A 72,089-nucleotide genomic window follows, 5' to 3' on the forward strand; every position below is an offset into this window, starting at 1 on the left:
TAGGATCTTGCACGTGGCTAGCAAGTGAGCAGATAGAGACAAGATGGGTGCAGAGTCATTCAGCATCTTGACCGGGTTATGCTACTACTGTTACGTGGCACTGGAGGATTCTGGATAGGAAACATAATACCCAAGTCATGATCCGTTACATATTTTATAGATATAAGTTATCCCCTATAACCAGTCAGATAACCATACCGTGTGGGTATGGGGTACCCATAATCTCCACAGTAGCCCCTGAGACCTTCACAGTCGAAAAGATAATCTTCTCTCGAACCAGATTACTCCAAAGCCGTGTGCTTCAATCATCTTTGCCATGGTCTCCCGAGTACTTTTACCAAATCAGAAGACTATGGAGGGCTAAAAAATAATTAAATGTAAACTTAGAGGTACATCGACTAGATGAACCTAATAGGTGTAGCCCCCGACTATGTGGCTAGTTGAACAAAGCAAGCATATAGTCAAGGAATAAATAATCCAACCAACTGAGTGGTTTTCGATAATTATAGTGAACCAAGTGACTTGATATTAATATATAGCATATGCGGTGTGAATCCCCAAATAACATGATCCGAGTGATATACCAACTGCTTTGTAAAATATGATGCGAGCAACCTAAAGTTGTCTACATCTTTGAAAATCTACATAGCAAAAAACAACTATAAAAAAGCATGTATGCTGTGAATAAACAAAATTCCAAAGTATTGGGTACACACCATGCACACACTGCTTTAACAAATGTGCTTAAGTCCCTAAAAGACACATGGTTTCACCACACTTAGAAATATATGGCATATGTGGTGTAAAATCCGAGTAAATAAACTCATAAAGGATTTACCAACCGCCTGGAAAACGACCAAAATATATAATCAGCCTAAGCCATAATATTGGTCAATAAGAATGCATACTTACGTGGCAAAAAGCAACGATATTGTATCCAATCAATTGCTTTATAAACCCAAACAGCGTCCTGACTTATAAAAAAGTCAGCAAGGCAGCTATATAAAGCTTTACTATTTGGCACCTTTTAAAATACATTGTACCAACTCCTAAAAAGTTGAGTAACAGCGGTATAAAAGGATTTTAAGGTATTGGGCACTTGATCACACGCACTTTTGCCTATGCAAAAACTGCCTAAGTCCCTAAAAGAATGTGACAGGCCACACTTGAAAATATGGGCCGTAGACATATTAGGCCTAGGCCTAAAATATGTCAACCGATACCCTGAAAATATGACGTGTATAGCACGCCTATGAATATGCTCCCGAGTGACAAATATCCTGGGTGATGTAGATCAAGTGTAGCTCATATGAGTGGCTTCTGATCAGAGTAATTATCCCTCGCTGGCACAAATACTCAGCTGATGGTCCTCGTGGGAAATAATGAATAGTCTAGTCGTTGAGCATAGGAAATAAGGTCATGGCCATAAATTTCTCTTATGCATATCTGTTTGGTATTTTCCATGTTATGAATAGGATTGCCATCATGATTATCAGACCCAAGTAGGCGATTGTCAATAGAACCACAGCATTAGTACTTGACTTGTTTGATTGTCCTTCCCAACTTGATTTACTCATGCTGGTCCATCTAGTCTGCTTATGTAATCCAAGCACTGACACGTGTCAGCTATAATGCATGCCAACATGCAAGAGCGATGCTAGGACTTGATCAACTTGTTTTTAATTGGTTGCATAAAACCTCATATGCTTGTAGGCGGATGGCTCCTTTTGATTGGTCGGCCGGGTTGTCATTGCATGCAGAAACTGCTTGACTATCCTGATGCCAAGGCAACACATTACGTGCGATGTGAGTAAATTGAGACAGATGATGTGCAGATGACAGCATGGGTGCCAAGTGAACACTCAGCCGGGCCAGTCGTAATCGCACTCCTTGTCTGAGGTCGGTCGTGTTTTCAACCATATAAAGGACACTCTGAGATTGACCCACAACAGCTCGTAGTTGATGAAATATAAGCAGCATTCATGGTGGTGTAGGCGTGTAAATCCTCATGTATGCCAATGTCGAAGATTAATGCTAAAGGTGATGCAGTCGGCGTAGACGCGAAGCCGATGAGGCATGGCAGGATGTTGATCATGATGATATCGTTGATCCAGTCAATGATAGCGATGAGGTCTCCCATTAGTAGTTGCGTAGTAGGCCAACCGTGAAGTCGAAAGAACAAGTCGGCAATGAAAGTCGGTGATGGCATAAGCAACCGAAGGCGAAGACGTAGTCACCCCTTAGCAACGACGGAGATGTCAGGGCTGATGAAGTAGAGGTGCTAGTGATGATGTCAGTGACAATAATCCTTCAAATTGTTGAGAAGATGTCGAAGCTCGAATAGTTTTCTGGACGAAAGCGTGTGCATAACTGAGATTAATGCAACGCCTCTTGATTTATGACAATAGCAGTAGAACTTGTTATAGCTGTTGCAGATGCTCTACTTGGAGGAAAGTAGATGCTGTTGTCCAACTCGTCGAAACTGAGCTGATTGGTTGATAACTTTGAACTACCGGAAATGTAAATTAAATTTCAAACTTGATACTTGAGAAATTTGAAGTAGATCGTGGCAACGACGGAGAAGCGAAAATTGCCGGTGAAATAATTGGAGTTGATGAAGTAGAAAGCTTGCTCGGAAGCGAAGACGAAGATAATGACTCATTGGCTGGTTAATTGATTGCTTCATGTTGACATAATATCTGTCGAATTTTGAGTCTTGTATTTGTGTAGCCCCCAACTCTTTGGTTAGTTGGGAAACAACTGAACATAGAGTCGAGAACTGTAGCTTGTCGTCTAGTAGCCATTGCTTGAGTGAAGATACGTGTTGAAGATATCCGAGTAGAATTCTTGAAAATTGCAGAACCACTTGTTGTAGTAGAATAGCACGGTGTCGAATCTGGTGGTGCATGCCGAGATGTCGAGGCTATTGGAGATGTCGTGGTTGGTGAAATAGCTTGCGAAGTAGAGGCAATAGAATTTGCCGGTGCCGTAGATAATGAAGATGAAGTCACCCCATAATGGTGATAAAGTTGCACAACCGTGATGACGTGAAGATGAGTCAGCAGCAACAGAAGCAAACCGGTAGCGAAGACGCGTAGTTGTGAAGATAAAAACACCAGTCAGTGATGGAAGAAGTAGGATGATGACGAAAACGAAGACGTCCTGGATCGGCGGCAAAATAGGCCAGACGTGAAAGTGAAGACACCATGAGCGGCGGCGAAGGTAAACCGACGATGATGATGACGCGTAGCCGTGGAGGTGAACAAGCCAGTCGGGGTCAGACAAGGCGGCCAGCAATGAAGACGATGACATCCATCAGTAGTGGCAGTTGCATAAACCAGCCGTAGAGGTGAGGGGTCGGGGACGGACGAGGCGGCCGGTCGGTGAAGACGTAGATGCCTAATAACGGTGGTGTGACCAACCAACCGTGTAAGCGGAAACACCAGTCAGCGGCGACGAGGCTGCCGGTCGGTGAAGAAGTAGACACCCAATAACAGTGGGGTGACCATCCAACCGTGTAGGCGGAAACACCAGTCGGCGGTGACGAGGTGGCCGGTGATGAAGACGTAGACGCCTAACAACGGTGGTGTGACCAACCAACCGTATAGGCGAAAACACCAATCGGTGGCAGACAAGGCGTCCGGTCGGTGGAAGCGTAGACGCCCAACAACGGCAGCATAATAGGTCAGCCGTGCAGGCGGAGACACCAGTCGGTGGAAGCGAGTGCAAGCCGGCAGTGAAGACATAGACACCCAACAACGACGGCATAATAGGCCAGCCGTGTAGGCGGAGACACCAGTCGGCGGCAACGAATGCAAGCCGGCGATGAAGACGTAGACGCCCAACAACAGCGGCATAATAGGCAGCCGTGCAGGCAGAGACACCAGTCGGCGGCGGCGATGGCAAGCCGGTGGTGAAGACGTAGATGCCTAACAACGGCGGTATAATAGGCTAGCCGTGCAGGCGGAGACACCAGTCGGCGGGGGCGAAGGCAAGCTGGCGGTGAAGACGTAGACGCCTAACAATGGTGGTGTGACCAACCAACCGTATAGGCGAAGACAACAGTCGGCGGCGATGACGGCAAGCCGGTGGTGATGTTCTGACTTATCCATTCCTGGAGCATAGGAGATAAGCATAAAGCCATGAATTCCTTTTATGCATATCTGGATCTGGATCCTGCAGAACAAAACATATAGGATGAGTAGTATCTGATGTAAATACAGTACTTGAGAAAAATTCAAGTATTTCAAAATATTTATAAATATGTATTTCTGCTTTTGTCAATTTTATTTCCCAGAGCGGATGACTCCTTACATTTAAACACTCTGCCCGACTAGTCATAGTCCCCGCGCACCGGGAGTCGGCCTAGGCACTTCCCAAACATGCATCCGAGTGACATGAGTTCGTCATTAATGGAACAAAGTTTCACGGATCAGAGTATACTACTCGAGTACTTTTGCAATTGTTAAGAGCAGAAAATAAATTATCTTATCTCTATGCTTTTGATTTCTTCCGAGTAATACTTAGCACCTTGCGTTACTCGGTCCATCCAACGAGCCCCCGGGTGGTAGGAATCGGCCCAAAGGCAACTATCCATCGACAAACCAAACGGAAAGCATAGGAAGATAGAACTCCATAACTTGATAGGCACTTTTGTATTCAGATTATATCACAAGCAATCAAGATAAATATTATGAAAATTGTTGAAAAAAATATGATATAACATCTGTAGCCCTCGACTCACTAGTCAACGGCGAACCAGTTGATGTAGTGAGGCAGAGTAAAAGGAAAATATCATATAAAGAATAAAATAAATGATGACTTAGCTTTTAGTATTCCCGTTGGTGACAGCAGAGGTAGCCGATGTAGGAACAAAGTCGTCCATCAATGGCAATAAAAGCACCAACCGTGCAAGCAGCTGAGGCGACCGGCGGTGTAGGTAAATAAATGCCCATCAATGGTGGTGTGACCAACCAACCGTGTAAGCGAAGACACCAATCGGCGGTGACGGAGGCAGGTCAGTGGTGAAGTCGTAGAAGCCCCACAACGGCGGCATAATAGGCCAACTATGGAGGCGGAGACACCAGTCGGCGGCGGCAAAGGCAAGCCGGTCGTTGAAGTCGTAGACGCGCAACAACAGCGGCATAATAGGCCTGCCGTGGTGGCAGAAGCACCAGTCGGCGGCGGCGAAGGCAAGCCGGTCGGTGAAGTCATAGACGTCCTACAACGGCGGCATAATAGGCCAGCCATTTAGGTGGAGACACCAGTCAGTGGCGATGGAGGCAGGCTAGCGGTGAAGACGTAGACGCCCAACAACGGCGGCGTAATAGGCCAGCCGTGCAGGTGGAAACACCAGTTGGTGGCGAACGAGGCGGCCGGTCGGTGAAGACGTTATCGCCACCATTAACGGCGGCGGCGCACACCAACCGTGGAGGCGAGGACACCAGTCGGCGGCGGCGAAGGCAAGCAAGTCGGTGAAGACGTGGACGCCCATGAACGGTGGTGTGACCAATCAACGGTATAGGCGAGGACACCAATCGGCGGCGACGAAGGCAGGCCGGCGATGAAGTCGTAGACGCCCAACAACGGCGGCATAATAGGCCAGCCGTGTAGGCGGAGACACTAGTCGGCGGCAGCTAAGGCATGCCGGCAGTGAAGACGTGGACGCCCATGAACGGTGGTGTGACCAACCAACCGTATAGGCGAGGACACCAGTCAGCGGTGACGGAGGCAGGCCGGTGGTGAAGTCGTAGACACCCAACAACGGCGGCATAATAGGCTGGCCTTGTAGGCAGAGACACCAATCGGCGGCGGTGAAGGCAAGCCTGTCGGTGAAGACGTGGACGCCCATGAACGGTGGTGTGACCAACCAACCGTATAGGTGAGGACACCAGTCGGTGGCGACGGAGGCAGGCCGGCGGTGAAGTCGTAGACGCCCAATAACGGCGGCACAATAGGCCAACCGTGAAGGTGGAGACACCAGTCGGCGGCGGCGAAGGCATGCCGATTGGTGAAGATGATGTCGCCATCAGTAACGGCGGCGCAGGCCAACCATGAGGAAGGGACCAGTCGGCACCGCAGCATTACATGTAAATAGCAAAAAGTACCAAGAGATTAATCTGATATTTAGAGATCAATCCAATAAAGTACAATAAGTTACTAATGGCAAAGTCGGCGAAGTCGGAAATTCAATTGTTGAGCTCGCCGAGATTGATCTCCTCATCTAGACTGACTCAGAGACGGAGAAAATTGGCAATTGGTTTTGTACTGTGCACACATAATCGAGCAATCTGCAACTCGGCATGCATACAGGACAACACAACAAACCAATTTGGTTAGTGATAACAAGTATGTGGAAAGAAGTGTGCATATTTTCATATAAACGTGACTATCTCTGAACTGGTTGGTCAGATGAGCTCTCAAAGAGACGTGGTGGCGATAGGGAAAAACATGCTGACACCCGTACATGCAACCAAAAAATCAGAAAAGGTAAATATATGTTAGGGAATAATCTAAACACAAACAAAAATTGCGAGGAAGCTAGGAACGGCAGCACAGCCAAATCCCATCGCCCAGCAGCGAACATTGATCTCGATTGCCATCTTGTGCATGCGAACTACCAACGCTCCAGCATGCATAAAAGACAAACAGCAAAGTTTGATCAATCTGTTAGTAGGAAAAAAAATAAATGTTCCATATATGGATCAATGATGCACAGCAGGTCGATCGGATCAACACGTCGCATGGTTCCTGACGTGGGTGCGGCCAGCCCATGACCCGGTCTCTAAGCAGGACTTGGATCGTGAATGATTCAGAAACTTAGCCACCTCCGTCCAGGAGTACATGCAAACAACCAGCAAAATCATTAGTAAATCAAATGATTAGTTCCGATCCATGCATACATATATACTAGATATTGGTCTCTCTGTTGCATGATGCATGCGTGTGCATGTCCCTGGATGGCCCTCCTGATGCCGTCATTGGAAGTAGCCGGCAAAGCTCATCAAACACCAGTTCATGCATGCAAACAAAAATTGAACAACAGATCAATCTAGATTAGAAATCCATCTAATAATACTGTATTGAAACGGCAAACCGGTCTATGTCAAAGATTGAAGTCTTCGAACTTGGTGGGGTTGATCTAGGTTGATTCCATCGCACTTTTTGATGGGTAATTCGACGCACCTCTACCTGGCGCGCCAACTGTCGAAACATGAATTCGGCAATAATAAAAGGGGGTAGCGCATGAGATCTAAAAGTGGATGGATGCAGAGACAAGGATTTAGACAGGTTCAGGCCATCTCAATGAGAGGTACTGCCCTACTCCTGTTTGGGGATTTGAATCCGCCGGGTGTAGTATTGATTTGACGACTAGGTGTGTTCATGCCCCCTATAGGGCTTCCTGCCCACCTTATATAGGATGGGGGTAGGATTACCAGATAGAAACATTAACCAATATAGTATCGGTTTCCAAAATCTACTTTACAATATTACCAAACCAGGAGTTTAGGCCGTTCCATAATATACAAGGAAACGTAATACCCAAGTCATGATCCGTTACACATTTCATAGATATAAGTTATCCCCTATAACCAGTCAGATAACCATGCCGTGTGGGTATGGGGGTACCCATAATCTCCACACATCAGCAGCTAGCAAACCATCGGCTACCTCCACGTAGATCGAATCTGGGGTCGTCATCACCGGCTCTACCTCCATGCCGCATGCCGCCACGACCACCTCCGTTCGCCCGGTCAGCCCTGTCCTTCCTGGCCTGCTAAGCATCGGCGTCCTCGGCGGTGGAGCATGGGGACTGCTGCACAAGCCTCCGCGTCAGCCGCCGTCGGCCCTGGACGCGCTGCCCCCTGCGAGCCTGTGACTCCTGAGGACGCCGCCACTCATCGGTCTCTAGCTTCTGCCCTCTCTGTGCTCGTACATGGCCCTCATCGTCGGAACTTCCGACTACCCGGCCTCTATGCGTGGAGCACTTGCGCGTGATTGCCGTGATCTGTCATCAAGCTGCCCGCTCTAATCTGTTTGTCTCCCTCTGTTATGATCTTGCACGTGGCTAGCAAGTGAGCAGATAGAGAAAAGATGGGTGCAGAGTCATTCAACATATTGACCGGGTCATGCTACTACTGTTATGTGGCACTGAAGGATTCTGGATTGCTGCTGCTGCTGCTGCATGTATCTGTTTTTTTTTTCTGATCAGAGATCGGTTTGCGTCGCCCACTGCCTCATCGACATCTACGCGTCTCTGACATCGGTATTGACTCTGCTTCGACTTCATCGTTCAGCCCCGTGCATCTTCGGCTTGATCACCCGTTCAGGTGCCCGGCTACGATGACTTCTGCAACCGATCGTCATCGAGCACGCGTCGCCCCCTTGGGCTGCAGTGCTGCCACCCGTGGTCCACATACACTGGTTGTTGGAAAGCTAAGAGGCGCCCTCCTCAGCATGGCCTCACTACCGGTGGAGTTCTCGCCACTGCATCGACATTGAGCCGCACCATGTGTCGACCCTCTTGTTGTCTTCCTTGCCGTTCGCACATCGACAACCTCGTCGTCTGCACTGGTCATCTTCAGCCGTCGGGTTCTTCTGCATCTACTTCGAGCATTGCCGCCACGATTCCAAGCTGCCATTGTCGCCGCTCTAGACTATTGTCCAGCTACCTCTACATGGCTACCGATATCGCTGTCCAAGCCATTGGTCCCGCTACTCCGCCTTCTTCTTCGTCCAGCACGTCTCATCGCGAGCGTCGCTGTATCTTCCTCGACTACACTTCGCTCTTCTCTGGCAACTACGTGCTGCTCCGGCAATTCTCGTCTACGCCGTTCTCGCGCTGTGACCGTCCCGGAGGCCTTCTTTGCTAGTCTCTTCTGACATTGGTGTATGATTCATGGTGGACCCCTGCCTCGCCCGCGCGGTATTGGCAACACCAGCGCGCGCGTTCATCCCGAGTTGTCCCGGGGTCTGGCAAACCCTGTGTCACGTCTCGTCCTTCACGGTTCGACTACATTGGCTCTTCGGCGTCATCTACCTCAACGACTGTCGGGATCGCGTCACTGTCATCGTCTCCAGCGCGTCCTCGCTTACCTTGGTCCACGACACCCTTCCGGGCGTCCACCACCACTCTACGGCGCCCCATGCGCGCCCTACGGCTCGGCTACCTCAACATCAGCTTCCCGACTTCGGCTATATCGACCACGGCTACTGTACGCACGGCTTCATCGACCACGGCTCCCTCGCACCCTTTGCTTTGGCTACATCGACTACGACACAGAGGGCTATCATCGTGTTGAGTACTCTTGCCGGTTTTTTCTCCAGTCCAAGTGTCCACGCTGCTCACGCTTGGACAGTGGGAGGATGTTAGAGTATATGGTAGTTAGAGTCATATTATGGTAGGATTGATTTGCGTGGATTCCTTCCATATCTGTAATCCTTCCTTATCTCCTCCCCATGTACTCTTATATATATCGGCTCCCTGAGGTTCAATACAATTGGTCCAGTTACACAGTATTCCTCTACCTATACTATCCAACAGATAAGTTAGCAAAAAAAGCCAAATCTCACATAATGCCTAAATCCAATTTACAATTGTCAAAATATATCCCATATTGCCTGTCCCAACAGGAGATGTTATGCTAATCATGCAACTTTGCAATCCAGTATGTACTATGCTTTTGAGTTGAGTAAAGAGTTTATGATTTTTTTAAAAAAACTCCTCTGCCACCTTTATCACCACAGCCACTGGTGAGCACTACAGTTTCCTTGTCACCATCCTTCGCCGGCACAAAAAGCAATTGACGATGACTTCTGTCGCCACGGGAAGCTCCAGCAAAAGTGCTACTATCATCGACGCGAGCACGAGCTGCCAATCTGTGAGATCAAGCCGGCTTCATCATCGTTTCGTTTCTAGCATCACCAACATCGTTGGAGCTCCAGTCGATGCCATTTTCCTCCTGCTCGTCGACAAAATCTTGTGGCAGCCTCTTTCACTGCTGATAAGCCCCGTCGCTGTGGGTAAGCACCTGCATTGACTCCCTGTGCTTGGTCATTTTTTTCTAGTGCCACCTTTTTTTTCGCCCTTGACCGTGAGCACGACTGTTTGAATAGTTCAGTTAAACCTCTGTTAGACTATACGCTTTTCCCACAAGACACCAATACTGCCCAGTACGGAAGCCTTTCCCTAGCCAATCCATAAATATCCCATCTCCCACAGTTGGGTGGAATCTCTCCACCAAGCATCATGCCAGGCACAGGTCCTCATCTACCCGGGCCCCACTGTATGGACTCCAACACATTCCCACTGCAGGTGATTGCCATATACTCCACCATACATTTGGACACCTACGTTTTAGCTAGTTACTCATCCAGGGGATTCCCACTACGTCTGTGTGGTCGTATTGTGATGAGGGATGTAGGTCCTGATCTTCCGATAGGTATTGATAAACAATCGATTTGGGCGGAGTCGCGACACAACTCGATACGGCTTCTGAACGAACACGCTACTGAGCCCCGCAATCGCAGCACCACGTCTCCTCTAGTTATCAATTGTGCCAAAACCCGGTTGACCTCGCCGAGAAGGCTAATCCCTGCATGCAAATCGAAGAACACATGCAAGAACAAGATAGATTGCAACCAAATTGTATTTGGATGATTAAGCACTCAAATTTGGGGTTCCACAAACCGATCTAGCGGCGAAACTGTTCTTGATAGAATAATCTAAGCAAAACCGAACTCTAAACAATGACGGCTACTGAATTAATATGATTAGGGACGTCCTAGGGTTGCCCTAGGGCGCACACCCCCTTGGGCTAAGCCCACGACACAATTACAAGGCCCAAAACCCGAGTAAAATTCGGACTGGATGAGATACATGGCTTGTTTTGCAGATTCCCGGCAGCTCGATAGGAATTTTGACGTGGGACCAAAACCATCGACTCCATAAGCTTTCCAACAAGTACTCATGGGCCCCGAAATTCTTTCTAGATCAGCGGCTAGGTCCGTTTGAAGTTGATGCTGTCAGGAGGCCCGAATCCGAATCCAAAACGTGTAGAACTTTATCTCTTGTCTTCTATGGACCAAAAGTGACGTGATGAGATGGAAGTGGACTTGGAGAATGTAACATCCTGAAAATTCCTGACATTAAAAATCACTAAAATTTCGAACTTTTTAAAACTTTTTGCATCATGTTGGTTGATTGCTATTGCTTGCCAAACCGTAAATGATCACAAAGAAAGTAAAGAAAAGATCTAAAATTTAAGCAATAGATATAATTTACGAGAATATGTCATTTGTTACTATCCCTGCAAATATTAGTGCACAAGAAAGCAAGCCAAATCAAGCATAAGTCAAATATTAATTTCTATTATAAATCACAGATCAAATATTAAATATTCGAACCATGCTGATGGCTTGATGCCATGATTAGCTAAAAGAAATAGTAAAATCAAATCTAATTCATTTGAATCCAATCTCACATGAAATATAAGAACACATGAAATGATGATCACCACTATAATGATCGTGTCTATAAATAAGTAATTCCCCAGGATATATAGATTGATACTTAGAACATTTCGCCGAGTTCCTCATGACATGAAAATCACTCATATAAAATAATGGTCATATAAATAAATTAAGCTTTATAAGAATATGTGAGTGTTTAATTAAACAATTAGATTAGTATTGTGCCGAGTCTCAATTTACTATTTATAGAATAAATAGATTAAACCCCTCCATACAAAATAAATTAACATCTAAATAAATAAGTTGAGCTAATGTGCTACTATGTTAATGATGGTCTCATTAGGAAATTATAGAATCTTTAATAAGTCGTAAATTTTGGACAAATTCACACTTGGAGACATAATAGGAGCACTCAAATGCACTAGTGAAAATACAAATTTAATTTGCAACTTTTCTCAATTTATAAATCAATCAAAGCCCTAAACGTAGGAAACTAGGAAAAATTAGAAAAAAATATATAATATAAATAAAATATGAGTAATATTAATCTAGGGTGAATTCATTAGTGGAGATAACACAAATATTGAGTAAAATGCATATATGCAAAAATTAGGAATTGTGGAATCAAATTTATATGGGAAATACACTAAAATCGGGATAAATAGGAAAAGTCACTGTTCATTGCCTCCTAAGTGTTCGATCACGTCCCCTAGCCCTAGACGCCCATCTGTCGCGTCGCCGCTGTCGCGCCGTCGCCGTCGGCCGTCCCGTCGCCGCTCGCCTGTCGCCATCGCCCCGCTCTGCCGCTGCCGCCGCGCGCCGTCGCGCCGCCTCGCGCCCCACGCCCGCGTGCGCCGCTCGCCCGTCCCCTCGCCGAGCCGCGCCGAGCCCCTGCCGCGCCGCTCGCCGTCCCATTGCCCCTGCCGCGCCGCGCGCCGTCCCGTCGCCTCGCGCCGCGTGCCCGCCGCCTCACGCCCCGCGCCGCTGCCACGCCGCGTCGCCGTCGCGTCACCCGTCGCCCCGCGTCGCGCCCCGTGCCGCGCCGCCTCACGCCGCCACGCCGCCGACGCTCCACCCTTTTCCCCCCTCCTTCTCTCCCTTTTCCCCCTCTCTCCCCTATAAAAACCCCGGCCCCTTCCCCCTCCTCCACCCCACATCACTCCTCCATTCCCCTCCCTCTCCACCGCGCCGCCGTCGTCGTGCCGCCGCGCCGCCGCCTTCGGAGCCGCCGCGCCGCCGCCGCAAAGCCGCCGCGCCGCCGCGCCGTGCCGCGACTGACGCCGCCGCTGGTGAGCCGTCTTCCCCCCCCCCCCTCCACCTCGCGCCCACCGCCGTCACCGCCCGAGGGAGAGGCCGAGGGAGAGAAAGAAGAAGGAAGGAGGAGAGAAACCGGAAGGGAGAAAGAGAGAGAGAGAAAAAAAGGGAAGAAAAGAGAGAGAGAAAGAAAAAGAAAAGAAAAAGAAAGGAAGGAAAAAAGAAGAAGAGAGGGAGAAAAAGAAAAGGGAAATAAATAGGAAATTAGAGGCAGATTAGGGGACTTTAGAAAATTTAAAATAATTAGAATTTAGTTATAGATCAATTATAGTCGTAGAATTGCGAAATTTAATATAAATTATGGATTATTCTTGATAATTTCTACAAGAAACCAATCCGCGGTAGTAATTTAGATGTAATTAACAACTAAACAATTAGATGAATTTTTATAGACTATTATAGATTATTTTTGGGTAATCTCTAAAAGTAATCGATTCACGGTAGAAATTCGGATTTAATCACTAGGAATTTTAGACGTATATTATATTTAATCGTTTATTCATAGACTAAACTAAATCGTATAACATTATAAGATAATTTTTAGATTCCGTCCGATATTTAGTTCGCGATAGAAATTTCTAACCTATTATATGGATATAATGCTCGGGTAGATTAAATTAAAAACTTATGATAATAAAATATATTTATAAATATTAAATAATTAATATCAAGATGATGCATAATAGTTAACTTAAAAATGTGCCAATAAATAAAAATGGATAATGTACAGTAGAATAATTACCTTTAATATGTTTTGTCAGTGTAGCAACCACATAAATTAATTATAATCACTGTTTGAAATTAATGGATATATAGGAAAATATTAGCGCCATTTATTAAACTATGTCCAAATATAATTAAACCCATGACTTATTAGTTATTTAAATAAAGTTAGCCTTATAATTATTAGGTAAGTAAAATATGGATACACATAGATCGGTCCTAAGCTTGTTTATGGCAAATAATAACAGAGCTAGTGTGATTAAATCACCTATATGAAATTGATCAACGACATATCCCATATATGCATATATTAGCATATAGTAGGAGAGGTGAGCAACCCTTAGTTAACCAAGCAGTAAATAGCAACTATTCAAATAAATGATTCAATATATATTAAGATATTGTGCACACACATATTGTACATCCCATTATAGATATATGGTGTCGTATTAATTTGCTTGTTGCATATATTAATTTAGAGGGAGTATATGACAAACATGAATATTAGATAAATACTAGTTATACATCTTGTCATCGTATAATTACAGATCAACTGTAAATTTGGAATATTCATTGTAAAATTATGTGATGGGATAATCCGTAACCATAATATGATTAACCTAAACAATTCTAACATACAAAGCATGGGTAATTGTTAACCTTTTATAATTTATTTTGACAAGTAAAATATGTACATAATTAAAATAAAGCCTCCATTAATAAAATAATAATACAAATGATTCATAGTAATTATTTGACCGATCCAAAATCCATCCGGCAACAGAACCTCTAGTGTATAACCGTTCTATTTAGATAGATGCATGTGTAACCATAATCCTTCCTTAGCCATTAGCTAGACTGAACCACCATGACAATAGAAAGACTAAGAAACCTTAACTCTTAGCTTGATTAGAGTCCATTAGCAAGCGCGAATAATATGAGCAACCTTAGGTTCGACCTCAACAAATATATTCTGTTTGTGCATATTTGATTGTTGCTTGAATATTGGTTTTTCTCGCGTATTCTAGACTGTGTATCGGTTAGTCGTGAGGCAACGTATGCAGCTTCCAGGAGGTGAAGGTTGATCAAGATTATATTAAGAATAAGGACTACTCTGAGCAAGGCAAGTCATCACTATTCTTTGAACATGTTGATCCCAATTGCGAAATTATTTTGTTTACAAATAAATTGCATGCAATGATGAACATCCTACTTTTGATTATGCCATGCCTTGATTATTGTTTACCCCTTATGCCTTCGTAACCATGTTTACGTATGAGTCCCTAGTCAACTATGACAAATGCTTAGAAATGCTACTCTAGATTTATGCATACTCATAATTATCAAATGCTATATGCTTGGACAATTACCTTTGGGAAGGTAATTGAGATACGGCATGTGGAGACATGAGCGCCACATTGCCATGATATTGATGACATGATTTGTGAAAGGAAAATGAAACTAAACAAATGTTTTCGACTGGGACGGATGGAGGATTTGGGTGGTATCCGGAAAAAGGCTAGTGCCGTCCCTGGTCAATTAAGAACCGAGCCATGAAGTTAAGCATGAAACGACCTCCGTACAACCGTACTTCTCGAATGGGTATAGACCTAGCGGAGTAGATAGCTGAGCGGAGGCAGTATCCATGCATAGTGGTTTCTTGATGTGTGAGGCAGGGGCTCTACGGTGGGGCAGCCATTGGTAGGACCGCGGGGCGGGTGTCTACAGTGGTGTCGCCATCGGTAGGACTGCCATGTGAGAATCTAAACATAATTATAACTTAATGCATGTGTGAGTCTTCCCTTCCCAGGTGCGCCAGAACTCCTCTCACTGCTAGAAACCGTGTACGCCTAGAGTGTATGAGGATGTAAAGTTTATGGAGCGGGTACTGCTAATGCGAGGTTATCGAAAAGCTTTGCCGTGACGCGTCTCATGTGTTGGGACGAGGCTCATGTGTTGGGCAGTCGTGGAGTGCGGGTAAAGTGTACATCCACTGCAGTGTGAGTAAACCAAATCTATTCGAATAGCCGTGCTCGCGGTTATTGAGCACCGGGACATGTATTACACTTGGCTAGACTCTAAATTCTTAACTTGTGTCGGATGGGATATTGCATGATGATTTTTATGCTGATGGAGCCACTTCTTGAGAGGAGGAAAGGTGGACGTCCTCAGAAAACCATGACGACTCAATGGCGGGAAGCTATCCTTGGGATCACAATGGATGATGGACAGAACCGTCGTTGTTTAACGTGAACACTGGTATTAAAACTTGATCAGTCTATGTTAGGTCTTAGGCTTGTGAAAAGAATTACAAAACTTGCTTTGCGCAGAAGAACCATAGCCATCCTTTGAATACCTCTATCATGTGCATTGTTGTTGTGGTGGCTTGCTGAGTACGGTTGGTACTCACCCTTGCTATTTATATATCTTTTAGGAGAGTGTTGAAGAGAAGCCCTTGTCGGTACGCTTGCGTATCCAACGAGATGATCGGAGTGCGGTCTTGTTCTAGGTCTTGTTCCCCAGTCGACTGCCTGTGGCATGTTAACCGGGCCCTTATTATTTTGTCTTCCGCTGTTGTTCTCTGATAGTTGTTGGCCTACCTGGCCCTAATGTAAGTATTTAACTCTTTTAGCCTGAATTCATTCATGATATGTTGTGATCCAACTATGTATGTGTGTACCAACTACTGATCCAGGGATTGGTACGGATAAACACAGAAGATTTCCGATTTCCAAAATCGGGGGTCTACAGAGAAGGTCTTGATATGGTCCCCAATCAACTTCTTTGATCATCCATGAATTCGTTAAGCTCGGTCTCTTTTCCTTCACCCAAGCAAGTACCTCTGCAAACAAAAACACAGGAAACTCATTGTGTAGCAACGTTTGTTCAAATATATAACATGTAAATCTAATGTAGAACATATGCACCTTTGGTTGATTAATACATAAGGTAGTCATGGTTATATCCGAGCTAGTTGTGTCATCATCATCCTCTCCTTCTTGATTGGAAACCGTCCTCGGTTTCACCTTGTCATAGAGCGTATTGAACTTATATTTATGTATCACAACATCCGGTGAGAAACATTTCTTGATGGCCATATAGTTGGATCCTGAAATCCTTGTAGTCAAAAAACCACAACACTCCCCTTCTTGCAAACCAACCTGTAACTCATTTAAACAACTAGAGGAACTAGATAGATAATTACTTAAATGCATGGGGTCCTCTAGACAATACATTTCATCATGAAAAGGAGGTATATTCAAATTCAAACAAATATATACTCGATACACATTATATTCTTCTTTACTATCATAATTACCAATAATATGAAAAATCACATCAGAAGGGCATGGCAATTCAAATCTAGCAAATAATTTCTTCTCTAAATAGTTGAGTGGACAAAGATCATCAAATTGAATATAACCCCAAGTATTTAAAGAAGATAGCAATTTAAGCTCTTCATTCTCGCTAGCAATGTGAATAACATGTTTAAACTCAACACATAGTGGTTCTAGTATAGAATTAACATGTTCAATCACTAGTTGTGGCATGGATATAAGTGAAACATCGCACAACTCTTCTTTATCACTAGAAACATCAAGTAAATTGTTTTGTGACAAAGGTATTTCAACAATTGTTTCCACTATAGGTTGCTCTAACGTAGCATAAGTAATGGACATAGTTGGCACATCATAAATATGGATACCTTGAATAGCTATAGCACCATTATCATTACCTTCTTTCTCATCTTCCTCTTCGTCTTTCTTCTCTTCCTCATTACCTTGGTTGTTCTCAGATGCCTGCAAAATATTAGTATCCAAAGCAATAGGCACAACAATACGTTCATTTTGTAATAACTCAGACTTTGTTTTAGGCATCGCAATATTAGTATCTTTCCTGGTATCTCTAAAAATCTCAACGATTCTATTTTTTGTCCTTTCAATACTATCTTTGAAAATTTCCTCGATTCCATTCTTCATCCTTTCAAGATTATCTTCGAAAATTTCAGTAAAACTCATGGGTACCAATTTTATTTTCTGACCATTATGTCTAAATGTGTATGTATTAGCAACAAAATTATGCGATCCATTATTATCATATACCCATGGTTGACCAAACAACAAAGAACATGCTTGCATAGGGACAAGATCAAAATTGGCAGTATCATGGTAATTTCCAATCGAAAAGTTTAGCTTCACAATTCTATTTACTTTGAACTTACCACAAGAGTTGAACCATTCCATGTAATATGGATGAGGATGCGGTAGTGTAGGCAACTCAAGTTTCTCAACCAAATCTGAACTCACCAAGTTATTGCAACTCTCACTATCGATTATAGTACGACATGCTCTATCCTTAACCACAAACTTTGTTTTAAATAATTCGTGGTACTGCCATTGCTCTGCTTTCTCCATTTGAGAACTTAGCACTTGTTGCACCAAAGTACTGTCATCACGTGCACCTTGTTGGTATCGCTGATTTCGAGCGCCACTCATACCTGTCATTGCAAACATAAAAATAACAACAAACAATGAAGGTTATCCCTAATAATCTGCTACGCGATGTAGTGGTGTCCCTCAACAACTCAGCCAAATGAAGCACCTTACCAAGCTCTTACAAGTGTCTTACCAGCAATGCTAAGGACGGTACAACCGGTGGCGGGTTCATGACACCTTGAAGGACGTGATGTGGGATTGCAAGGATCAAAGCGGTGCTGACCAGAAGTATATATGTGTAGCTTGGGAGGCACAATATATAGTAGCAAAGGGACGCAATTGTGCTAATGAGAAAATGGAAAGTTGAATAATAGTTCAAAGTACTAGTCAATGTGCTGGCCTAGCCTAGACTCAACTCTAGCTCAAGCAAGCAACCGACAACACTAAGGACTATATATGAATCAATGCACAACTCTGCACTCTAAAAACATACTCAAAGGATGAATGATTTTTTTTATTTCTTGGTGCGGCTTTTTTTAAGCACCTTTCTGCCTTTTTTTTCTTTTTTTGTGCGGCTTTTTCTTTCTTTTTCTTTGCACCTTTCTACCTTTTCTTTTTTATTATTTTTTTACTATTTTTTTTCAACAAGACTTACCTTGAACAGGGACTCAAATGCAAAGTGCAAAACTAAAATTAGATCACCTCAAAAATGGAATGCTCACATCACGTACGTTCCGTTTTTATAAAAATATCTCAAATCCACTAAAGGAATTTTCTTTTTTTTTTCCACTAAGGTGTCTCGGCAGGGCTTCTGATGTGGAGATATTACCTGATTTCTTGCAGTAGCAACAGTGTGGGACTCGATCTTGAGGTGGACCCGGAAAAGGACTTAGGTCGGTCTATTAGATGGAAACCGATCTGTTACTATTTTTTTTCTTCACAGCAACATCAAAGGCCGACACTCAAACCCTAAATGCAACTTTGTGCAACTTCGCAACTGACCAACGAAAACTTGTGAAAACTATAAAAACGGAAACCCTGTGATGAGTAGATTCGATTTTTCAAGGTCCCGGCAACAACCGTCGAGATGCAAAACTAGATCCAAAACTGACGTACAACTCACAACTTGATAAACCCTAGACCCAAAGTAATGAACATATGCAATACTCAAAACTAAAAAATTAAATCTAAAACTAAACCAACACTCAACATGACGATGCAATCTAGAATTCAACAAAGCAAAATCTAATAGAACAATGCAACTGCTCAAATTGTCTAGGTAAAGAATAAACATTTTTGTGTGGCAATTTTCTGGTTATGGGAAGAAAACTACCTAACGGGCAACCACGCTCTGATACCAACTAATGAGGAATGTAGTCCCGATCTTCCGATAGGTATTGATAAACGGTCGATTTGGGCGGAGTTGCGACACAACTCGATCCGGCTTCTGGACGAACATGCTACTGCACCCCGCAATCGCAGCACCACGTCTCCTCTAGTTATCAACCGTGCCGAAACCCGGTTGACCTTGCCGAGAAGGCTAATCCCTGCATGCGAATCGAAGAACACAAGCAAGAACAGGACATATTGCAACCAAATTGCATAAGAATGATTAAGCACTCGAATTTGGGGTTCCACAAACCGATCTAGCGGCGAAACTATTCTTGACAGAATAATCTAAGCAAAACCGAACTCTAAACGATGACGGCTACTGAATTAGTATGATTAGGGACATCCTAGGGTTGCCCTAGGGTGCACACCCCTTGGGCTAAGCTCACGACACAATTATAAGGCCCAAAACCCGAGTCACATTCGGACTGGATGAGATACGTGTCTTGTTTTGCAGATTCCCGGCAGCTTAGTAGGAATTTTGACGTGGGACCAAAACCATATGAAAGTAGACTCCATAAACTTTCCAACAAGTACTCATGGGCCCCGAAATTCCTTCTAGATCTGCGGTTAGGTCCGTTTGAAGTTGATACTGTCAGGAGGCCCGAATCCGAATCTAAAATGTGTAGAACTTTATCTCTTGTCTTCTATGCACTAAAAGTGATGTGATGAAATGAAAGTGGACTTGGAGAAGGTCTTGATATGGTCCCCAATCAACTTCTTTGATCATCCATGAATTCGTTACGCTCGGTCTGTTTTCCTTCGCCCAAGCAAGTACCTCTGCAAATAAAAACACAGAAAACTCATTGTGTAGCAACGTTTGTTCAAATACATAACATGTAAATCTGATGTAGAATATATGCACCATTGGTTGATTAATACATAAGATAGTCATGGTTATATCCGAGCTAGTTGTGTCCTCATCATATTGTACCATGCCCGGATGTAAAACACAAAAGAATCAGCCCTTGTGCATAGCTACGAAACCAAACCACACAGGAGAGGATTCGCACCACAAGTTTTATCCATAAGACTTTTTATTTTCAAAAGCACCGAGTCAGGTTTTAGAAACCTTTCACAACCCAAGTTTTTCCAACTTGATAATCAAGCATAATCATGTGTTAAATGGGGACACTTGCGTCGGGGTACTGCTATGGTGGAGTGACAAGGTCAAGTTTGATAATATCCTATAGAAAGTAATGCAACTACTACTAAAAAAGGCAAATAGGTGCCAACACAACAAAAACCGACGCATATAATGCCATCCCCGCCCATGCACCCACCCCCACGCGCCACATATGCAAAAACCGACACCTTTATATCTAAATAGGTACCGGTTTTTAAATAAAACCTACACCTAAAACCTGTGTCAGAGAAAGGTGCCTGTTCTAGACCCAAAACCGGCACCTTTAATCTTCTCCCTCCCACACTAGCCGTTGGCAGGCCCCACACATGGGTGCCGGTTTTAAGACAAAGGTGCCGATTCTCAACCCAAAACCAGCACCTTTGTTTCAATAGTGCTTTTCATGTCCAACGGTGGGTCCTACACAAAGGTACTGGTTCTTGGTTCGACAAGATAAAGGTGCTGGTTCTCGACCCAAAACTGGCACCTTTAATATTCTCCCTCCCACACTAGCCATTGGTGGGCCCCACACATAGGTGTCGGTTATTGTATGACAAGACAAAGTTGCTGGTTTTTGGTCTAGAACCGGCACCTTTGTTCCAGTAGAGCTTTTCATGCCACACAAAGTGTTAGAACCGGCACCTATGTCCTTTACTTAAATACCCTCACTTATCCCTTCACTCTCTCTCCCTTATCCATTTACTCTCTCCTTCTCTCTCTGTGCGGCGGCAGCGGCGACGGCGGCGGCAACGAGTCTCACCCTCGCACCCTCCCCCTCCTCACCCTCGGCGGCGCAGCGCCCTCTAGATCGTTGTTGGCTGAGGCGGAGCTCCACCATTCGTTTCCCAGTTCCATTTCTCGATTGTTCATGGCGGCTAGTTTGGGAGCTTCGGATTTTGATCACCTATCATACTCCATAGATGGAAAGGAGTGGTTCTTGCTTGAAGAGCTGCAGGGACAAATCGCCAAGCTAGCGGATTTGGACATGGCTGATGACAAGCGGTATACAGGTATGCATTCTTCTCCCATCTCTTGGCAGTAAATCATTTCCCTATCACCTACGCTGCACTCCACCTGTTTGTTGTATTGCATCTTAGGACAAAGAGCAGCCTAGGGAAAAATGAACAATGGTGATCTGTAGATTTTTATCTGTAGATTAATTGAAGATGCACATGAGAAATGCTTGATTAGGCCTGGTGTTATGGTGCTGAATTGCTGATTGAAAAAACGGTGATATTGTTGGTATCGTTTTGGTATCAGTTGACATTCCAGAAAGGTTGCAAGCTTATTTCTATTATGTTGACTTAATACTCGCAGGCAGATGTTGTTTTTGTGTGCTAAGTGATATTGACAGGTGCTAAGCTCTGAGAAATTGTTAGAAACTAGAAATATTTTTATAGGATTAAACTAGAAATATTAAGCTTAATACTCAACTGAATTCAGTTTTTCTGCAGAAAATATTTTTCTGGTGAATGACCTAAATTAATTATATGCCTTTTTTTGCTTAATTGTTGATTACATATTCATGCTAAACTACTTACTGCTCTTTCTGTTACATTTGAAGAATCCTCTGACAAGTATTAAGTAGTGCCTGCGTTCATTTGCTGATTTATTGGATTATTCAGATTTGGTCTTTAATTATGCATCTTTAGTTATTGAGATCCATAAATTTGTTTGCTTCATTCTTTTAGGTGGTCGACCATCTACAGTTGACTTCCAAATAGGTGAATACTCGACATGAATGTGTTTATGTACAAAAAGTATTTGGCAATGTGTTCTCCTGTAGTTTAGATAGGCTAGCAGTAGATGTTGCTGTTTTGTTTGTCATCAGACCTCTTGATTACCTTCGTGCACATAGATATCATCAGTTTATTTAAAAGGAAACTGAATCTGGATTCAGTAGTACACTGGGATTTGGTGGCTACTGAACTGTTGAACACTAATCATGAATGTTTATGCATGAAAAGTATTATGTCGTTTGTAGATTCTTATGGTTGGCCAGAGGATATAATTAGAAGACCATGTCTTTGGGAAAAAAACATAGGGCGAGCTTTTATAGGCTGAATGTGGAACTAATTCTGTGAGTAGATGAGGTTATGTGATAATTGAGTGTACTATTTGATGCTCTTTGTTTGCATTTTCTTTTATGCTTTCCAATTTTGTGCAGATAAATTACTGGCAAGATATTGAAATGCCTAAGGATGGTACAAAACTAAAACTAAAGAGTAAGAACTTTGGGTGCCAATACAACACTGTCAGCCTTTGGTCATGAAAACATTTGAGAATCAACTTAGACATTACCATGTATGTCATTATTAGTACCATCAACATCCTAATTAACTCCTCTTAATTAGCTGGCACTACAATACCTATATTTTTCTGAAATATGTTATTTCTGTTCTACAGAAGCAAATTATTGCTGTATAGTGTGTGCTTTCATTTGCTGTATAGTATATCATCTGTTGCCCTTATTTTACTTATAACTACACATGGCCATGCTGCTTCATGTTTATTTTCTGCAAATGCCATCACCTAAGATTTTGAAGCACACAGCTGACAAAGTGGACATGCTACGAGTGCAATAGAACAAAATGTGGTACACAAGTATACTGATTGCAGCACTAGGAGTGCAATAAATTTTAGACTTACAATCTTCCGACTTTGGTATTTTAAACTTAGCATATTTTGGGTTAGGATATATATGCAAATGTTTAGAATTTAAAGATAGGAAATTTTGGTCTTACGAATTTTTAGACTTAGGTTTATAGGGTTTTATTTGTTTTGAATGTGAATGTGAATTTGAATATGAATGTGAATAAAGGAGGATTGTGAATATGGATGTAGAGCTGTAGGGATGAATTTGGGTTTATATGGAATTCGGGTTGTATGGATGAATTTCCTGTAATTTTTTTTTACCCAAAATATAGGTGTCGGTTTTTTATTGCCAACCGGCACCTATTAGCACCATATAGGTGCCGGTTTTGATTCTAGAACTGGCACCGATGACAAGTATCATCGTGCTGCCTCCTTTGTGCCGGTTCAGAAAACTGGCACTTATTAGGGTTTCTGGACCGGCACCTTTTACCTTTTCTGTAGTAGTTATTTAGGTTGGTCCATCCATCATATGCTAGTAGATTGATGGCCGATCAAATTAACGGTGTACACTAGGCATGCAATCTTGCAAACAATACATTTTATAAACTAGGAGTAATATGATCGAAGAGTGGATTGCATTAGCTATTGGTCTTCAAACCTTCGAGAAAAACCAGCGTCCATGCATCTCCTAAACGTCCGACACGTGATTAAAAAAAGTGAAAGCCATCCAAAATCGGTTGAAGAGATATGAATTTTAGAAGGTTAATGGATTTTCTAGAATTTGGAAAAGGATTTATTAAATTGGAAAGAAATATTTCCATGAAAATATTCCTTGGTTGTGAGGCTGAGAGGGAGGAAAGTGGACTTGGTGGAGATGAGGCTAGGCTGGTGGGCTTCAGCCAAAAGTTTGTGTGAAGGAGAAAGTATAGACTTTTATACGGAAATCAATTTCTTGGGCTTCGCCCGAGGAACAAAGAGATATGGACTTTTGCAAAGTTTTCAAGCCAAGTGGGCCCTCGGAGAGGAGTCAAGAGACTTGGCCCCACTGCTGGGTTCCACCCCTTATCTTTCTTTCCCTTTTTCTTTTATTTTCCTTCTTCCTTATCTTTTCTCTGCTTCTTCCTTCTCTTTTCTTCTCTCCTCTGCTTCTTTTGCACGCGTGCCCGAGAGAGGGGAAGGTGCCAGTGGCTGCACGAACTGAGCAGTGTAGAGGGCAGGAGTCATGACAGCTTTGGGCAGAGGAGGGGAGGAAGGGAGCATTGCCAGGGGGGGCAAGAGGAGGTTGGGTGCGCCGGTGGCTCTGGCCGGGTTGCGGCGCCAAGAGGAGGTCGGCACGGCGCTTCGGCTAGGAAGGCGGATGGGCGCAGTTCGGGGGCTCAAATGGGCAGCACTCTGCTCATTGCTGGCAAGCATCGGGCGGCTAAGGCCAAGAAGAGGTGGCGATAGTAGGCATGGTGGTACAGCTTGGATTCCAAGGGAGGAAGATGGTGGGAACAGCCGCTTTTGTAGCGAGCTCGGCCAAGTGAGGCCAGCTGCCCTGTTCGGCTGATGCTATGGGCAGATTGGCACACGAGTGGTAGGGTCGGTGCGGCATGGGTGAGCTCGGCTTACACCTTTCGGTGTGCACAAGTGACACCGACGAACTCGTCGCTGTGCCATGGCGCACTGGAGTGCATTCAGTGGACAACATCGGTTGCTTGGCGTGGACGCCGAGCTTTGCTGAGAGATGAAAGCAGCAAGGTTCGGTCCAGGCATCAAACAAAATGAGCAGTGGAGTAAGCGTGCATTTTTTTAAGGGGAAGCAGCACGAGACTGTGACTTTTCATTAAATATAGCAGCAGAATAATACCTAGGGGCAAGAAAAGGAAAAAAAACTCTATGTGTGCATATTTTGGGTTTGCTTGCTGCATTGTGGAAAATAAAAGCGGGCAGTTATGCCTGTCTGTTGTCATTTTGCCCGAGGGTTGTAGACAATTTTGAGCTTGCAAAAGGACTGTAACTGCACTATGAACTTTGGCTATTTGTTTGGGATTTTTGAACGAGTACAGCTTGAAGAAAAAGAAAAAGAGTTACAAAGGAAAGAAAAAATGAGGGATGATTTAGGACGCGATTCGGATTCCAGAATTCGAACATGGGGATTTTGTTTGGGAGAGGATGATTGGAGGAAAAACTCGGCTTTTGCTGGTTCCATTGTGCCCGATTAAATTCGACGGGAGAAACGACTGTCGGTTTTGATATGCAACTCCATAGGAAATATTTGTCAGCGGTAGGATTCCAAAAACAAATATTGTTCGAATCTCTGGATTGGAAGGGAAATTATTGGAGAGATATTTTGAGGCTTTGGACGATATTTGAATTCAAATTTGGAATTTCAATTCACAAGTATTTGACTGAGGTCTTGATATTTTAGATGTATGAAATTGTAAAGAGTAGACCGGACAACCAAAGACGAGGGTCTGAATATATTTTTGAGAAGGATCGAGAGGAGAGCTTGAACCTCAAAATACGAATCCTGAGAGTTTAATTTAGAAGGAAAAGATTTGGCTAAGACTTTGAGTTTACAAGGAATGAAATACTTGATATCTTTGACACACAAACCTATATACACTCAAAGAACAAAATTTTTGAACATAGTTATTTAATAAAATAGATTTTTCGACCGGGCAAAAATCGGGGCGTTATGTTGGAAATATAGTCATATATCGGCATATTATAATCCAAAATATTAAGACAATAACCATAACATGAACAATGTTAGGTGATCTAATGATAAAATTAAACATAACCAGGAGCATGCTTAAGATAGAATAAGCATCATCATCATGTAGAAAACGCAACGCACGGCACGGCACGCCTCGCCCACGCCCTCGCCTCGGCCCGCCGGCTCGGCTCGGCGCGCTCGCGCACGCATGTGGCTTTCCGATCCCCACCTTAACCGGTCAATAGGGAGCCTCCAATAACTCCCTATTTAAGTTGAGGTACTCCACTTTTAATTCCTTGGGTGGTATTACTATCCTTCACATTTATTATGGGCTCTTGAGATTTTAATAAAAAAATCGGGCCTAGCCCATTTATTCTAACACGTTACACTCCCCCTAGCATCGGTGACAGCCCGGTGGGCCCATTAACAGTTGGAACGAAGACTTCAGCCACCGTATTCTACATGTCAGCCCATTAGTAAACCCGTCACATCCAGCCGGTCCCCATAGAAGGACAATGACAAGACTGAATATCACATATACACTTGTATGTGCACTGTGTTATCACGTTGGCATATAGAAGAAAGACCAATGCCACTAAAAAGAGGGTTTGATTCAACTAATTACATTTAGTCCTGTTAGCATAAGTTAGATCTAAAAAAAACTGTGAAGAAGCAAGGGTTCATTATCACTCATCTAGAATAACATCCACCCAACATGCATACACCTTGTATTACGCTTCCGAACGAACCAAACCTATGTAAACCACCTGTCTACATTATATTTGTGTGATTGGAACATGAGGTTGGAACCATCACCCTAGCCGAACTATCAGGAGAGAGTGTCGTACTTTCCTGCTAGAAGAGCATCCTGCTTTGACATTAACCTAACCTGCTAGAAGTCTGGTTAGGAGGGAAGCTCTCTCATATCTTATCCATAGGCTAGTCTAACCTTTACAACCATACCTAGAGGTCTGATCGTAACCACCTAGACCAACAAGTGCGCGTTGCAGTACGGGATGTGCACAAAAGCATTGCACACGGAATCAGTATTGCACACGAAAAAAGCAGCGTGCATATCTATCGCATGGAGAAAGGACAAGCCCACAGGCTCTTGCACGGATAGCACATGCTAGACATCGGGCTCCGTACCTATCACTAAATTTAACAATTTGACCCTTTTCGAAAACTAATTTCGCAAATAAACTGTGGACAAAACTTATTTTAAAAATGACCCTTTTGTTCAACGCCAAATCGTATGGCGCTAAACATACACATGTCAGCGCCAAATAGCACGGCGCTGAATGCACGTTGGCACGCCGACTCAACCTCCCATCCGCGGTGGCACAACATTCAGTGCTAGTTGACGTGGCGCTGAGGTATCTAAGTTCAACGCCATACGATTTGGCACTGAACGAAAGGATCATTTTTTAAATAAGTTTTGGCCACGGTTCATTTCCGAAATTAGTTTTCAGAAAGGGTCAAATTGTCAAAATTTGTGACGTAACTATTCGCTTTGCTTTAAATCATGACTTTCCCATTTATATATGTATCCTTCTCTTGGTTTATAATTTTGATTGTAAACTTACAAGGTCTCACTGCAGCACACGGGGTGTCATCTAACAAAACCAAAACCTTGAGTCAATGATAGTGATATGATATTGTGGAGTGAGAGAAGATGCACAAAAACTGCACAAAAACTATTTTGTGGAGAAGATATTACTGGCGGCATCATTGACAACAAATTCTAATGGTAGTTTCTCGTCGACATATTTTCATGGATAATCTAAAATTAAAACCGAAACATAAAACTAAAACCAATTGAAACATGGATGACGTCAAAATTATAGCGGAAACATCTTCAATATTTTTATAGGGGTGAATAGCTAATTTAGTCCCTCAAGTTTCAGCGAAGGCTCAATTTGGTCCTTCACGTTTCATTTTGTCCACATAGATCCTTCAAATATTTTTTTGGCTTGAAATCATCCTTGGGTCCACTTAATATGCCATATGGCTATTTCTAGTCAATATTTCTATTAGAAAATGTCAATTTTGCCCTTAATTTGTATACATCTATATACTAGAAAAGAGAAAGCCAACATGAATAAACAATATTACAGATCTACTTCCCATTATTTCAACATATACACATGAAACTTAAGCAATTGCTATCATATACACTTGCTAGTACATAATTTTTTTTCGTTTTACATAATATACTATGTATTATCTATAAAAAATTTAAGCATGCAATTTCTCTCTTATATATGTGAATGATGAGGGGTATAAGTGTCATTTATGAAAAGAGTTGTTGGTTCAAGGATAAGTTTGAACTAAAATGAAAACTTGAAGGACTAATATGGATAGATTGAAACATCAAGGACTAAACTGAGCCTTAGATGAAACTTGGAGGACCACTTTGGCTATTCACCCTTTTTATAGTAGTAGAGATAAGCTCATTACTACATCGATTCCCTAATAGCTACTATTGTTGTCTATAGCCATTTCACTTATATTATAACATAACGTAAAAAGACAAACAGTTATAACATATTTTTAAGAATTTATATATACTTCTCTTAGAAAACGCACAAGCGGTTAAAAATTAAGCTTGAATAAAACTAGTGTCAATTAATCAAGTTAACCCTTAATTACATTTTCTTTCTTGTTCCTCCTATAAATATATTTTTAAATAATGAAAGCTTTTATTGAACTCAGCCAATTACACTAGGATAATACAAAAGCACTAAGCACACTTTTGGATGCTGCATAACTAGGACACACACCATTTATAAGAAAATAAATTACAGGAAGTATTATGGTCATCAATCTTAAAACTAGATCGCTACCCATCCCCTTAGGTAAAAAATTCCGTAACTGCCTGCTCTAAGAATAGACACACCGTAGTAACCAAATCTTGCGAACCCGGTTTTTGTAGTATAACCCAAGTGCACAGCCAATAGATAATTAAATAGACTACCCGCACAGGAGAAGAAATAATTTTTTTTTGTCAAAAACCATATCATTTATGCATAACCAGTGCGACCAACAAATAGCAGCCGCCCCTAACAGAGAAACATACGGCTGTAAATATTTTTGAACACCTGAAAGCCATTTAGTAAACCTGTGTGAAATATTATGTGGTGCAGTAATTCTTGACGCAACATAAGTGATGGACCAAACTAAGTTAGCAAAATGATATTCAAAGCATGTGTGTTTAATTGTCTCCATGTTATGACAAAATAACATTTTTGATTGCTTTGCCAGTTACGTTTAGGTAGATTGTCCTTGGTTAGCATAACTCCACGATGAAGGTACCAAACAAAAATCTTGACTTTGAGTGGCACCTTCAATTTCTAGGTGTCAATTTATATTCTGGACATCACTATGGACTACTGCCAATTCCATAGGAACTTATGCCAAGTAGTGAGTTTTTACTGTAAACTTTCCACTATGGGTTAAATAGGAACTCATGTTGCGCGTCGCTTAGTTCAAAATTAGCAATCTGAGGTAATAAGTTATTCCAAGCTACTAATTCTGAACCAATTGAATCCCTTCACCATAAAAAGATTCGAGCGCCAGATTGAAAGACCTCTAGAATAGTACTTTATTTATGTCTAAAAATATTGTAAGGCTAGGGTACTGTTCTTGAAGAGTTGCATCTCCAAACCATTTTTCTTTCCAGAATCTAATTTGAGAGCCATCTTTAATTGTAAAGGATTCGAAACGGAAAAAAAAAAGTCTTTTTTCACCTTTATTAGGCTAGCAAAAAACGTAAGTTCCTAGTTTTCCACTGAACTTGAGAAAGAAGTTGTGAACCCAAATACTTATTATGTATTAGCTGTTGCCAAACTCCATCCATAGTAAGCAACCTATATAGCCACTTACTAAACAAAGCTATATTTTTAAGTTCCAGATCATGAATTCCTAAACCCCATGGTCTTTTGAGCGGCAAAGAATGTCCCATCTGGCGAGGCAATACTTTTGTTTTTGACCATTACTCAGCCAATAGAACCTAGAGTGATAATAGTTAAGCTTTTTCGTACCCCTTAGCTATTGGAAAGAAAGACATGCACTAGTTTATATTATAAAGAGGAGTCTCTTCTTTGTATAAACCTAATGCCCACTAAATATCTAAAGCTCAACATGCAAGCATAGTATTTATTAGCACTCCTAAAACATACAAACAAGTATGCCACGTCAACCCATTAAGCACACAAAACTCAACATGCAAGCCTATAGTAATTATATTTACACTTTATTTTATTTTATTCTAAAATTAAACATACACATGCTAAATCATCATTCTCAAATTATTTTCATAATATTTCAATCCCAATCATTTCATCATTTTTCCAATATCTAACCTATATCCCGCAGCAAAGCGCGGGTTATCGTCTAGTTATAAATATAATTGCAGTTATATTTTATTATACAGAGGAATTATGTATATATATATATATATATATTCATGACGGGTACAGATCCCATGGAGTTGAGTACAACTCCACCGGATGAATTTTATCAAATCCATGGCATCTATTGCTTCCTATGGTTTGAATGGGAATTACTTTATTTTTTTTTATTATGTTAGTAATGGTTAAGTTTCTGCCTACCAAATTAACAAAGTATACATGTTCTCTTCTTTCCCAAACACAGGAAGCTGTGTTCATGTAAAAAAAAGTGTTAACCACATAGTACATGCAAACACACATAAACCATATACATGCAAAAATAGAGGCACATGCTCAGTACGGTGTTTACACCATGGATTAATCAAAGAATTTCTGGGTTATGTAAGTAAAATTAGCCTGTATATTCTCTAATGTCTAACTATATTGTAGACGGTGATTTGTTATTGTTACAAGATTAGGAGGAATTCTTTTTTTTTCAAAAGAGACTAGTAGGAAGTGGGAACTAATGGCTTCGTCTCAACCGTTGATAAAAAAAAGAGACCGTAGAGATTCCATCAAATCCACTCGGTGGAGTTGGAGTGAACTCCATGGGATCCAGACCCCTGCAGGACCTCCTGTACAGTTTTTCCATCAAGAAAAAAATTTCTTACTTACAATTAAATTGTGGACAGTTACGTCTCATTTATTACACAGTAATGTACAAAGAGAAGCATTTTTTTGTCAAACGAAAATTTCCTTTCAAATCACGCACAGAGATCATCGTACTTCACCTCAGTAACAATTAAACGTACTGCCATTTGTTATCTCGCGGGACAGTTCAATTTTTAATTAGTGTCACCTCAATGTCCTTTCACATTCTCACGCACTCTGCATATGTCCTGGTCACCTACTCACCTGCCCTATTTCTCCATTGGACACAGCCTCCTCATTTTTCTTCAGCGGCTTGATCACGCCATCACCACCGGCATCAGCAATCCTTACCAAAGGGTGCCATATAGGTATTTCTATTATTCTATACTTATTTGAAAAGAAATAGCGGTGTTGGTGAGATAAAGAATCCCTCAGTACGTCTATCACTCCCTTACTCCCTTTTCAAGCAGAGAGAGGATATGTGGTTTTGTGAGAAGAAAGATGGTGTGAAGGTCGAGGGCATACAGCCATACATGTCAGTAACAAATATATGTACAAATAACAGATTACGTATGAAAAATAATAGCAATAGTGGGAAGTGATAATTTTATTTAACTAAAATCCCTTTACAACGCACACGCAATATACTACTATTGTTAAAATTTCACAATGTGTAGGAGACAATAAGTAGATCCTAAGAGCATATAAAAACCAAATAATATGCAATAGTTTGGGTAGAGAGGAGAGAATGAATACATAGCTAAGGCTGTGTTTAAATCCAGGGGTGAAAATTTCTGCCGTATCAAATCGGATATATGGACATACATTTAAAGTATTAAACATAGTCTAATAACAAAACAAATTACAAAATCTGTCTATAAACTGCGAGATGAATTTATTAAGTCTAATTAATCCGTTATTAGCAAATATTTACTGTACCACCACATTGTCAAATCATGGAGCAATTATGCTTAAAAGATTCGTCTCGCAATTTACACGTAATCTATATAATTAGTTATTTTCTATATTTAATCGTACAAATATTCGATGTGACAGGGTAAAATAATCAATGATATTTTTATTTATTGCTGGCAGGTGTAGTACTGTACTAACTTGTGTAAGGACTACGTTTATTGCGAACTATAAGGTTTAGAGTATATGCAGAATGTTCTACCACATGGAGAATGTTCTACTACAACACCCACCCTTTATATATTACAAGCGTCCATCAATCGCCACTAGCCAGACAGAAATTTATATATATGGCTGCAACTGCAAATACAGTCAGTCAGCTCAGATCACGTAGAACATTTCCAGGTTTCAGATAGAGGAAGAGAGACAGACAGAGGTGATGAGCAGCTCATCAGGGCTAGTGGATTGGAGGGGGAGGCCGGTGGACACCCGGAAGCATGGAGGTGTAAGAGCATCCATTTTCATCCATGGTGAGCTAAGCATGATTATGTACTACTGTTTTTTTAGTACTATGTCTCTCCTTTGCAGCTTTGCTCGTCACTGAGTTGTTGGCTTGATGGCTTCTGTTCATGGCTAGCTTCTACCAGTGTTCTCAGATTCGATTGTATAAAAATTTTGGGACCAAAATGAATGAAATTAAAAAAATGTGAGACAAATTAATTATTACCAAATTTAAACCAAAATTCAGCAAACATAGAGTATGGGCGAAATTTAGTCTCGATCCTTACCGAAATGGACGAATTTTGGACCATTTGGTTAGAATCCCTTAACCTTGGTTTCTACTATTACGTTCTATAATAAGTTTATTTTTTAATATGAATTTGGATTAACTTATTTTAAGATAAAGGAAGTAGAATACACACATTTACTGGTCAACAAAGATAAGCTTGTTTTTTTCACCTTGGGTCCACATCTACCTTGAAATATAGTGCTAGTATAAATTTTAACTCGCTATAGGATAAAGACAATCAAACTTTTTCTAACAAACGCAATATAAACTTACGCGATCACAACATGCGCACAAAATAGACCGGTATATATTGATATTAGCCGGTCCGTACAAAACTAGTTGTTGACGGGTACATCACCTACCACTGAAAACATAATTAACTATAAATACGAGCGCCATTATGAAGTCTGCAACTTGAATTCAGATTCGGATGAGTTGCTTCCACCATAAGAAACTTAATCGGTTAAGCTATGCTCAATTTGCAAGATAACCAAACTTTTTTTTCTTACAAGCAAGCCAAGTTTATTCCAATCTCGAATTTTGACGTATCTAAACTTCTGTGCTACAATTCAAAATTCAGTTCAGGACTGAATTAAAACTTAATACAACTCATGTATCAGAACGCTCTCAGATGCTCAAGTTGATAACGAATCATGGATATGATCAGATGTTAATGCATGCAGCGATGGTGCTCCTGACCAACGCGCCCAACATCGCCAACGTCTTGAACATGGTGAGCTACCTCCGGGGCACCATGCACATGGGTGTCGCCGAGGCGACGACGACGGTGACCAACTTGTTCGCCGCGTTGCAGGTGTTCTCCATCCCGGCGGCCCTCCTAGCTGACTCATATGTCAAACGATTCTACACCGTCATCCTCTTGGCTCCCATCGAGATCATAGTATGTTAATTATTCGTTTTTTGTCTTTTTGCATATATCATGTTTGATGTTTTTTAAGATGATATTGTCTATTATTTTAACTCAAGGCGCAATTATAATGTGCGTAAATTTCACAAAACTACATATAGTTTGATCAATCTATCACAAAACTACAGATTTAAGAGTTAGCATAAATTATTTGATGAAACTACAGATTTAAGACATTGTGTCACAAAATAACATCTTCTGTAACTTTGGAAAAGCAATACTGATATGAATTCTAAACTCTAACATTTGTAGTTATTTGATAACATTGTCAGTAAATCTATAGATTTTTGATACGATGCAACAAATATATAAGTTTTGTGATATATTTAATGTAAATTCTGTAATTTTGTGATACATATATATTCTTAAATATATATTTTGTGATAGTTTGCTGGAATATTTGTAGTTTTGCAAGTTCTACTCTTATAATATTATGAACAGTTTCTTGCAAAACTTTAGAAAATTAGTCTCAGATATTGTATTTATCACGTCAATCAAGGATGTCCACCCTAGGTGACTGTGACAAGTGAACACTACAACAGAAATCTTAATTGATGCCGGTTGGGAAACCCCCTTAGGTCCCAACCGACACCACGAAGGCGGCACTGATGAACACAACATAAACATCTAAGAACACACATGAACATCAAGAACACAAGATGAACACACATGAACACAAGATGAACACACAAGAACAAGCATGAACATCCACTGCCGTGCCGCCGCCGCTGCTTTCGCTACCGGGCCACCGTTGTCGCTTTCGCTCCCATTCGCCTCCACCAAGCCGTCGCCAAGTCCGGCCAGATTTGGTGGAGGGGAGGCTCCGTTGCCGCCTCCGCTGTCGGCTGCCACCGCTAGGTGGGGAGGCCGCTCTCGGTAAGCCGCCGCCACCCACCACCTCCCCACCCACCGGATCTGGCGGAGGGGAGTTCCACCGCCTCCTCTCGCCGGACCATCAGATCTAGTGGCGGGGAGGACCGCCACCGCCTCCTCGCCGGGAGGGCGCCACCGCCATGGCGTTGCGAGGAGGAGGCTGCCGCCGAGAGACGTGAGGAGAGCGCCGCTGAGCGTGTGAGAGGAGGAGGGGAGGAGAAGGAGGGCACCGTAGCCATGAGAGAGGAGGGGGAAGAAGAAGATAAGGTTGGGGAGGAGAAGGAGCAGAAAGAGATGGGAAGATAACATTGTGGAGGAGGAGAGATAGCGTGTGTGGACGGCTACAAATATCTTCCGCATCTCCATGCGGCTTGGCTCGGTTTATAAGATGTCGGTTTTTTTAAAACCAACACCTATACTGAATTATAGGAACCGACACTTTTAGTATAGGTGACTGTTTTTCTCAAAAACCAGTATCTATAGTCTCTTAAAGGTGTTGGTTTTTTTTTTGTTTTCAGTCCGTGGAGATGGGAAAAACACTATAGGTGCTGGTTTTCAGTCCGTGCGGATTTGTATGTGCCTCTTTGTAGTAGTGGAAGTACTATAAATATTTAGTGCAATCGACCATATTGGTATCGGGTAGTACCATCTGTCAGTCTAACACCAGTCATTCATCAAGCCTATTAATCAATTATTTGTCGTGTGAGTACTATAGTCTATTTATTTAATATGCATGCACTCCCTCTCTCTCTCTCATTCTAGGAGCAGTTGTGAGTTTCCGTGTCTAACTTTAACCGTCCGTCTTATTTGAAAAATTTATGAGAAAATTAAAAAAAAAGCCACTCATAAAGTACTATTCATGTTTTGTCATCTAATAACAACAAAAATACTAATCATAAAAAATTTCAAATAAGATGAATAGTCAAATGTTTGACACAGAAGCCAACAATTACACTTAAAATTGGCGGAGGAAGTTTGTAAAGAACTTCAGATTAAATCACTTGTTCTTGTCTTTATTTTTTTTTCAAAGTGGCTCTCCAAGCTAGGTCCCCAACTGGCACTGGGATTCTGGCACTGATGAGGTGAGTTCATATATCACTACTATAAAAAAGTCTTTAGGTGCCAGTTGCCAAACCCACATGGATGCCTGGTTTGGCAACCGGCACCTAGTAGGCGGCACCTTCGAGTTTTCTCAAAGGTGCCGGTTTAGGAAGTGACACCTTTGAGGTCCTAGGAATTAAAAAAGAGGCTGGCTTAACGCCTCAGCTCGATTCGAGCCCATGCATCAAGCAACAGCCCTTCACCCCAATTAGATTTTATTACACTCTTAATTTCATTTAGTCGAAGAAAATGCAAGAACACAAGAACATCAATGAGACAAGCAAGGGGAGGGGAGGGGAGGGTGCTGGTACCAGGCTGCCTACACTTCTACCAAATCTAGTGGAGGGAAGGGCGCCAGACCTCCACCTCCTCCCCTCCCGCCATATTTGGCAGAGAGGAGGGTGCCGCCACCGCCGCCGAGCCACCAAGCCGCCGTCACCTCCCCTTCCGTTGGATCTGGCGGAGGGGATGGCGCAGCCGCCTCCCCTCCCACCGTCGGGTGGTGTGGTGGAGAGAGAGAGGGAGCGAGAGAGAGAGCTGAGAGAGGAAGAGAGAGGGGGAGAGGGGAGGAGGCGGAGTGAACAAGAGAGCAGAGGATAAGGGAGAGAGAGGGAGTGAGGGGGTAATAAAAAGGGGGAGAGAGAGAGACGGAATGAGAACTCATGGAATTCGGTTCCATTGGTTTCATCCGGTTTTCTTGCTAGATGTATCCGACACTAATGGATATTAACGGTATCGGTTATTCTTAAAAAACCGACACTAATACTATATGTATCCGTTTTTATTTAGAACCGACACCTATCTCTCCACAAAGGTGCTGGTTCTAGCCGATTGTATCCAATGGATGCACATTTTAGGTGGGAAAAGTACCATAGGTGCCGGTTTTAGCATTTCCGGCACCTATAGTGCTGACCTGTGTGTCCATTTTTGTAGTAGTGTATGCCGGATGTGAGAGATGGCACTGATACGGTTATGGAAGTAATAAAAAAAAGAAACTGTTGGCTCGACGCATCAGCTCGAATCTAGCCGATCAATCGAACTCCACCCCTCCCTCTCCCCAAGAACCACATCAACATTCAAGAACATCACAAGTTAATAACATATCCATACCCCATCTAGAATAATCAAAACAGACCAACAAAAAAGACAACCACAGAATCAACAACACATCATTATCCACATCTACAGTATCAAATAAGGCATCACATAATTAAGAACACCACTGCTCAATGCTGAAGGTCAAGGCTACCGTTGTCGTTGCCACCATCGTCAAGCGTGGAACTGGTGCATTCTGGACGGGTGGTGGCTAGATATATACGTCCCACCCAAGTTCGTGTTAGTCGGATCCAGCTGCCTGAGCTTGATGACGGGGGCCATGGGAATGGTTGCGCAAGAGGAAGAGGGTGCTGCTGCCACTCACCAGTGGGGAAAGAGCGTTCACCACTGGTTGGGAGATAGCCATCACTGCTCTACGGTGGAGCAGGCCACCGGTGAGGAGAGGACGCCGCGCCATTGAACGATGGATGCGGATGGCAATGGAGGAGGCCACTGCTGTGAGTGGACCGTGCTGGTGAGGAGACAGTGAGGGGAGAAGACCCAGGAAAGCGACTGAAAGCACAAAGATAGAGAGGATATTGAGACTTATAATTTCATCAAGGAGTTCATTTTTCTTTTTTAAGACTCACCGTGGTCTCATCTAGTCGAAGATGAAACTTGTCTCGGCTCTTGCGGCTCTGGCAACTTTTTTTTGTTCCGGTATAAAAGGTACCAATAATTATTATTGTGTATCGGTTCACCTAAATACACTTTAGCGTTTAGTGCCGATTCATGTAATAAAGACCGACACTGATGTGGTTTTTTCTTCTCCCGTTTTCTGCACGGGTCTACTAGAGCTGGAAACCGGTGTCAGTGCCAGTTTTTGTCAACCGACACTAATAAGGCGACACAAATATGATGTTATGTGGTAGGGCTTGTAAGTTTGATTTGCTTTGTCATGTGTCAACTTTTAGGACTCCTTTAGATTACAAGATTTCTGGCAGCTTTCTTAATACTATTCAATAAATTATACGCAATATCAATAGGCAAAGTCTTGTCTTAATAAGTTCCTTTTTAAACACGTCCAACAATTATCTACGGAAAGAGGGAGAGTACTGTTTTATAGAACATTGCAAGTAACATGTATCAACAAATATGCACCCAAAACTTAACACAAGATTGTCTAGACAAGAGAAATGTGAAAAAAATACAAATGCGGTCTTTAACAATATATAATTTATCGAAATAACCAAGTCCACCAACTGCTCCTTGCTTTTTAGGGGAAAAAATATTTTAACGATCGAGGAGGTACCAAATTTTTGTAGAAAAACACTTATCTCTCCCGTTAGCTTCTCAAGTATCACTCGAATGTTCAGCAATAATCAAGTACTAACACGCACAATCCAACAAGCTTCTCAGTTCTCACACATAGCTGGTTACTTCGTCGCCGCAGGGTTACATCGTTCTGGCGCTTCAAGCGTACACCCCCTCGCTGCACCCGCCGCCGTGCAGCCCGGCGGCCACAACGGCAGCGGCGAGCACCACCTGCGAGCCGGTGCGCGGTGCAAACCTGAGCCTGCTGCTGCTGGGCCTGTACCTTGTCCCGATCGGCGACGGTGCGATGAAGGCGTGCCTGCCGGCTCTGGGCGGGGACCAGTTCGACCCGGCCGACCCGGACGAGCAGCGGCAGGAGGTGAGCTTCTACAACTGGTACACCTTCGCCGCGTCCACCGGCGGTTTCGTCGGCCTCGTCTTCATCGTGTGGGTGGAGAACAGCAAGGGCTGGGGCGTCGGCTTCGCCATCTGCGCCGCCTTCGTCTTGCTCGGGTTGCTGGTCTGGGCCGCTGCCTTCCCGCTCTACCGGAACCGGCTGCCGACGGGGAGCCCCATCACAAGAATATTGCAGGTATTCTCGTCGTTTGAGCTAAAAGTTTTCAGTCGTTGTAGTAAACTATAAACTTCGCTAAATTCTTGTGATAAATTTAAGCTATATGTATGTAGAACTTTAGAGGATTGAATAACAATTAATAAAGCCTAATGCGGATGACAAATTGGAAAAAGAACAATTAATAAAGCCTAATACTGATATGCTTCCTGCTTACTCTGTCATCCATGCATGACACTACGATAGAGAGTAAGCAGGAAGCATATCACTATATAACATAGCTGTTCTTTTTCCTATTTAATCGATCAAGCTGTGTACTCTAGGTTTTTGTAGCGGCATTCAGGAAAAGAAACGTCCGCTTGCCGGAGGACCCCAGCGAATTGAAACAAATCAACCAGGATGATGATAACAATGCCCTCGAAGTTCTCCCCAGAACAGATGGATTTGGGTATGTCGGCCAAACTCTGAACATTGCTAGTTTATCAGAGTATTCCTTTAATTTGTTAGTGATGCTATAGTATAAGTGAATTAGGCACATTCTTTCACCATCTTAATATTTCGGGTTGAAATGGCTGATGCAGGCAATCCAACATGCCATAAAAAGACAGATGGTATCCAATCTATATATCCTATATCCTATATAGTTGGAACCAAAAAATCTAGCCTTTGGATCCTCTCATGCTTTGATCTCAACCATCCAATATCATGTGTATTTACAACTTGCTTATTTTAGTTATTGCAAATAAAGGTTAATATGCGTTGAGCCATATCTGCTAGAAAAGAAATAGCTATTGGATCCCTACCATACATTATACATGCATCCATGTGTCATTTTATGTTTGCAATTCCAAATCAACTACTATAGAGCGAAAGTATTGTTCTTTTAAGCGTTAAGAGTATCACGATTTACAAAACTGTTTTCTTCGAGATTTTTTGAAGTATTCTTAAACTCTCTGCTGCAACGCCCGGGGAATCCAGTAGTAAAATAAAAACTTGTGACAACCTTCTATATTCCATTTCTAAAGCTGCAGCGAGTCACCGTGTGAGGACAGTAGTGGTTTATAAATAAACTGCCTATCTGGTTTATCTTTGTATTCTCTCGATTTCAAATTACATGTTATTGGTTTTGTTCTCAGTAAAACATTTTAATGCTTGACCATCATTTTCTATGAACTCATCTATTTTACTATCATAAGATATATATTTCTAGATTTACCAAGAGAAAGTACTTTTATGATATACAATGCTCATGCTGTTAGACTACAATAATTTGTAAAAACTAATGGTCAAAGATACAAAAATTTAACTTGGGACAAACATGGAGGATAAGTAATTTAAAATGAAGTAAGTAAATAAGTTACAAAGTCAAACCAGTTGGCACATGCAACTTATAATGAGTAACGGTTGGAATCTTTCATTGCTTGCAGGTGCTTGGAGAAAGCAGCAGTCAGGACTGGTAATGATGCTGGTGCATGGTCGCTGTGCAGCGTGAACCAGGTGGAGGAGACCAAGATCTTGCTACGCATGGCACCCATCTTCGCCGCTGCCGTTCTCGGCTACATCCCTATGCCGCTCATCCTCACCTTCACCGTGCAGCAAGGCAGCACTATGAACACCAAGCTCGGATCCGTCCACATATCGCCAGCGACATTATTCCTGATCCCAATCATTTTCCAGCTGGTCATCCTCATTCTCTATGACCGCGTCATCGTGCCACCTCTCCGTAGGCTCACCGGCTATGTCGGTGGTGTCACCCACCTCCAGCGGATTGGCGTCGGCTTCATTGCTACCATCATGGCCACCGCCGTCGCTGCGGTGGTGGAGACAAGGAGGAAGTCTGCCGCCCATGAGAGCAGCCTCGCGGACGGCACCGCCGGGATCCCGTTATCTGTATTTTGGTTGACGCCACAATTCTTCCTCATTGGCATCTTCGACGTCACCTCCTTCGTGGGGCTCCTCGAGTTCTTCTGCAGCGAGGTGTCTATGGGAATGAAGTCCATCGGTAGCTCCATCTTCTACTGCATCCTTGGCGTGTCGGCGTGGCTCGGCAGCCTGCTCATCCAGGTGACCAACCGTGTCACCCGAAGAGGCGGTAAAGGCAATGGCGGCAGCGGAGGATGGTTGGATGGGGCCAACTTGAACAATGGCAAGCTCGAGAGGTTCTACGTCGTCCTCTGCATCATCGAGGTGGTGGCACTGCTGTCCTACGTATTCTTCGCGAGGAGGTACGTGTACAGGAATGAGCAGAAGGTTGGTGACCCAAGGAGGGACTATGTGTGACACTGGGAATGGTGCCGATATGATCTAATCATGAAATATGTTGTGTTTACATTTACGTGGGTGTAATAATTTGTACAAAAATCAGTATACCATACTTTATTTCAAAATATGTGAAAAAAAATTGCATCTTATGGTAGGCGCGGCCAAGGAAGAAAAGAGAGGTAACATAGACTTTTATAAGGATTGATGTTCGGAGCTTGGTGAATGAAGTAGAGAGAGATCATATGTACTTTTTAGCCGGCCAAAGGGTCACGGGGAGGAATAGTCCAGATGGTGGCTCCCACTAGTGGGTCCCACTTCCTTTTCTTTTCTTCTCTCTCTCCCTTCTTTCTATCGGTTTCTCCTCTCTGCTCTCTCTCCTTCCACTCCTCTCAGGTCCATACGCGCGAGTGCGATGGGGGCGACGACTGGGCATGGTGTTGCGGCGGCGTGCGATGGTGGCAGAGGAGGGAAGGAAAGGGGCCGGAGGAGCCTCACGGGCCGGCGGTAGCGGGGAAAGGATGCCGGCTGTGGGGATGGAGAGGAGGGAGGCTGCCGGCGGTATGGGAGGGGGAGGCTGGTGGCGGGGATGGAGGGGAGAGGTCGGCGCGGTGTGAGGAAACGAGGAGGCAGACGTGGGCGTCGTGGACGGCGACCGGGCATGCCGGCGCGAAGGGGAGGATGAGCAGTGGTGCTGGGAGTAGGGGAGGGGCGGCGGTGACGGTGGATGGGGTGAAGAGCCGGCGCAACGAGGAGGAGTCAGGGCGACGCTGGTGGCTCGGATAGAGGAGAGACGGCGACAAAGGAGGCGGTGGTGGAGCTTGGAGGCCAAGGGAGGAAGACAGTGGGAAACGACGGCTTTTAGGGCTGGTTTGCTTTGTGACCTAAATTGACCTTAGCAATTTTAGTTAATGCTAAATTTTGGTAAGTTTTGACATGACTAATGTTGGTAAGGCAAAGTTGTGTTTGGATTGAAGCCAAAACAACCTAATTTCACTATTGAAATGGCCTATTTTCTTATGCACGCCAAAATTTAGCTTCAAACCAATACTAAACACTGTTAAAATTGCCAAATATTGGCAAGGCCAATTTAGGCCACAAACCAAACCAATCCTTAAAGCCGTCGTGGCCGGTGGAGGTGACTCGGCCGACGGGGCCGACTGCCCTGTTCGGCTGACGTCGTCGGCAGTACGGCACAGGACTGGGAGGAACGGTGGACGGCGCGGCGGTTGGAGCTCGTACATGCGAGGGCGGTGAACCCGGAGCAGCGGCGCATGGGCGAGCGACGGCCAAGGAAGCGGCGTAGCGTCGGCCGCAGATGGGATGGGCGGCGCCGATGGGGCCGGATGTTGACATCGGCGGTGGTGCACTGGCGGCCCCGTGAACTCGCCTCATGCTTTCGGCATGGGCGAGCGAGGGCGGCGGCTAGAGCTCGAGGGAGCGGGGCAGTGGACTTGGAGCAGTGGTGGATGTGATGGACGCCGGCGGTCGGGTCCGGATGGTCGACACCGCCAGGGAGGACAAGGTACGCATTCTCTTTCGGTTCTCATTTTTCGGTGTGGATTCACCTCTCACTGGGTTGCCGATATTTTGGGAGGGTGGTGCACTGGGTGTTGTTGTGGCGGCGTCCGCGAGTCAAGTTTGTACGTGAATCCCGGGTGGAAGGTGTGGGGGAGGATGAAGACGGCGGCTCGGTATGCTGGCTTGCCTGGTTTGCAGGATTTGTGCTTGTGCAGAGCACCTTGCGTGCGTGTTGGCTGTGTCGCGTCGGGCTGAGGGTTGAGAGGGAGGGCAAAAGGACTTAGATTGGTTGGCAGGTCATGGGCTAGTGAGGGGCTGGGCCGGCCTTGAGAGGGGGGCCGGAATGGACTTTGTGTTGTAGTTGGGCTGGCAGAGAAAAGGGTGGACCAAATGTAACAGGAGACTCGGACATTTTGCTAGGAAACTTTGTAATTAGCTAGGCAATTCGTAACTTGATTCGACTCTGTATAATTTGGACTGTGAAATGGACCGTATAATGGACTGTATAATTGGACTGTATGTAGGAGGCTTGGTTAGCTTGGATGATAATTGGTCCGTATAGATGGGAACTTACTTAGCTCAGCAGTTGGACTGTTTAAACTGGGATATTTGGATTTGATTTGGCAAAGAGGCCGTGCGAGGATTAGCATTAGGACTTCTTTGCGAGCACTTTGCACGAACGAACGACGGTAATGCAAAAGGAATCTTAGGGACGACGCGTGGTATACAAATCGATTCGTCACGGTAGGAATAGAATCAAGGATATTATAACCAACATACAATAAATAAATACGTCGATCAGTTGTAGGTGTTTGAGGAAATTATCGAGTTTTGAACTGATAGGGTGATTCTAAATTAATCGTAGGGTAAGAGTTTGAGAGAGATATATATCGCATTGCGACCAAAGAAAATGACTTCGGGTCTGATTAGTACCGAAGCGCTTTAATGCAACAGACGCGGAGGATAAGGAAAGGACGTCAAATAGGGGGCATCCTTTTAGCAAATAAGGGTTAATTGACATCTTTTGGAACAACACCTAAACACACACAACTAATAACAAATCCTATTATGCACGCTGGGCCATGCATTTCAATGGGAAAAAACAGACTTACCTGAGAAGGCCATTTCTTTTAAAATAGCCCTTTAGTAATTATATTTCACAAATACGGTTTCTAATAAATACTTTATTAATGGGGAAAAACCGGACATATTCTCAGACAATAATCAAAGCAATATTCCCTTTGTAAAATAATTTCCGTTTTAATGAACTATACCATAGAGGGTGTCCATTCAAACTTAGAATATGTAACCCTATTTATAAATTGAATATGCCACAGAGGATCTATTACATAGAGAAGGGTTTTCAGGAAAATATTTGGTATTTGCAAATACTAACATATTTCATAATCATGGTTCTTTGAATAAATAATATTTGAAGTCAAAATGCATGCATATTCTCAGACGTTCGTCCTTTAGCCCATGCATAGCCGGAAAACGGAAAATAAAATCCAATAAATTCCAGTATGCAAGGAAGTTCAAAAAGATTTTTGGTTATACTGAATTTTTAATTTCGTATTTCAAAACCAAAATTTTCATGGTGTTATAGTTCATCCCCACTAAGTGTAGTTAATGTTATTTCTCTCTTCTCTCATTAAGCCACATCACCCTAATTATTTTTAGCCTTTGTATGATAGATCTATGGCTCAAATTGCCTCATCTTTCTTCTCTCATAAAAATGCAATCTCAATTATTTTTAGGATCAAAATTGTATTAATTTGTTTTAGTTTTGATAATCATATTACATCTTATTTGTACGTATTATGCAACATAATTTTCCATAGCAACGCGACGGAGTATTCATCTAGTTTTCCAAACGCACTAGGCATGCAACGTGGAGAACATGAAGCACAATGAAGGCAACACTATAACATCCCTGCTGTCACTGAAGACAGCTCCTTGAACACCACCGATGCCGCTGAAGCCGAGGTGGAGCACCATCACCGCCGCTGTAGAATTGCAAAAGCTAATTAAGCCTCGTCCAAATACGGAGGATCAAAATCGATTGACTCATTTCTAATGTGAAAATACAAATTTACCCTTCCACCTCACTCACCTTTGGCTGGTACCTCAGGGCAAATGGTACCTAGAGGTACCAATCTATGTCAGCCGTCCGATCATGGCCACTCAACGGCCCATATTAGGTACAGGGGCAGCTTGCTGGACAGTAAAAAAAACTCTTGGGGGAAATCTTAATCCATTTATATTTTCCCGCATGGATCTATTATAGATTCCAAATGGTATTACGCAAAACGTCATGATGCAAAAGCTTTAAATGATTCAAAATTTATTGATTTATTTTATATTAGAGTTCTATACGAGTGGAAAAAATTTCATTTACATCTTGCACCTTGTTAATAGCAATACCTCGCGAAATTCCATCATCGTGCATAGATATAGAATGGTCGCACCAGCAAGTGTGGATGATCACCAACTTCGTCGTAACGCATATGCAATAATTCATTTGAACAACAACCTAGTTTCATAAAGAGGAAAGATTACCGGAGGCATATATTATTTTTTTTTTCAGTTTACAGTTTATTGGTTAGTCATATCAGTAAATTTATTTGCTGCTACCAACATAAATATAGATCCTCTGAAGCAAAAGGCATTTATGTTCATAATTGAAATAAATGAAGGAAGAAATATGGTTCTTTAGATTTAGAGTCATGTGAGCAATATAAATAGTTTCTTTCACATATGTTTTAGCATCATGTTCTACGACAATCTTTCAAGCAATGGGATATAGAGGACCAACTGCAAAAATATTTATACTACTTTCTTTGCTATCACTAACATTCAGTGTAGAGCCAAGAAAGGAAGAGTTTGTAAACCATTCAGTCGTCAAGATGTTTCAGGTATGTATGTATGTATGTATGTATGTATGTATGTATGTACGTATGTATGTATGTATGTATGTATTGAATTCTAACAAACCACTCTAGTTTTATTATTTAGTTTGTTCTAATGCAAAACTGGTGTGATCCTCGAATTTTAGAGTGGAGATCGGCAAACCTTTGCCTGTGTTAATTTCAAATCACAGGCATCTTTGAAGCATCTTTTGCTGAAGAATCATACCACCCAGTTGTTGGTAACTTGTTGTTTATAGATCTCATCATATGATACATGGTTTGCGCCATTAAGAAGCATGAATGATTTTAATGTACATATTGGATTTTTTTTTTGAGTTATGCAGATGCAGCCAGGTTCTTTCCCTTATAGTACAAATGGTGCTAAAGGATCTAAAATTTCTATCTCCAGTATTGATATGTGCAAAATTGAGTGCCCCTATGGGACGGTACCAATCCTAACGAGCTACATGTCATCCATGAGTACCAGACATTTCCACAACAACATAGGACACAATGATACTGGAAACACCAATTGATATGAAAATGTAGGAACAATGGTTTTATAATTGTATTACCTCCCATCACATGTTTCACACTTTATTCTCTATGCTTATTCTTCATTTAATACTGATACCCCATTTCATTGTTTTATTCTAGATGGCAGCGGTTGAAACAGAACCATCTACCTTTTATGGTTCACAGTCATCCATTTCAGTATGGGAACCATATCTTGGTACAGGAAGACCACCAAGATATACTGGGGCTGTTGTTGTAATACAAAACGGACAAAGTCGAATAGGTGCAGGCTGGTATGTAAGTTCCTATTATCTTAAAGAATCTAATTTGAACAATTTAAAGTTGTTTTTTCAGAAAACAAAATATATTTTCGTCACATGAGAAAGGCAATACATTTGTTGTCACCTTCAACCTGTACTAACTACTAAGTCTCAACAATATATAAATTATGACAAACATTTTTACATGCTTTGTTATCATTTAGTAATGTACAACTCTGCTTACTTCAATCCCAGGTTGATCCAGATATGTACGGTGACAATCACGCTCATTTCGAGATTGCATGGGTATGATTGGTTACCAAAAGCACCATCTCAAATTGTATTAAAGTGAATCACATTTTTATGAGAAATAACTGTCACGTTTTTCTTTTTCATGCAACAGACTAATAAAGACAAGTCATGTACCAATCTTCGGTTGCGCGGGCTTTATTCAGCTTAGCAATAGAATAGTCCCTGGAGCAGTACTCAAGCCAGTTTCCACAATCGATGGAAAAAAAATACTTAATAATAATTTCAATTTTTAAGGTAAATCCCTGACTCTACCAAAAGTATTGCTCCATATTGCACAGTACAAAGATTCATATCTAAAGCAACTGTTTAATTGCAACAGCAAATAATTAAGTTGTTGCAATAGTCAAGTTTACTGCCATAATTTTCTTTTTCCATTAAATTCATAGATATGGGATGTCTGGGTGTTGCTATTTGGAGAGGAATTGGTGGGATACTGGCCGGGGGAGCTCTTCACTGACTTGTCTGGAGCTGCAAATATGATTGGATGGATGGGTGTAGCAAGTGCTGCAACAGGTGAACCTTTTCCTCCCATGGGTAGTGGCTATTCACCAGACGAAGGAGAGGGAAGAGCTGCTTTCTTCACAGATGTGAATGTAATTTATTCATCGACATCCAAATTTGTATCTCCCAATCTTAGCGAAATTTTTACAAGAACGACAAACCCGAACTGCTATCAAGTAGGCCGTCCTTCTTCATATGACAGCGGGCTACATTTCTTCTTTGGTGGAGCCGGATGCTCGCCAAGTCAGTTCATCAAATAACTGTTCGAAGCATTTGCTCTGTACTTGCCTCGGCTACTACTACTATGATCATATCGAATAATATTCTCGGCCAGTATGTTTAATCTGTGTGAGCTAACTAATTCACATGTTTTTCAAGCCATCAACTTTCGGAATAACTTCTAGTTTGGTAAGAGCAAAAGGGTATTAAACCAAACCTTCAGTGTTTCTTCTTCCCAGAGAACGACACACACATTTACCATTAAGCAATTCAAACCTGCAGTGATGAACCAGTTCGCCTCCACTACTACAAAATGTATTTTTCCTGACCGTTTTGAGTTTTCTCATGCGGCCAACGCTACCGCCAGTGACTAATGGCTAGTAAAAACACACCATTTTCGCTGATGGCCAATAGCCGCTAGCGAAAAATTATTTTCACTGGCGGGTGACCTAAGCCAGCCGCTAGCGAAAATGGTTTTTGCTGGTGGCTAGGTTAAGCTAACCATCTGCGATGAGGTGATTTTCACTTGTGGGTGGTCAGGACGACCGCCAGCGTAGATGATTTTGGGAAAAAAAAAATACCCTCATGCATACCACATCACCAATCCAGAACAATTATTCCCAAATCACAAAAGTGAATCCCAAATTGCCAGATCTATAGAGCACCACAATTTATAGCATTTACTCGTTTCACAAATCTACAAATGAATAACAGAAAAACTAAAGACAGATTTACAACATTCACGAATTTTCAATCTACATTAAACAGTAAACAACGATCTGCAAGCTCCCTCAACCACAGCACCAGCGATCTTGTCATGTCCTGTGAGACAGATCACTAACCAATGCATCCATGAACATCCATGGATGGGAAACAGAGAGACTGCAGGGAGAGGATACATACCCAGATCTGGGAGACGGGTCGCCGACTGGATCTACTCTCCACTGCCTCCATGGCTGGATCCATCGCCTCCATGGCCAGATCAGCCACATACACCTATGCAGCCCCTGCCCTTTGTCGTCACCGGCCACCGCCGCCACCTCCCCCTTTGCCACGCCGCCCCCTTCTCGAGCTCTCATAAGGCCAAATATAGGACGGGAGGGGAGTAGGGGAGCCACCACCACTCTCCCCTCTACTGTTGTCATGCCGTTGATGGCCTCCTTTCCTTCGGCCAGATCTGGGAGGGGAGGAGAGTGGGGCGCTACCGCTGGCACCGCCACCAGCCTCCTCCCCTCTTGCAACCGGATCCGAATCCCACCGCCACTAGGACGCCTCTGGTCGTCGATGCTGCGCCAGGTGAGGTTTCAGAGGGGAGAGGATCGAGGGAGGAGGTTGCCGCTGCTGATGCCGCGCGAAGAAGGGTGAGTGAGGAGGGAGCCGTAGCCGAGCACTCGCGCCTGTTGCCAACGCCACCTATGTCACACCCTAAAAATCTCAAATATATAAATTGTTGTTTAATTGGAACTATTAGAATTGATTTTAAAAGCCTAGAAGAGAAGATCTTTTTTTTAAATAATAAATTCCAATATAAAATGGGGCCAGATAAAATTTTATTAAATACTTTGCTTAATTCTATAATTCCTAGATTTTTCTGGGATTTATTTGAGCTAAGGAAGTATTTTTAATAAATGGAATTGCATTTCATGAATAATTTAAATTGGAAAAGGTTTTAAAAAGTCTCTTTTGGCTTTGGGCCGAAAGTCGGCCCAAAACCTTCTCTCTCTCTCCCCGGCCCAAGTCGGCCCAGTCCGCAGCCGCAGCCGTCGCTCGCGCGCGCGCGTCCGCCCGCTGACAGGTGGGGCCCACCTGTCAGACTCGTCGTCTTCCTCGCGCCGCCGCCGCCCGAAACCCTAGCGCCGCGCCGCCGTCGTCTCCTTCCAAATCCAGGCGCCCCTTTCCGTTTCCGGTGAAATCAATAGAGGGGAAATGATCTTCTCGATCTCCTCTACCTTTTCCCTTTTGGAACTTCGGCTAAAATCGTTTGGAAAGCGGAGGATTCGATCTCGAATCGGATTCGTCTCTCTCTCCTGAACCCTAACCTTTCCTTCGCGTCGCCGGTCGCCGTGGGCCTTCGCCGCCGCCTCCTTGCCCCTTTAAAAGGATCCCCGGTGTCTCCGCTACCCGTCGCCACCCTCGCCTTCGCCTCTCGTCGCCGGTAGAGCTCTAGCACCGTGTAGCTTAGCGCCGCCGTCGCCGCCGCCGCTCCAGCCGTGCGCCGCCGTCGCTCCAGTCGTCGCCGTCGCTCGGGAAGGCCGCCGTCGTGGTCGCCGTCGCGTCGCCGTTCTCGTCCGCCCCTCCGCCGTCGCTGTCGACCGCCGGAACTTCGTCGCCGTCGTCAAGCCGGAGGTCGCCGCCGCTTCTTCTTCGCCGCTGTCGCCGACCGTTGTTCTTCCGCCGTTTCTTTGGTCACCGGTGAGATCGCCGTGCCGTCCGCTACCCGTAGGTGCTCTCCGTTCGCACCGCCGCGCCGTCGTTCGCCGACGAGCTCGCGCGGTTCGGTCGCCGCCGGAGATGACGTCATCGCCGACGTCATCGATGCCGTCCGCCGTGGTCCGGCCATGGACCGGTCGATCTCGGCCGTTCGTTTTGGATGGATCGATCTCGGCCGTCCGTTCCCGTCAACCGTCGCCGTGCACCCGGTCCACCGCTAACCCTAGCCGCTGACGCAATAAATCCTCTTTTCCTTTTCAAAAATAATTCATTATTGCGTCATAATTCAATTAAAATTCATATAAGTGTTTTAATCCGATTTAATCTTTAAAAATTCATAACTAATTCATCCTAGCTCGGATTTAGTTGGTTCAAGTCTCTAAATTTTTCTAAAATTGAGATCTACATGTTAAAAATATCCACATGTACTATTCATGCTTGTTTATGTGCTGTTTTGGTGTTTTGCTCTTTTCTGTTTAGATTCCGACGTTTCCGGAGAGTCCGTTTTCGCAGGAGAAGAATTTGAAGAGTTCCAAGGCCAGCAAGGCAAGTCACACAGATCCCAAACAACCCCTTTGAGCATGTTGATCCCATTTAAAGCTATTGTTTCTATTCAACTATTGCATTTATTTTCGAATGTCATTGGGTGGAATTAACCTATTGTTTGTTATAGCCCTTTTGTCCTTGATTACTTTATTCCTTGATACCTTGGGTTCTTATAAATTGACTAGTTGAGCTTTATATTGGTTCAGCTAGATATTAGATGTGATTGCGTAGCCATGCTTAGAAACTTTAGCACACTATTGGGATAACTTATGACTCACTATTATTTAATGATGGCTTAATGATGACTCATGATGGGTTAATTAATTAATTTGCCAACTAAAACCTGTTAATGGTGGGTTGTGAGCACATGGTTTTGATGATCGTGCTCATGACAATTAAGGACCGGTTCACGAGTTTCGGTTGTGAAACATTAACCGTGCCAACCACAAGCCAGCGTGGGCAACGGCTTTACCTTTTGTATAGCATGGTTCATTGCGGGGCACCAGACTGAGAAGTGGCGGAGATAAGCCCACGGGGGTCGCTGGGGAGTCCATGCCTTGTTTATAAGGGGGTGATTATGATCCAGGAACGGTGCGCTGTGGTGGATTGTGTTGTGCGAGGGGTACTGTCACAGCTCCTTTCTGAGGTACCGTGGTGGTATCAAGGCGCATGGTGACATGTCGTGGGGCTGTGTCTTGTGGGTACAGTGGTACACCTCTAGTCAGAGTAAAACTATTCGAATAGCCGTGCCCGCGGTTATGGGCGGGTCTAACAATGTCTTTCGTGATTAGTTTCACACCTCTCATCATAATAAAAGATACTATGACTGGTAATAATTTGTTTAGCTCCTGGTTTGGAATGGTATATTCCTGGTTTGGAGATAGAACTGTGCAGCCGGGATTGGTTGTTCAGAATGGTTGGGCCTATGCAACAGGGTATGTTGTATAGCGTTGGATTAATATTGTTTAAATTATTACTCAACTGTTTTACCAAATTCTGAAATGTTTATTAAATGCTGTTTATGCAAATGAAACCCTACTATGCCATCCTTTGTTATCCTGTGCACTTGCATATTTGCTGCGTGGCTTGCTGAGTATGTCATATACTCACCTTGCAATCATTCATCAGAGGAGGAGTTCTACAGTGATGCTGATGGTGTGGAGGATTAGGTGTAGCCCTGGTCAAGCTGCCTGTGGAGTGGAATCGTCTGCGCCGTTTATCTTATTTTCCGCTGCTTCGATCTTTATTGATTGAGAGGAACTATCTACCTCTGTAATGACATTTTATTCGCTTATTAATTAGAGTAATAATTGTACTCTATTATCAATTTATTATTGTGTGCCTCGGCTGATTCCTGGACGAGGGTTCGCGCACATGTAAGCGTTTGGAATTTTGGATAGAAATTCCGGGCGTGACAACCTACCCCTTTGCCATGCCGCGCCCTTCTTGAGCTCCCGTATATTTAACCAGATTTGGGAGGGGAGTGGATTGGGAGAGCCACATACACTCTCCCCTCTACTGTTGCCGCGCCGCAGGCGGTCTCCTCCCCTCCTCGCCGTCATTGCCGCGCCAAGAGGAGAGGGATGAGAGGGGAGAGGAGGAGGAAAGAGAGGGTACTGCCAGCCTGGGTGGTGGTGGAGAGAGAGAGAGAGGAAGGGGTGGGTGGCACTAGGTGGTGAGCCACGTGGTCAATTTATAGATGGTGATAATATTATGCAAGCGGACCTCTTTAGCTATCGCCAGCGAGAATCGATTTTCGCTGGCGGTTGGTTAAGTGAGCCGCCAGCGAAAATAGCTATATATATATATATATCTTCACTAGCATGCTACATAACTCAACCGTCAGAGAAAATCTATTTTCGATGACGGTTTTTATCCCCTCACCCATTGTTTCAATTTCGCAGGCGGATTATGCACAGGGCCATCAGCGAAAAAAATATGGTTCCGCCATGAAAAACCGATTTTGTAGTAGTGATCGCTGTTCGCCAGCACTGGGTTGTGGGCTAGCAAGGCAGGCCTTCACAGCTGATTAGCGGCAAGGCTTTTCCCTTTTGTTAAACATTTAAAGAAAGGTACACTAGCAAAAAAAAGTGTGATCCCTCCCGGCTCAACATTGCCTCTATAGCTTGAGCCAAGAGGGATAGAATATTTCATACATGTTAGCTTTAACTACAAATCCAACAGATCGGACAACGATGGATTTAGGTTGAGAAAGCTCTCTCATACATCACTGACCACACGAAAAGGCCACATTGACAACAAAACAACATTACTTCGATTTTCAAACACACCTATTATTTTAAATTTAGTTCAGGTTTGGATATGAAGTCTTTTTTTTTTGAGAAACTTAGGACAATTTGCCAATTATATGTATTAAAGATTTGCATCCAAGGCTGCTATTGGCGTCTTTTTCGATCCCAACACGAGACTCACCTAAAAGGTGGCGGTGTTAATGGAGTCACCAACCACCTCGATCTAGATAACTCTAAATCAATATGGGTTTTGAAGATTGAACCGGCTACTGGAGCCGATTTAGAGATCAAAGCTAGCCACGAGGACAATTTAGATCGATTTGAATATAACCACCCATCTCGTGGGCGAACGGAAGGTTTACAGGGCAAACCTACAAAGGGATGATCGCACTCTCACGGCAAAGGTGGACGTTTTACAGCGCAAATCGACAAATATGGATGAAACTAGGTAACGTAAAAGACATGGCTAAAAAGTAAAGGGAAAAGAATGATTCAATTATGTAGGGATTGAGATATTGGGGGCTAGAATCGAACCAGCCTTAGCCCTTATAAAGGGGTTGGTATTGCCTTCTATAAGTTATCCTCCATGTCTAACTCTGGGTAGAAACTAATTGAAACTCAAAAAATACCCTCTGAAGCAAGGAAACCCGAGACCTGACAGAATCGGACTCCGCCGGTCTGACCAACCACATGCTGGCGGTCAGACTAGTGCTACATGTCGGTCAGACCCGCCCATAGGCGGCAGTCAGACTGACCCCATGAAGGAAACCCGACGCATTCCAAATTTTGGAAATATTTCCCTATTTCGACTCTAGGTGCCAAATTTGGGTGTAAACAGCTACTTCACAAAATGGAATGATGCACAAAATTTTACGTATTTGTCTAGAATTTTCATTGTTGTAAGAATCCCTTAAACTTCATTTAAGGACCTTGCTGAATTCAATCCTTGTGCTAGGCGTCCAATAGCTAAATGTCTATGCTTGTCTACGCCATCCAAGATATATATTTTAATAGTTACACAAAGAAGAAAGATAGGTTCAATCAATTGATTTTCAAAAATGCGGAAGGCAATCCAAACATTTGTTTCAGTTTATAGTTTATTGGTGAAATCAGTCAGCACCATTTATGAAAGTCTGACAACATAAATGTGCATCCCCTGAAACTAGTGCATTTCTGTCTACAAGTGAAAATGGAAAATACTAAAGAAGATATAAATGCTAAATAAAGGAAGACGATTCATTTGCTATTATGATGCTAGCAATAAATATGTTGGTTTAGATGTATATTTATGAAAGCAATAAATATGGTGGTTAAGATTTAGATTTATGTGCTTATTCATATTGATATAAGTACATTATTTCGCATAGATTTTACCATACATATCTATGCAAAGTCTCTGACCATGGGATACAAAGGATGGACCATAAAAACATTTCTTCTACTTCATTTGCTAATATTCAGTGTAGATCCCACAAAAGAAGAGGTTGACAACAATTTAATCGTCAAGACGATTCAGGTATACATTGCATTTTAACAACGCACGATTACAGTATCTGTTCTGATCCAAAGCTGTTGTGTTGCTCGAATTTCAGACCGCAGATGGGCAAACCTTTGCCTGTGTTAGTTTCAAATCGCAACCATCCTTGAGGCATCCTTTGCTGATGAATCATACCACTCAGTTGGTAGGTTATTATTTTCTTATATTTCATATTAGTCATGCATGGTTTTCCCAAGAAACATCAATAACTTTTTATTAGATACATCTTGAATTTTACTCTTAATGCAGATGCCACCAATTTCCTTTCCTCACAGTACCGATGATGATGAAGGATCTAAATTTGGCATCTCTAATGTTGAGATGAGCGAAATTGAGTGTCCCCCAGGGACGGTGCCAATCCTAACAAGCTACAATGGATCCATGAATACAAGATCATTCGATAAGATTATATACAGTGAGAACAGAAATGACAAAGGAAATAGACAAGTAAGAATTATAGTTCTGTAGTTGCATTATCTCCCATGTTTTCTTTCGTATGCTTAGAATTGTTTTTATTAATCGTACATTAATATTGACTCCCCTTCTCTGTTTTGTTCTAGATGGCTGCAGTTGTTACAGTGCCATCTACTTTTTACAGACTACAAACATCAATTTCAATATGGGAACCAGATCTTGGTACAGGACGTCCACCAAGGTTTAGTGGGGCAATTGTTGTTCTAAAAAATGGAGGAAGTCGTGTAGCTGTAGGATGGTCTGTAAGTTCTTAATAATCTCAAAGAATCTCATTTTGACAGTTAAATCTATTTACATCAGAAGAAGACTTTTTGTCATATCAGAAATGGTACATTTATTGAAACAATAAACTTGTACTAACCCTCAATAGTACATATGAAATGTTGAACATTTTGACATACTTTGCAGTCAAATACTAATGTAAAAACCTATGGTGCTTCGATCGCAGGTTGATCCACATCTGTACGGAGACAATCTTGTTCATTTCGAGATCGCGTGGGTAAGAATGTGTGCCAAAAATGCCATCTGTCAATTTGTATTAACCAGAGGAAACATGAGAAATAACTGCTTCCTGCTTTACATGCAACAGGTTGATAATGATAAGTCATGTATCAACCTTCGTTGTGCGGGGTTTGTTCAGATGAGCAAAAAGGCAATCCCTGGAATAATAATCAGGCCAGTTTCCACTGTCAATGGAAAACAATACATCATTAGAGTTAAGATTATTAAGGTAAATAATCCTTTACTGTGCCAATAACCTTGCATTATTTAACTGGGACACTTTGTATATCTGATTTTTTTTTCTCTGGAATGAATAGTTCATGGGAGACTGGGTGCTGAAAGTTGGAGAAGAAATAGTGGGGTACTGGCCATCAAAGCTCTTGACTCACATGTCTGAAGCTGCAGACGTGATCAGTTGGATGGGTGTAGTAGAAGCTGCTCCAGGGGAACCTTTTCCTCCCATGGGCAGTGGCCAGCCTGCTGATGAAGGAGAGACAAAGGCCGCTTTCTTCGCCGATGCGAAGGTGATCGACGCGTCGGGAAGCTTTGCAGCTCCTGCTCTCAAAACAATCAACACGGTTGCAACTGAGCCAAACTGCTACGAGGTTGGGCGTCCTTACACCACGGACGATGGCTTGCAGTTCTACTATGGTGGAGCGGGATGCTCACCGAGTCAGCCCATCAAGTGATTGTTCGAAGCATTTGATCTGTATTTGCTTCGGCGACTATACTGCTACTGTAAACATCGAATAAAATGTTAGCATGTTTTAAGATCCGGGAGCTGAAGTAAGTCATATGTTTCAATAAGACTACATGGATTTTGGAACGACTTCAAGTTTGTAATTTGAATGCAATGCACTAATGATCTTGATTGCATTGGCAATTAACCATCATCACTGGGCAATGCTTATGGTACGTAAGAGATCATTTTAACTCAACTAAAATTCTGTTGGGTAAAAAAATAAATTGGAAATGTGCGCACAGGTCAGATTTCCAAGAGATGAAGTTGTTAGGAAATGAGAGTTATACCAGAATTGAAACACAAAAATACAAAAGATGCAGGTGAGTAAAGCAGGAGCATTAAGGGCTCATAAAGCAAATTGATGACTGATTGGCTGAGGCTGATGAGACCAAGGACAGCCTCTGACGGCTAGAACCACGCAAGCCATCCATGTGCACCACTGCAATCCGAGTAGTAGACATAAAAAATTCCCAATGATATTTAAGGGCTGTCAACGGTGTGTTGATAACACCATTACGTAAAAAACAAAAATTGGACACACCCGAGGGTTGTACAATAACATATCACTTATAAAAATTAGACTTGGAACAAAGCAAAGATCTGTCAAATGTTATCTTACATGTAGTAATTCTTTGTTCAGTTGCTGCTGTACACTTGTACTGTCAGCGACAGAGAAATTCTAATAAGCCAATATCGCTAATTATTTCTCAAGTTACACTGGTAGTTGGAAACCAAATGTAACATCCCAGCCTACGGCTTAATAGAATTAATAAAATACTCATATCAACAAGTTGCAATTTCTTTTCCGGAAGCCGATTTCTAAAGAACTCCACTTCCCGGGTGCACACGAGTGAGGACAAAGTGGGCATGGTGCCAAATTCTTCCCGAGTGCACACAAGTGAGGACAAAGTGGGCATGGTGCGCATGGCTGGTGTGGACCCGGAGTGGTCATACAGCATGACACATACGCTGGCACTGGACACACGGACGTGGCCAAGAGAACGTTCCTGGCCGGGGTTGATCAACGGGGGCATCGATCTCTCTTAAGGGGGTGAGGATGTAACATCCCAGCCCCCTCGTCGGGTTGATCGACCGGGGTGTCGATCTCTCTTAAGGGGGTGAGGATGTAACATCCCATCCCCCCCGTCGATGATCGACGGGGCCGTCGATCTCTCTTAAGGGGTTGAGGATGTAACATCCCAGCCCAGGGTTTAATAGGATTAATAGAATACTCATATCAACAATTTGCAAGTCGATCTCTCTTAAGGGGGTGAGGATGTAACATCCCAGCCCAGGGCTTAATAGGATCAATAGAATACTCATATCAACAAGTTGCAACTTCTTTTCCGGAAGTCGATTTCCAAAGAACTCTAGGGTTAAGCGTGCTTGGCCTGGAGAAATTCTTCCCGTGTGCACACGAGTGAGGACAAAGTGTGCAGAAAAGACTTGTGTTGGTCTGTGAGGGCAGTCTATGACCTATGAAAGCTATTAGATGTAAGCGGGCCCGGCCTGGGAGAGGCGGGACGTTACACCAAAAGTATGCAAAATGATGGGAATCCTGTTGACGAAAAATTCACGCTTGGCCGATGGTGCCAGATCTATGTTGGCTTGAATTAAGTCGACGAACGCAACGGCCTAGGAGATCTGCTTAGCTCCAGTGCAGGTCCAAAATATTGATGAGATGCGGGCGTGCCAGTCAATTTGATCCTGCAACTGACAAGATATATAGATTGCAGATCAAAAAGCTGATGTTGATAGGGTTTTGAAATAATTGGCTATATATCCAATGTATATTCTAATGCTTGAGTAAATGATGATATAGAAACAGTCGGCTGATGATAATGTAACAACAGAACAATGTAAACCAGTATAAACCAATCGGCTAATAACGATATGATGGAATAAGCACTGATCTAATCCGAAGGTTAAAACATACATTGGCTAGAGGTCCGATGTCATTAAATCCAAACAATTAGATAATCAATGAAACCTTTGCTGCAATCGGCTCAATCCAACTTGGATGTAATCCATATAAGCCGATACAACGTCCAGATAACTCATCGGCTGAAACCCGATAAAACCCTTATTGGCAATTAAGAAGCAAGCTAGAGATTATGGTTCTAAGCACGACTTAGTAGATCAATCTTAACTGATACAACACTAAGTATGAAAAGAAATATAATATCTGGACAATCAAGCCTTTGACTGATTTTCAGGGTGGTGCAAACATTATATAATCTAAGCCAAAAAAAGTAATCTAGCTAATATCGACAAAACCCTAGATGGAGATCGGTCGATGCAAGAAGAAAACGCTATCAATCTAGATTATATATAATTGTTGTCGAATGACAACTGCGTCACGTCGAAGAACAAGGAAATTTGTTGGATGTTTTGAACAGTAAAACAATATATTGACTTGAAAAAAAAATTTGGGATCCCCCATTACATTGCCCTAGGGGGCTATTTATAGCCTTAGTACAGGCTTACACCTTCTATGGTTTAGATTGTACAGGGGAATTTACACGGATACCCTTATTATAGGGATATTAGTAAGGGCACACAGTGTCTATTACACTTATGGGCTCTAATGGGCCAACTAGGCCGGCCTAGTCATGGCGAATGGGGCCCCATGGGCCTAGCAGCCATCTAGTCCTCCTCCTTTGCATAGATTCCAGCTTGGGCGAAGCTGTCACGCCCTGAAGTTTCCCCTTCTTCTTCCATAAAAAAAATGTTAAATAAGTCATCCGAAGAAAATAGTTTGAATTAACCTAGAGTTGAATCCTAAATTAATAAATGCAATTAATAATTGGAATTGGCATTGTGGGATTTTTCTTGAGTTCCACATGTCACAATACATTAACAGGATTTTTAGTGGAATTTTCAGAGCCTTGGAAATAATTTTAACCAATTAAAAATCACCAAACTGCAATATTTAATCCCAGGAAAATGCTTTTCCTCCTTTTCTTTTCTTTTCCTTCCTTTTTCTCTAGATGGGCCGTCGGCCCATCTCTCTCCCCGCGCTCGGCGCCCCTTCCTGGGCCGGCCCGCTCCTCCCTTCCCCTCCCCGAAATCCTCCCTCCCTCTCTCTTTCGGGCGCCGACAGGTGGGGCCCACCTGTCGGTCGTCCCTAACCTCCCGCCGCCCACTTCGCCCCCCCAAGCCGGCAACCGCCGCCGCCGCTACCACGTCGCCGTCCGCGTCTCCCGCACCCACTCCGCCCCACTCCGCGCGCTGCGCCCACGTCGCCGCCTCTCCCCCGCGTCTCCCGCCCTCGCGCGCCCCGAAAATGGGCGGGATTCGATTTCGAATCCCGCCCCTATCTCTCCCTCCACTCCCCACGTCGCCGGCCAAATCGACCACCTTCCCGGCCGTTTCCGCCTCTCCGGTGCCTATAAAATCCTTCCCCTGAGCCCCCTTTCTCGTTTCCCACTCTCGCCGTTCTCTCCCGTGCCCCCTTTCATCACCGCGCCGCTCTCCCGAGCTGCGCTGCTCACCGCCGCTTTTCATCCGCGCACCGCCGTCGCTAGGGCCGCCGCCGCGCCTAGCCGCCGCCGCCGCTAGCTTCGTCGTTGTGTGGGACACCTCGGCCACCGCTCGCTTGCCGTGCGCCGCTGCCGTACCGCTCTCCCCACGCCACACCCGAGCTCCACCGCCGCCGCCCATCTCCGGCCGCGTGCCGCCGCCGCTAGAGCCGCCGTCGCGCTAAGCCGCCGCCACCATTAGCTTCGCCGCCGCAAGATCTTTCCCGGCCGCCGCCTTTCACCGGTGAGTCCCCTCTCCCCTCCGACTCCGGCCGACATGGGTGTCCGCCGTGGGGTTTTTCCTCCGCCCTTATTCCTCTCCTCCCGTTCTCTAGGTGTCGCCGCCCCCCCGTCCGCGCCTCGGCATCGCTGGTCGTCGCCGCCATCCTTGTTTTCCGCACCGGTCGCCGCCGCCCCTCCGGTCAGGACTCCCTCCCCCTCCCTTTTTCTCCCCTTCCCGCGTGCGCTGCCGCCTTTGGCCGTGCCGCCGCTCCGGCCGTCTGCCGCCGCCTTTCGCGCCGTCCGCTGCCGCCTCCCTTCGCCGGTTGCCGCCGTCGGCAACCGCACGCGCCGCCGCCGCTCTCCATGGCCGGGCGGTCGGTTTTGTGCCGAGGCGAGCCGTGCCTAGCCACCGCCCGCACCGTCCGATTGGCCTCGGGCCGATCCGGACCGGCGGTGGACCACCCGCGTGGTCCCGGTCCATGGTGGACCGGCCGCCTTGAGCCGCTGACACGCGGGGCCCGCTTGCCGGTGCCGCTTCCCCCTTTAATGACGTCAGCCCTGGTAATATTGCGCAATAATTAATTAAGGACTTTTTCTTTATTAGTAAAAACACAGTTTATCTTCTAAAATTCATAAGTAATTCATCCGAGCTCCGTTTAAGTCCATTCAAGTCTCAGTAAATTCATAAAAATCCCTAGAATCTATTAAAAATGGTTTTGTTTCCTGTTTCAGTAGTCTTATAGCATGTTTTGCTTGTGTGCTTTGTTTGTCGCGTAGATTTCGGCCGTTTCGTCGATCCGCGGTTCCTCGAAGACGTTGCTGTCATGCATTACAATTGATCATAATGTACCCAATTTACAAATATCCCACATTTCTATTAAATGTTGCATTCTTTTACAATGTCATGTGGGATGGGTCCTATTACTCAGCCATTTATTGTTTACCATATGCCATTGATAACTTGGGTATCAAAATGATTAGATGTTGGTTTAGGAAATGCTTAGCCATGCTTAGCTCAACTAGTACACAAATGGGGATCACATTATTACATAAACTTTGACTATGAGCATAGTTTTGGATTGGTGCCACCGCAATGGTGTTAGTTAATTAAAATACACTAAATGGTGGGCTGTGGGTGCATGGTTTTGCTAGTCGCACCCATGCCAATTAAGGACCGGTTCACGGGAAACCCTGGGAGACTTACCGTGCTTACCACAAGCGGGAGTGGGTAACTGCTTGATCTGAAGTATAGCTCGACCCTTTTCTAGGCACCTGTGGCGAGGGTGGGCGTGATGGAGTTGGGTCGGCCGGGGTGTCCGGTTGTCCAGCTGCCGGATTCACCGCGGTGTAAGAGGGGACCGCCCACTGCCTTTTGAGGGGTGGGGGTGAAACCTTAGCGTGGTGTGGATGGTTAGGGGAGGGTTATGCGGAGGGTCTTGTCACGATTTCCCCCTTTGCAGTATCATGGTGATACGTCGGAGCATGGCGACATGTGTGGAATCGTGTCTTGTGGTACCGTTGTACACCTCTGGCCAGAGTAAAACTATTCGAATAGCCGTGCCCGCGGTTATGGGCGATCAACCAGATTCACCGTGATTAGTCTCACCCCTAGTTTAGTTTAATGAACTGGTGTAGTTCAGGTGGTTGGTTGGGCCTGTTGCAACGTGGTGTAGCGTTGGACAGTGATTGGTTAATATTGATTAATTATTACAACTGTTTTACTGCTTTCAACTACTGCTTTTAAATGCCTGCCTTATGCAAATGAACCCCTTAGCCTCCTTTAGTTATATCCTGCATCATACCTCCTCTTCCGGTATGACTTGCTGAGTACAGTGGGTAGTACTCAGTCTTGCTCTCTTTTCCCCCACACCAGAGCTGAAGATCTCCCTAGTGGGAGCTGTCTTGTTGAAGTTGGTTTCGTCGCTGCTGTCAAGGACTGCCTGTGGAGTGGAGTCGCCCCGCTACAGAAGTGAAGATTCCAAGTTTAGTTCGTTTTATCTTTTTCCGCTGCATATGTAATCTTTTATATTTTTGTAAGACGTGGATCTGTATGTCAACAATTGTCGTTTGTGTACCCTGGCTGGTCCTGGACAGGGGTTTAATACACATTCAGCTTAGAAATTCTGGTTCGTGAATTTCTGGGCGTGACAGAAGCTGTCGTGCTTCGCCACATAACCTTCGCCATGTGCCTTTCGCCCACGTGATCCTCTCGATTGTGAAGTTTGGATACGGGGCTTTGGTCTTCGCCCACATGCTTCACCACATGGCTTTCGCCATATGCCTTTGCCTTGGTCGAACCCGACGCCCCTGGCTTGATTCCTCGTCGGTTGGATGGTTTCGGCAGGTCCAGTCGAAGGCCCTTGTGACATGCCTCCAACAATAATGTATATAATAACTCAACGTCTTACATGGATAAAATTAGAGTGTTGAAGCGATTGAAGCACTAATCCCGACAATGCAAGCCGCCATAACAAGCCTTACCCCTCATTGGAGATCGAAGTTGATGCAGCCCAACTTGAAACAAGAACTCATCGAAAATAAAAGAGTGGCGATATACCAAAAGTAGATTGTGTTGATCTTTGGAGATAAATTACAATGACCCCGGGTGCACATATTTATACCCATAGGCCGTTAAGAGTCCTGACCGGACATTAAACACACTTTTCAAATGATAAAAGGAAAATTACAAGTGCTGATCAGACACTAGATAAATATTTTCTAAAGATAAAAGGAAAATTACTATATCTTGCCTAATTAATAGATGGAATTAAACTATCATGTCGTGGTCTTCACGATTCCTCCTCGAACTTGGTCTCTTCTGGATAAGTGTTGATGGTCGTTATCGATCAGTTTCGACCGTCAATATTACCAAAATATTGGAGAACTACTGATGCTTGCAATGCATAAATATGTTAGAATAATAATATTCCACTGGTATTAGGTATACTAACCTTTTGCAGAGAATAACCACAAAGTGGAGGAGAATCAACATCAACTCAAATGATAAATCAATCGGACGATGTCGAGAATCAGACTTATATGTGAATAGGCCAAGAACTCAGAATTGACATGATGAATTGGGCCAAAATTCGCAAGTCTACGAAGTGAAGCAACGGAGGAGGCCACCTGCCGATTTTGTGCCAGGTTGGGCCGGCCCCTGGTTCGGCCGAACCTCCCTCTCCACCGTTGGATGTGGGGTTTGGCAGGGACGGTCCATATATTCTCCTGATAGCGGTTGCGGTGTACTTCAGATATTTCACAATGGTTACAACCGTCATACCTGCCTATAAAAGGACTTCACCTTCTCACTTCACTCACACACCTCAAGCAATAGCTCCCTCATTTCTCTCAAGTTTAGATTAGTAGTATCTAACTGGTGGAATAGGAATAGAGTAGAAATCAGGAGTCCAAAAGTCTTCGGAAGAGTTCGGGTATGGCTCTAGTAGCTTTTCTCTTCTCTTTTGTAAGCTTTGTACTTTTATTAGAATACTCTTCTAAATACATTTATGGTATTGAAATACTTTCCGAGTATATAAGTACCTACATTACATTATTATGTTCATGTTATACTGAATATACGGCTAGCTTATCTAGGAGATGCTTTGGTGCGGGTATAATGTTTGCTTATGTAATTACTCTATGTCATGACGATGATATTAGAGTAATATCTAGTAGTTTAGACGTGGTGCCTAGATTAGGGGATATCATTATTTGGGGTTATATATTACGGATGAGAGGTGGGCTGCTAATGGTGATAGCTCAATACGGGTATTCCTCCGCGCCGGTATATAATCCTAAGTTAATTCCCTGGGGAGTGTATTCCTCCGTATTTAGCCCCGGTTGTATGGTCATGACGGGCTATCGTAAGGAACTCGGTAGTCAGGGGTGGCTTCTCGAAGTACCAGGAGGGCATCGGATAGAGGGTATTGGCTAGTATATCAGTTAACTAGAATGTATGTATACTATGTATATTAGAAGTATAGGATTAGATTATCTTTCTCTTTTCTATCCACTTAGCTTAAATAATATATTATGAGAATGAGTAGTTAATGCTTGTGTGTCACTCTACCCTTAGATTATCTCAACCCCTGCTTAGAATATGATTATCACAAGTAATATATAAATTATTAGTCGAGTTCTCTCTACATGATCTTCCCACAGGATAAAATAAATACGATACCCTTGGAATTTTCTCGGGTGAAATGCTACAATGGTATATCCGTGCGCTTGCAGATGAACTCTGTAACCATAATAAAGATTTATGCGCCATTGCTGGGAATTATATTTCTAGTAATGTCGTTAAGAAATACCAACAATAAGTTTTTATCGGCTGATTGCGCTCATTCCTTAACCGAATCCACTAAAGAATCTTATCAAAATTTGGTGTTAACACATCCACGATGTAGTGGAAAAGCTGGTAATAAACACTATTCTTTCGTACCCAGCAGTTATACATTGTGGTACCTAGTAATAGCTACCAGGTAGTATACTTACTACCGGCAACAAGCAAGTAAAATATATTATTTGTGCACTGTTGATGCTTGGTATCAATGATTTTTGTTTGTGGCGCATCTACCTGATTTACCATAGTAGGTATTAAACACTGTGGAGTGTATCAAAAGTTACTACTACGTGATGCTGGGACCCACAGTATTACTAACATGGCAAACATACATTGTTCTGAGCTGAGAAACATCATTTCACAGAAACGGCGAAAGTTCCTCTGTTGGTCCATTGAAGCATAACTACAAACACGGTGTGCAACAACCAGACACCAAGAGCCCAAAGCGATCTCACATCGTAACCAGCAAAGAAGAGGGACCACACGGCCGCACCACATACTAGCATTCTACAATGGACACTCGAACCACATACCTCGAGTTCACTGGCAGCGGTGGCATTGGAGGAGCAGCCGGCACCGGTGGTGGCAGCGAAATGCTCTACTCGAGCAAACCTGATGTGGAGAAAATGACCCCAGCAGCCCTTATTAAGCTTTTGTATATAATAGGAATAAGTCCACTTCACGTCCCTCACCTAAATTCCAATACCAAAAATCTTCATCCCCATCATAGCAAAACCATCAACTCATGTTTACAGATGGTTGTTTTCACGTCGACATCCTAGTCAAAAAAAAAATTAAATAACATGTGAGGCCCATAAAATACCTTGGTGTTGTTTTTCAAATTTGTTAACACACTTGGATGGTTTTTTAATCTAATTGCTGAGCTATAATGTGGGTCAACACAATAGAGCTGTAAAAATAATATGGCGGCTGACAATAACATGACCACCAAATTAATAATAAATAGGAAAAAGTATGAATTACCCCTAAACAATTGCGGTCGTCCGATTTACCCCGTTAAACTCCAATACCAGTTATTTTTAACCCTAAACTTTATAAACCGGACGAATTACCCCCCTAAGTCGATCCAGGGCGGTTTTGGTCCTACGTCGACGCATACGTGGCAGTCTAGTCAGCCAAAACAAATAAAGAAGACATGGGACCCACTTGTCAGCCCAACCACTCTTCTTCTCCCCTCCTCTTCATACCGCCTCTATCTCTCTCTTTCTTTATCTCGAGCGCAAGGGCACAGGATGGCGCGGGGACAGTGGGCGGTGTGCGGCGCCGCGTGGGGGTGCGCCGACAGTCGGCATGCACGCCGGTGCGCAACCGGAGGCGTCCTTGTGTTCCCCTCCGATCTCCCTCCCATTCCCCTCCATCCCTCGTCTTCCCCTCTCCATCTCCTTCCTCTTTCATCGGCGATGCAGGGATGGCGCGTGCCGTCGTGGTGCTGGCGGCCGCCGCGGTGGATGCACCGCTGCCCTGCGAGCCGCCGTGCACGCCGACCTCCGGTGGCTCGAGGAGGAGGAGGAGGAGGTGATGGCCTTTGCATGCGGTGGCACGGGGCCCTCGGACCGCGCGGTGACGGAGCCGCGCGGCAGAAGCTCGAAGCAAATCGTCAGGACCAGCTGCGACATCCCTCTGCCGCCTCTTCCTGGACCGGCTGCGACATCCCTCCGCCACCACTCGCCGCCGTCCACCCCTACCACCCTTGTCCTCCAATCCCCTCCTCGGCGCCGCCCGCCGCCGCTGCCGCGTCCACCCCGCGCTTTGCTGCCGCCCCCTGCACAGGACTCGTTGCCTCGTCGCCATTGATGCGGAGCTCGAAAGGGCACCGCCCGCCGCTGTCACGTCCTCCTCACGCGCCGCCGTCCCCCGCGCGTCCTCACGCACCGCCGCTGTCACGCCCTGAAGTTTTCCCCTTCTTCTTTCTTGAAAAATTGTTAAATAAATTGCCTCAAGAAATTGTTTAAATTAACCTAGAGCTAATCACTAATTAATAAATGCAATTAATAATCGGAAATGGCGTGGTGGAATTTTTCTTGAGTTCCCCATGCCCTAATGCATTAACAAGATTTTTAGTGGAATTTTCAGAGCCCTATAAATAATTTTAACCAATTAAAAATGAGCAAGTGCAATATTTAATCCCGGGGAAAGTCTTTTTCCTTTTTCTTCCTTTTCTTTTCCTTCTTTTTCTTCTTGGGCCGTCGGCCCATTCGCCTCCCGCGCTCGGCCTCCTCTTCGTTAGGCCGGCCCGTGCCCCCTCCTCCTCCCTTCGGAACGCTGAGAGGTGGGGCCCACCTGTCAGGTCATCCCCTACCTCCAGCCGCCCACGCCCCGGCGCCAACCGCCGCCGAAACCGCCACTCCCGACGCCGCCCACCTTCCCCGCCTCCCGCACCCGCACCCCGCACCCATGCCGCCCACCTCCCCCACCTCTTCCCGCTCTCGCGCGCGCCCAAAAATGGGCGGGATTCGAATTCGAATTTACCCCTCTCTCTCCCTCCACTCTCCACGTCGCCGGCAAAATAGGGGCCATCCCCGGCCGTTTCCACCCCTCAAGCGCCCATAAAAACACTCCCCCGAGCCAACTCTCCCTCTTTCCGCTCTCGCCGCACCCTCCCGTGTTCCCTACCGCGCCCGCACTAATCTCGCCAAGCTCCGCCGCTGCCGCGGCTCTCCGACCGCGCGTCGCCGCAGCTCCAGCCGCCGCCGCGCCGCGCAATCGCCGCCGCTAGCTTCGCTGCCGCGAGAGCTTTCTCAGCGGCCGCACGCTTGCCGTGCGCCATCGCCATACCGCTCTCCCCACATGCCGCCGCCTACTACCGCCTCCATCCGCCGCTAGCCGCCGCTAGTCCCACCACCACGCCGCTCCGTTGCCACCATCGGCCTCGCGAGGTCGAGGACCGCCTCGTTCATCCCGCGCACCCCGCCGTTCACCGCTAGCCGCCGTCGTCCGCCGTCGTCTTCCTCCCACGCCGGCCAACCCGCGGTGAGAAACCCCTCCCCCTACTTTCTTCTCCCGTGTGTGTCGATGCCATGGCCGTCTCCCGCGCCGCCGGTCGTCGCCGATGGCCGCGCGCCGCCGCCACCCCGCCATGGCCGGCCGGCCGGCTTTGTGCCGAGCCGAGCCGTGCCTCGCTGTCCCCCGCGCGTCCTCACGCACCGCCGCTGTCATGCCCTGAAGTTTTCCCCTTCTTCTTTCTTGAAAAATTGTTAAATAAATTGCCTCAAGAAATTGTTTAAATTAACCTAGAGCTAATCCCTAATTAATAAATGCAATTAATAATCGGAAATGGCGTGGCGGAATTTTTCTTGAGTTCCCTATGCCCTAATGCATTAACAAGATTTTTAGTGGAATTTTCAGAGCCCTATAAATAATTTTAACCAATTAAAAATGAGCAAGTGCAATATTTAATCCCGGGGAAAGTCTTTTTCCTTTTTCTTCCTTTTCTTTTCCTTCTTTTTCTTCTTGGGCCGTCGGCCCATTCGCCTCCCGCGCTCGGCCTCCTCTTCGTTGGGCCGGCCCGTGCCCCCTCCTCCTCCCTTCGGAACGCTGCGAGGCGGGGCCCACCTGTTAGGTCTTCCCCTACCTCCAGCCGCCCACGCCCCAGCGCTAACCGCCGCCGAACCGCCACTCCCGACGCCGCCCACCTTCCCCGCCTCCCGCACCCGCACCCCGCACCCACACTGCCCACCTCCCCCACCTCTTCCCGCTCTCGCGCGCGCCCAAAAATGGGCGGGATTCGAATTCGAATTCACCCCTCTCTCTACCTCCACTCCCCACGTCACCGGCAAAATAGGGGCCATCCCCGGCCGTTTCCACCCCTCAAGCGCCCATAAAAACACTACCCCGAGCCAACTCTCCCTCTTTCCGCTCTCGCCGCACCCTCCCGTGTTCCCTACCGCGCCCGCGCTGATCTCGCCAAGCTCCGCCGCTGCCACGGCTCTCCGATCGCGCGTCGCCGCAGCTCCAGCCGCCGCCGCGCCGCGCAATCGCCGCCGCTAGCTTCGCTGCCGCGAGAGCTTTCTCGGCGGCCGCACGCTTGCCGTGCGCCATCGCCATACCGCTCTCCCCACATGCCGCCGCCTACTACCGCCTCCATCCGCCACTAGCCGCCGCTAGTCCCACCGCCACGCCGCTCCATCGCCACCATCGGCCTCGCGAGGTCGAGGACCGCCTCGTCCATCCCGCGCACCCCGCCGTTCACCGCTAGCCGCCGTCGTTCGCCGTCGTCTTCCTCCCACGCCAGCCAACCCGCGGTGAGAACCCCCTCCTTTCTTCTCCCGTGTGTGCCGATGCCTTGGCCGCGCCGCCGCCTTCGCGACGGCCGCCGCCGTCTCCCGCGCCGCCGGTCGTCGCCGATGGCCGTGCGCCGCCGCCACCCCGCCATGGCCGGCCGGCCAGCTTTGTGCCTAGCCGAGCCGTGCCTCGCCATGCCCGCGCCGTCCGATCGGCCTCCCGGCTGATCTGGACCGTCGGTCCTGTGGACCGGCGGTGGACTACCCGCATGGTCCCGGTCCACGGTAGACCGGCCGCCCTTTGTGCCGCTGACATGCGGGGCCCGCCTGCCGAGCCGTCCCCCCTTGCTGTCGTCAGCCCTGGGGATTTATTGCGCAATAATTAATTAAGGCTTTTTCTTTATTAGTAAAAACACAGAGAATCTTCTAAAATTCATAACTAATTCATCCAAGCTCCGTTTAAGTCCATTCAAGTCTCAGTAAATTCATAAAAATCCCTAGAATCCAATAAAAATGGTTTTGCTTCCTGTTTCAGTAGTCTTATAGTGTGTTTTGCTTGTGTGCTTTGTTTGTCGTGTAGATTTCGGCCGTTTCGTCAATCCACGGTTCCTCGAAGATGTTGCTGTGGTCTCATCAGTGCGAGGGCAAGGCAAGTCATGCATTACATTTGATCATATTGTACCCAATTTACAAATATCCTGTATTCCTATTAAATGTTGCATCCTTTTACAACATCATGTGGGATGGGTCCTATTACTCAGCCATTTATTGTTTACCCTATGCCATTGATACCTTGGGTATAAAAATGACTAGATGTTGGTTTAGGAAATGCTTAACCATGCTTAGTTCAACTAGTACACAACTGGGGATCACATTATTACATAGACTTTGACTATTAGCATAGCTTTGGATTGGTGCCACCGCAATGGTGTTAGTTAATTAAAATACACTGAATGGTGGGCCGTGGGTGCATGGTTTTGCAGGTCGCATCCATGGCAGTTAAGGACCGGTTCACGGGAAACCCTAGGAGACTTACCGTGCTTACCACAAGCGGGAGTGGGTAACTGCTTGATCTAAAGTATAGCTCGACCCTTTCCTAGGCACTGGTGGCGAGGGTGGGCGTGATGGAGTTGGGTCGGCCGGGGTGTCCGGTTGTCCAGCTGCCGGATTCACCGTGACACACGAGGGGACTTCCCACTGCCTTTTGAGGGGTGGGGGTGAAACCTTAGCGTGGTGTGGATGGTTAGGGGCGGGTTATGCGAAGGGTCTTGTCACGATTTCCCCCTTTGCAGTATCATGGTGATACTTCGGGGCATGGCGACATGTGTAGAATCGTGTCTTGTGGGTACAGTTGTACACCTCTGGCTAGAGTAAAACTATTCGAATAGTCGTGCCCGCGGTTATGGGCGATCAACTAAATTCACCGTGATTAGTCTCACCCCTAGTTTAGCTTAATGAACTGGTGTAGTTCAGGTGGTTGGTTGGGCATGTTGCAACGTGGTGCAGCATTTGACAGTGAGTGGTTAATATTTATTAATTACTACAATTGTTTTTACTGCTTTTAAATGCTAGTTTTATGCAAAAGAACCTTTAGCCTCCTTTGGTTATATCCTGCATCATACCTCCTTTTCTGGTATGACTTGCTGAGTACAGTGGGTAGTACTCAGTCTTGCTCTCTTTTCCCCCACACTAGAGCTGAAGATCTTCTTAGTGGGAGCTGTCTTGTTGAAGTTGGTTTCGTCGCTGCTGACAAGGATTGCCTGTGGAGTGGAGTCGCCCCGTTGCAGAAGTCAAGCTTCCAAGTTTAGCTTGCTTTTATCTTTTCCGCTGCATTTGTAATCTTTTATATTTTTGTAAGACGTGGATCTGTATATCAACAATTGTCATTTGTGTACCCTGACTGGTCCTGGACAGGGGTTTAATGCACATTCAACTTGGAAATTCTGGTTCGTGAATTTCTGGGCGTGACAGCCGCCCACCACCCGTCCGCAGCCGCGTGCCAGAGCCCGTCTGCGGCCGCCTGTCCGAGAGAGAGGGACTGGGCCACCGGGTAGAGAGAGGGCGCTGAGGAGAGAGAGAGGAACCAGGAGGAGAGAGAGAGGGGGAGGGGGAGATATGACAACTGGGCCCAAGGAGTCTTTTTCTGACTGGATTAACACGTTAGCGCCACGTGTGCAAGCTTAAACCAAAACCACTCAGAACAGTGTCGAGGGGGGTAAAAGTTTAGAGTGAGCAACGTCTGATTTTTGGGTTCAGGGGGGTATTTCGGTCGACCATGATATTTTAGGGGAGTAATTCCTACTTTTTCCTAATAAATAATACATAGATGTATTTACTTCATATAGGAAAAATTTTAGTAATTTATTTAATTGATTCTACTCCCTCCATCCACAAAAGTTAGACAAATTTCACATTTGAGTTTTTTTTCCAAATAAGTTGTTCCTATTTGTAGTCTTTATGCATTCAAGACTTAAATGAGTAGATAAATTAAATGTTTGATTAGAACCCAAGGAGTCATTTAAATACTCATTGGTTGCATGCTTACATTTACTCCTTGATTTTGTAGCATCCAAGATGATTTAATTTTTCTTTGGTCTTGATGATAAAAGTAATACGTATAACTTTTGTGGATGGAGGGAGTATGTTTTAATGGGCTAATAAATACATAAATTATATGCCACAGAGATTAGCGGTGGTTATTTTTAATTATATGTAGGGTGTATATTGTTGAGGATTTGTCAATTTTTTTTTCATTGTTATGTACAAGTATTTTTTTTGTTTGATTTGAATATTGTCGCGAGGATGCATTTTTTTATTTTATTTCATGTGATTGCCGACCTAATTTTAGTTATTTGTGTTTATAAAGTGACGTACACAGACCTAATCCTATATACTTATATAGTTCATCCCCACTAAGTGTAGTTAATGCTATTTCTCTCTTCTCTCAATAAGCCACATCACCCCAATTATTTCTAACCTTTGGATGATAGATCTATGGTCCAAATTGTCTCTTCTTTCTTCTCTCTTAAAAACATGCAATCTCAATTATTTTTAGGCTCAAAATTATATCAAATTGTTTTAGTTTTGATAATCAAATTACATCTTATTTGTACATATTATGCAACTTAATTTTCCGTAGCAACGCGACGGGGTAGTCATCCAGTTTGTATAGTAGTTAGTTGCCGTTCTTCTTTATCTTCATCGGGTCTTGGATATTATATGTTACACACAATAATCTCGCCAATATTCTTGACTCAATTATTAGTGGATAGCGGTTTGCCGGTTTATAAGCAGAATTGATATAAGTGTCTGAGTGTGACGTAGAATTGATACATAAGGTAAACCCTATATGGGTCGATTAAACTGGATTTTATACTTTATACTAAGATTAGTTAGATCTAAACTCTAAACATGGGAGAGGAAATGACCGACAAAGAAGCACCCTATTCTTCTTAATTAAGACATATTGATACCATTTTCAAGAACACATCCGATGCCTTCTTTTTATAATGTGTTCACTTTAAATATTAAAAATATAATTATGTCAAAATATTTTTCATGACATATCTAATAAACATTATTTGGACATGTTGATAGTTTAGAACGACGGTAATGTTATTTAGGAACGCTAATTACAATTAAAGTGTTTAGTTTTGCAATATTGTAGGTCGCTAAATATTAAAGATATAATCATGTCAAAATATTTTTCATAACACATTTAATTAAAATTATTTTGTTTCATAAAAGATAATATTATTACATTGATATGCCGATATTTTAGAACGTAGGTCTTATTTTTGGGAAAGCGCTAATCATAATTAGATTATTTTATTTCGTGATGTTATAGATCTAGTCTAATTATGCATTAGATTATTTTATTTCGTGATGTTTTTTGTCATGTCGTATAATGGGTCAAAATTAATGGTAGATGTTTTCTTCTTTTCTTGGAATTTCATATATTTTCTTTATTTCTTAAAGCACTATGGGGTAGCAGCATTCATTGAAAATTTAATGGACTATTAGTATATACTAATATTTTGTAGAAACGATGCTCTATGATTTGTGAAAGTGGTATTTACATTTATGCCACAATACATATTACTCCCTCCGTTTCACAATGTAAGACTTTGTAGCATTGTCCACATTCATATAAATATTAATAAATCTAGACACATTTTTACATGTGTCTAGATTTATTAATATTTATATATGAATATGGACAATGCTAGAAAATCTTACATTGTGAAACAGAGGGAGTAAATATTATTATGGGATATTTTTAAGTATACATTTTTTTTTGAGGATGGGAGGTTAAAGTTAAAAGGCGAATATTACGCGGTGACAAATATTTGAAACCAGAGAGGTTGGAAGCAGGCTTGTGGCTAGTTGCCTAAAATCTTATGACAGTTTAAATCCTACATTTTGCTTTGGTTAATATTTAATCTAAATACCGACTTTAGAAACT

At 44.1% G+C, this 72,089-nt stretch overlaps 2 protein-coding genes and 1 pseudogene across 3 annotated transcripts; all 3 read left to right on the forward strand.

Moving 5' to 3' along the window:
• Window positions 1-32,025: 32,025 nt before the first annotated feature.
• On the forward strand, window positions 32,026-40,843 carry LOC127754127 (protein NRT1/ PTR FAMILY 4.5-like). 2 transcript variants are annotated; one of them, XM_052279594.1, is made up of 6 exons: window positions 32,026-32,237; window positions 33,181-33,230; window positions 33,312-33,398; window positions 37,888-38,340; window positions 38,643-38,767; window positions 39,747-40,843. In XM_052279594.1, exons 1-6 carry the CDS (start codon window positions 32,147-32,149, stop codon window positions 40,597-40,599), a joined length of 1,659 nt encoding a protein of 552 aa, XP_052135554.1. In that variant the 5' UTR covers window positions 32,026-32,146; the 3' UTR covers window positions 40,600-40,843. The 2 variants fall into 2 exon arrangements, with proteins under 2 accessions (XP_052135554.1, XP_052135553.1); XM_052279593.1 differs by having other exon boundaries at window positions 33,181-33,398; window positions 39,747-40,842.
• Window positions 40,844-44,894: 4,051 nt separating this feature from the next.
• LOC127754158 (uncharacterized) lies at window positions 44,895-46,857 on the forward strand (annotated as a pseudogene).
• Window positions 46,858-53,446: 6,589 nt separating this feature from the next.
• Window positions 53,447-55,329, forward strand: LOC127755933 (uncharacterized). The gene is made up of 7 exons (XM_052281542.1): window positions 53,447-53,560; window positions 53,637-53,726; window positions 53,831-54,028; window positions 54,142-54,297; window positions 54,504-54,554; window positions 54,645-54,785; window positions 54,874-55,329. Exons 1-7 carry the CDS (start codon window positions 53,447-53,449, stop codon window positions 55,243-55,245), a joined length of 1,122 nt encoding a protein of 373 aa, XP_052137502.1. The 3' UTR covers window positions 55,246-55,329.
• Window positions 55,330-72,089: the final 16,760 nt, after the last annotated feature.

Source organism: Oryza glaberrima, chromosome 11 (genome assembly GCF_000147395.1).
Source record: "Oryza glaberrima chromosome 11, OglaRS2, whole genome shotgun sequence".
NCBI classification, from domain to species: Eukaryota; Viridiplantae; Streptophyta; class Magnoliopsida; order Poales; family Poaceae; genus Oryza; species Oryza glaberrima.

Bases quoted from the DNA above. Each gene is read 5' to 3' on its own strand.
- LOC127754127 (XM_052279593.1), top strand. From the start codon at position 32,147: ATGAGCAGCTCATCAGGGCTAGTGGATTGGAGGGGGAGGCCGGTGGAC. The intron at 38,341-38,642 runs GTATTCTCGTCG...TGTGTACTCTAG, and splicing joins CCATCACAAGAATATTGCAG to GTTTTTGTAGCGGCATTCAG. The intron at 38,768-39,746 runs GTATGTCGGCCA...CATTGCTTGCAG, and splicing joins CCCAGAACAGATGGATTTGG to GTGCTTGGAGAAAGCAGCAG.
- LOC127755933 (XM_052281542.1), top strand. From the start codon at position 53,447: ATGGGATACAAAGGATGGACCATAAAAACATTTCTTCTACTTCATTTG. The intron at 53,561-53,636 runs GTATACATTGCA...CTCGAATTTCAG, and splicing joins TAATCGTCAAGACGATTCAG to ACCGCAGATGGGCAAACCTT. The intron at 54,029-54,141 runs GTAAGAATTATA...GTTTTGTTCTAG, and splicing joins ATGACAAAGGAAATAGACAA to ATGGCTGCAGTTGTTACAGT.